Source organism: Micromys minutus (assembly GCF_963924665.1).
Source record: "Micromys minutus genome assembly, chromosome: 14".
Lineage (NCBI taxonomy): Eukaryota > Metazoa > Chordata > Mammalia > Rodentia > Muridae > Micromys > Micromys minutus.
Genome location: NC_137983.1, coordinates 19,892,989 through 19,965,077, shown reverse-complemented (window position 1 = coordinate 19,965,077; position 72,089 = coordinate 19,892,989).

Genomic DNA, 72,089 nt, shown 5'->3' with positions numbered 1-72,089 from the left:
ATTCTCTAGCATTATATGGAAGGCATTTGGTCTTGAGAAGGCTCATTTTCCCAGTGTAGGGGAATGCCAGGGAGTTGAGATGGGAGTGGGTAATAGGGAGAGGGAGCGCCTTCATGAATGTAATGGGAGGGGGAGGGAAAATGGGATTCCGAGAAAGGGGATAACATCTGAAATGTAAATACAGAGAATATCCAATAAAAAAAAAGATGAGCAATTATAGTTTCTCATGAAACTTAAAATCTTCTGAAAAGTGACAGATACAATTTAAAGTACAAAATGTCTGCCTAAAGAGAGGAACCGATTGTTCACAAACCCTACATTAGACAGAGGGCTAATGTTAAAAATGTATAAAGAATTCAAGAGATTAGAAACCAACAAACCAACCTGGACCTTAAACCATTAATAACCCAAGAGCTAAGAATATGGCCTTGTGGCAATTTTTGGTATCCAAAGATCATTATACTTAATCTATACTCACCAATAAAAATGTTTCTATATTATGTTCGGTCCTACATGTACTTTATGCTCATTGTAACTAGTGAGATTTCAATGAAGGCTATCAAACCTCTAGAAGAATTAAGTACTGACAAAAAACATTCATTTAGTGTTATGCCAAAATACATTTAAAAATATGTATATGTATCCCTCTTTTTTAAAATAAACTTGTAAGAGAGGGAAAAAAAGACTTATGGGTGAGGACTAAGTGAGAATAATTAACAGAGAAATCTACTGATTGATAAAACCTTTAAGAAATGTCCAATGTTTTTAGTCATCATGGAAATGCAATTCAAAATGATACTGAGGGTCCATTTGTCCCAGTCAGAATGGCTAAGATTAAAATCTCAGATAACAGCACATGCTTTCAAGCATGTGGTGCAAGGGTGTCATGCCTCCATTGCTGGTAGGAGTGTAAACTGTACAACCTATTTGGAAAACAATTTTTCAGAAATTTGAGAATAGTTCTATCTCAAGACCCATCTATACCAGTCTTAACCATATACCCAAAATATTCCTCAATCTATCCTAGGGATGCTTGTTCAACTTTGTTCAGTGTATCTTTATTTGTAATATCCAGAAACTGGAAACAAAATATAGCTGTCCCTCAACTGAAGAAGAATGGATGAAGAGATTGTAGTACATTTACACTACTGAGTACTGAAATATTAAAAACTGCATCATGACATTTTAAGGAAAATAGATGAGACTAGAAAATATCATCCTGAATTGTGTAGCACAGACCCAGAAAACAAGCATGGTATATTATCATAATTGGATGTTAACCATAAAGTATAAGTAAGATCCACGGACACAAAGAAACTAAGTAGTAAGGAGGACCCAAGGGAGAAGAATGAATCTCACATAAAGGGGGAAACAAATTAGACATGGGAGGTGGGTGGCTAGAGACTCCCTGGTGTCTACTAAGGTGATAGCTGTAACTCCTAAAAGTTACAGTTAGTTGGGGACATGGAGCCTGAAGTGGCCACCTTCTGTAGCCAGCTGGGACTTCCAGTGTAGGCAATGACATGTCAACCCACCCACAAAACCTTCAACTCAAAATTTGACCTGTTTTATAGTCCCACTGCAAAGTGTAATGTCACGGCAGACTGGTACCCAAGTGAATCTTCCCCTTCTCTGGGGAGAAATAAAGGGGGTAATGGAGAGATAGATTTGTGAGGGTATTTCTGGGAGAAGAGGAGAGAGTGATTGCAGAGATTAGTCTGTAAATTTAATACGTAATGAGAATAAAAACACAAAACACAAACTTTACTGTTTTGAAAGTCCAATTTGACTAATACCATTAGGCCTTAGTATTGAAATCAGACAGTCTAGAGTGTGTTTTGCATTCTGGTTTGACAGTGTTTTAAAGCAACATCCCTGTTTGCTCTTGACTCTACATTTAACATGCTTTTCCTGATATCTTTGATAATGAATAGTTTACTTATGCTTACTTGAAGAGAAACTATGTAAACATCAAGCAACATATGCACAGTATCTTTTATTCTTATTTCTAAGTGTTAATTTCAGATGAATGGGTACATCCTTTTAAATATATTATTTAGCTTTTAAGACACATACATCATAGAACTACTTCCTATAAGTACTATGAAAAGAGCATACTAACAATATCACGAGAATGAGCATCTTGCAAGGTGGACTGGGAAGATGTCTGGATTTTACTTCAAGTAGCTAGGAGATTAATATAAGTGATGGTTAACTTGAAAACCAAGAAGACCATCAAGAATAGAACTGAAACAGAATTGTCCTGTAAAACTAGCCAGGTACTATTTTCAAAAGACATTAATATATATATATATATATATATATATATATATATATATATATATGTATATATATATGTATGTATGTATGTATGTATGTATGTATATTTGCAGCATCATCACACAAAAATAATCTAAAAATTCTGTTTCTTGTTTTTTAATTTAACCTTTTCTTCTTACAACTTTATTTTTTATAAAAGAGGGAAACATATACAGATTTTTAAAGGTATTCTGACATAACACTATATGGATATTTTTCAAAGTACTTAATTCTTCTAGAGGTTTGATAGCATGCATTGAAATCCCACTAGTTACCTTCTTTTTTTACAAGTATGAAATTTGGTCAAAGAATTAATATAAATGAAAATATGTGAAAATAATGCCATATATAAATAGTCAAGCATCTAAAGATATTAGCATTATTTGGCTTCTGGAATTTTTTTGTATGCACCCAAGATCTTCATGTGAATTGTTTTGCTTTCTTAATATTTTATACATCTACAGATACATAAGCAGTGAAATAATGTTTCTTTTTAAATTTACAACAAGCTGAAAGGTTTATTTAAATAAGTGAAAAAAACTACTTAAGATAAAGTAAATAATTAAGAAATATTAATCAGTTAGTTTCATGTTAGAGATGTCTTGGTTTTCATCTCTGGTTTCTGTTTGCCTGTCTTTGGATCATTTTGTGCACCTTTCCAATCCTGCCTTCTCTCTGAGACTGCTTAAATTGTTTTTACTCAGTTCCAGGGAAATGAACCTCAGGCATAGTCTTTCACCTTGCAAATCCCTAGCAAAACAGTAATTGGTAGTACTATATTACAAAATAAGGGATTCAGGAGAGGTTTTGGGATTCATGCATTCTCTCATTCTACTAGGCAAGCTCACAGCATCCACCAGGGGGTGCCTGTCTTGTACAGAATGCCCAATTCTGTTCTACAGAGGAAAAGTTCTTAGAATTGCAATTTTAAAAAGATGACTAAGTAAGTATGCACTTGATATGATGTAGAAGCTTGAGTTTGTTACTAGTGCAATAGCATGGATAAGACTGAATTCACACAATGGGGCGCTTGCAGAACCATCTAAACCTGCTAAGACTTCAACTAGCTTAGAAATCCTCTTTCAGGGGTTCCGTTTCTTCTGCCCAGCAGGCACACACTCTTGCGCTTCTTTCTATAAGCTCCGAGTTGCTAATTTTTATATTCCACTGTCGTTTCAATTTTTTCCTTTTTGAGTAAGAAATATGTTGCAGTGTTTCTAAAAATAACCACCACCAACAAAATGTAAGGACAAAGTAATGCCATGGAATGCGGCTGAAACTGAAAGTCAGTACAGTGCTAGCTCTTCCATAAGCTGTGTGCTCCAAATCAACTTGAAAAGATGCTCCTGATTCTTCATAAGACACACTATATACACTTTACAAACACACTACACAGACACACAGAACACACGCACACACACACACACAAACACACACACACACACACACACACACACACACACACACACACACACACCCCTATAGGCTTTTAAAGACAAAACAGGATTACTTTAAAGTGGGTTTAAAATAAATCAAGAAGGAATTAGTTCTTTGTCACTAATGAGCGATTATTAAAAGAGTATTTTGTAAAATTTAGAAGCTTAAAGCAACCTCTGCTGTAAGAGATAATTAATCAATTATTTTAAGAATGTATGGATTTAAAATACTTTAAAATCATATTTCATTAATGTGATTACCATTCAAAATTAATTTATGGATAGTATCTCTATTTGTTGTTCATGGAATATGATCTCTTTTCATTTAAAATCACATTATACTCTGGAATGCTTCAAACTATCAGGTTAACTTGTTTGTCAGATTGCTAGATTTATCCTCTCATTCACCAAAATATCTATTACAATTTTCAAAAGAATTGATTGTAATGAATTAGAAAACTAATCTAAACAATTTATCAATTGAATGAGGTTGTCACATATAACAGAGTGCTCCAGACTTCACCTGATCACAACACCTCTTTGTACATGTAAAATAAATGCATAAACACATATAAGGATATAAACTTTGTCTTTTCCTTAATGAATTAAAATGTACTAAAGAGCTGCTATATGGTCATATAGTAATAGCTTCCGTGTTTGCTAAAATTCACAGTAAACTCTTCTAGTCTTCACAAACAGCCTTATAAGTTGAAAAAGAACAAGTCATATTTTGTGAAATATATGGTATGGAAAAAGAAGAATATTGATATAGATATTTTCACAATAGTGGTTACATTTCATTCAAATAGCACCAACAGAGAGTTTTTATATATTTTAAATAAAACTGTTGATATTTTCCTGAAATAATTTATTGAGCATTTAAAGACTCATGGAAATACATTATTACCATACATATATATGGTATTATTTTGTCTCTAAACTATTTAGAAAGAAATACAGATGTCTCATTTATAAAATGGTAAGTGTATAATTGAACATTTGCAATGTGCAAAAATATGAATAAACATGAAAATTATGGCTAGTCCTTGTTTATCCCAAAATAATGTACTTGAATATCAATATGCCCAATATTATGTGTATCAATTTATACCAGAACTTACATGTTAGCTTTATGTTTCCTTTCCATTTTTCTGTTATTTTTCATGAAGTTTAGTAATCAAGATTTATTGCTGATTCACTGGGGTATCTTTTAAAATTTTCTTGTGAGGCACTCAGATCAGAGTTCCTCTAAAATAATTATTGAACTAATATCCTATTTCTTAAAAATATTTTTGTCAGAGAATCAATTATGATCATAGATTATCTTCCCTCATCTTTTGCAGGATCTTTGTATCTCAGCATCTATCCTATTCTATTTAGTATCACATTATGTTTTAATAGCTGAATAGACAGTCATCCCAGATTTTCAGTAACAATAAATGCTTAGATTTGTTGTTACCACACATTGTAGGAAGATACTCAGGAAAACAGAGGATGTAATCCTAGAAATACACAGGAACATAGGTGACTCTGAATGTGAAGAAGCAGAGCAAGCATAATATTAAAGGTGTCCTATTCTACTTTCAACATTTCAAATGACTTTTGAATAGATCTGGTCTTGGATTCTTATTGGTGTGAGAAAACAATATGACCAGGTAGAAAGTTGGGGAATGTCTTATTCAGGGTTTGTATTCCTTCACAAAAAAAACCATGACCAAGATGCAAATTGGGAAGGGAAGGGTTTATTTGGCTTCCACAGTGCTGTTTATCACCAAAGGAAGTCAGGACAGAAATTCCAACAGGGCACGGACTTGGAAGCAGGAACTGATGCAGAGGCCGTGAAGAGAACTGCTCACTGGATTTCTTCTTGTGGATTGCTCTGCTTGCTTTCTTATAGAACTCAAGAATACCAGCCAAAAGATGGCACCACCCACATGGGGCTGTCCCTACTTGATCACTAATTGGGAAAGTGTCTTACACCTGAATGTCATGGAGGCATTTCTTCAAGGGATGCTCCTTTTTCTGTGATAACTCCAGCTTGTGTCAAGTTGACATACAAAAAGTGTCAGTATAAGAGAAACTGTTTTATTTGGCTTACACTTCTACATTGCTGTTCATCACAGAAAGGGTCAGGACTGATGCTCAAGGAGGAAAGGACCTTGGAGACAAGAGCTGATGAAAAGGCCATGGAGGGATGTTGTTTATTGGGTTGTTTTCCCTGTCTTGGTTAGTCTGCTTTTTTTTATAAAATACAGAAAAATGAGCCCATCTTTGACACTACTCACAATGCATTAGGCCCTCAACTATTGATGATTCTGACTTGTCATAAGTTGATGGGAAGAGAAACTTTGGAATAGTTATAACAGAGATCCTTGTTGAATTAGAACCATTCAATATCTTGGTAATTGTGGAGAATATACAAGACAATCAACAAAATGCAAAGAACAAGACATACACATAAGCAAAAGATGTATAAACTGGAGGCATGAGAATATGAGTGTTAGATTCTATTATTTTCAATGGTCACATTTCAATTCTTTTTGATTGACAATAGATTTTTTACAACTTTATTTAAAAAAGAAGATACATATACAGATTATTAAAATCATTTTAGTGTAAATATATATGAATATATTTTACAGTACTTGATTTTTTAAAGGTTTGATAATATGCATTCAAATATTACTATTTACAAAGATATGAAGTATATGTAAAACAAAATATAACATGGAAATAGTCAAAGATTTGGTATGTAAAGATTAAACATAATGATTTTTAACTACCAAAAATTGTCACAATGCTATTTTTGTTATTAATGGTTTAAGGTGTGGGTGTACCCCACTCTGAGAGGGTGCTATACACTAATTATTATGATCATGATTATGATTATGATTATGATTATTATTATTATTATTTCTAAGAATGACTGAGGCTTCCACTTTTTGGGCTTTTTTTGAGCTTCATATAGTCTGTGAGTTGTTTTCTTGGTTATTCGGAGCTTTCTGAGGCTAGTATTCAATTATCAGTGACTGCATATTATGTCTTTTCTTTTGTGACTGGGTTACCTCATTCAGGATGATATTCTATAGATACATCCATTTTCCTAGGAATTTCATAAAGTCATTGTTTTTACTAGCTGAGTAGTACTTCATTATGTAAATATACCACAATTTCTGTATCCATAAAGTAATTCCTTTACTGGAGGACATCTGGGTTCTTTCCAGCTTCTGGCTATTATTAATAAGGCTGCTATGAACATGGTGGAGCATGTGTCCTTCTTTGATGTTGGAGCATCTTTAGGGTATATGCCCAGAAGCAGAATAACTGGATCTTCGGGTAGTATTATGTCCAATTTTCTGAGGAACTGCCAGACTGATTTCCAGAGTGGTTGTACCAGCTTACAACCCAACCAGCAGTAGAGGAGTATTCTTCTTTCTCCACATCCTTGTCAGCATGAGCTGTCATCTGAGTTTTTTTTTATCTTAGCCATTCTGATTGGTGTGAGGTGGAATCTCAGGGTTGTTTTGATTTGCATTTCCCCAATGACTAGGGATGTTGAGCATTACCATAGGTGCTTCTCAGCCATTAAATATTCCTCAGTTGAGAATTTCTTGTTTTGCTCTTTACCCAATTTTTAATAGGATTGTTTGAGTCTCTGGAGTTAACTTCTTGTCTTCTTTTTATAGATTGGATATTAGACCTCTATCACATGTGGGATTATTAAGGATGTTTTGCCAATCTGTTGGCTGTCATTTTATTTTCTTAACGGTGTCCTTAGTCTTACAGAAACTTTGTGATCTCATTAAGTTTTATTTCTTGATCTTAGAGCACAAACCATTGGTGTTCTCTTCAGGAAATTTTCTCCTGTGCCTTTGTGTTCTAAGGTTTTCCTCAATTTCTCTTCTAATATTTTCAGTTTTATGTGGAGATCTTTGATCTACTTGCACTTGAGATTTGTACAAGGAGATAAGAAAGTATCTATTTTCATTCTTCTGCATTCTGACTGCCCATTGAGCCAACACCATTTGTTGAAGAGGCTCTCCTTTTTTCATTGAATATTTTCAGCTCCTTTGTCAAAAATCAAGTGACCATATGTGTTAGAGTCTATTTCTGGATCTTCAGTTTTTTCTGTTATTACCTAATTACAGTTCCCCTCCCTCTACACTTTCCAGTTTCTACCTGAATCCATTCCAATCTGGATCAACCCACTTTATGTCTATAATTAAAAAACAAACAAATATTTAAAGGATTACAATATAACATCTCATGGAATAAAATCAATATTTTATATTAATAAATGTATAAAATGATTTAATATATAAAATAATAACAAATACATCTGAATAGGATATATAGTGTTTTCTCTCATTTATCAATCAAAATAGTGTATTGTGTTTCAAAAATCAAATCTGATTTTATTATAGTAATATGTAAATATAATAGTTTAATATATAAAAATGAAAACAAATACATCTGAATAGGATGTATAATGTTTTTCACTCTTCCTTTTCCCCTATTAATCAAAGTAGCACATTGTGTATAAAAAATCAAATCTGATTTTATTATATTAATATATAAATGCACTCTTCCTTTCTTCCTATCAATCAAAGTAGTACAATGTGTATTGAAAATCAAATCTGACTTTATTTTTCTCAATAGCCCTCCTTCAGTATCTTATATTTTCTCCTACGTGTGCAGCTTATCATATTCCTGACTCTCGGAGGCTTCCTTTTTATATCTACTGACAGACAGTCAGATCAGTGTTGCTATAAAATAATTATTGATGTCACATCATTTTTATTGAAAATATTTTCATAGAATCTATTTTGATCACAGATTTTCTTCTCTCTTCTCTTTCAAGATCCTCTCGTCTCCCACCCAGCTGACCATTCGAAAACAAGGTGGTTAGAGCCCTTATATTTAAAATAACTTAACCATGTGTTGTAAATTAACTTTATCACTTTTGAGTTTTCACTGAAACTTTTATTCCTCTCTTTCTTTTTAACTTGCTTCTCTGTTGTTGGTATAAATACTTTAGAAGTGTACATATGGATTTCCTTATTATTTTTATCAGTCTATTTTATTAAATGCTTGCCTTAATTCCCATTCTAGATACTAATATGTACAACTTTCATTCATGAATATTTAAATTATTTAACTGTTTGGCTGTTAATAAAATTATAAATTAAAGTCTAGAGCTGAAAATGCCATCTAAAATATTTTAAAAAATCTAATTCAGTCTATTTTTGCCCCCCCTTTTTTGAGGTTTGGTAGGATAGCCTTATCACATGAAGTTTTATTATTTTTTTCTGTTATAATTTGTTTACTGCTTAACAATCCTTAACAAATATTTCTTCAAATTTTACTTCATTTGGAAAAATGTGATGTCATAGTTCTGGAATGCATTGTGCTAAATACAACTGGCAGGAACTTTTGCTGACCACTTCATTAGAAAGACATGACTCATTCCTTCAGTTCCTTGTCCTGTGAGAATAATCTATTACTCTCTATTTTAAAGAAGCATATATTCCCTTTTCATTCAGCTTTTGGAAATCTGGCTGTTATAAGCTTTGATGTAGATTACCAGTAAAATTTCCATTCAGAAGAGCTTCAAAATATTGGATATATAAAGTTTCCTCATTCACAAAGTTTGAGATCTTCCTAATTAATTCATCTACACTTTATTAACTTGTATTCTTATGACACTGTAGCACTCTGATAACCTTATGATAATTTTTGGTATTTTTCTTACTCTCCTGAGTATTTTCCTCATAGAAAAGAGGACGTAAATAAAATAGGGTTGCTGTACGTTTAAGACAGCTTTAGTTTTTATTTTCTAATATTTTAGAGTGTACACATTTCCAACAACAAACAACATTCTATGTCAAAATGTATTTTACCTATAATTCAAAACCAATGTTGTGTTTTAAGCCATGATGTAAGAGAGGAAACCTATATGTTAATAATATAATATGATCACATAATCACATGTGGAGATATTTTCAATATACTGAGCTGTAACAAAGCAATATTGAGACTTATGATGGAGGATGGGGCATCTAGAGCAAATGCAAATATGTACTAGGCATGGTAATAAAATGTAAAAATGTGTCTAAATAAAAATAACATATAGTATTATAGAAAAATGTGAATGTGTCAATTAACTGTATGCAAAGCTCCATTTGACATTTGTCATTCCTCTCAAAGCAAAAATGTGATTTGTGAAAGTTTTCAATTCCTCTGACCTTTTTTATGGCAGCATCAAAATGACAAACAATTTTGTTCTATTTTTTGAAATGGATTGTTTACCTGTTGGTGCTGACTCTTCATATAGCCTGTCCGTGCTATGCACTTCTGTCACAAGAGAAAAATAAAAAATAATGTATATTAAGACCTCTCACAGCAAAGCTGCCTTCTTAGATTTCTGCAGGACTTATATCTCCATTGCAATGTTAAGTTAGTTTATTGCAGGAAATTGGCTGTTTTATTGTAAAATTTTTGTGCAGTTTTCCAAGCCAATTTATTTACTGCTATGTGTTACTGGCTTTTCCATATCGTCAACACAATGTTTATGGTTTGAAGCACATACTGTACATTTTATTGCTTCCAAAATGTATTTGACAACCACATCATTTGTTGTATGATCAGGAGGCATTTTTCACCACTTTTTACATTCAAACAGGATAGCTTCTAACTTTAGATCATTTTTTACATTTATTCATGATTTAAAAAGAATATTAAAATGAGTATAATGTATTATACATTTTCCTTTTAATATTAAGGAGAAATGATTTCCTTCCAGTTTTAAAACTATGTGTATTCAGCAACCTAAAAGCTTTGGAAGGTATCATTTGCATTATGTGGGATACACACACACACACACACACACACACACACTCACAAGCACACATACACACACAAACACACACATACTGTTGCAGATAGGTATTTACATGCACTATTGTGGATGAGGTTTTTACTTTATGATGGGAGTTTGTATTCTTTGTTTTAGGTAAAGTTGAAGTTTCCGTGGTCATGAGCATATGGAAATTTTGTTGCATTTAGTTTAACTTTATTATATTGTCTAGGATTTCCAGGATATGAATATATTTTAGAAAATTTATAGAGTAGCATGTTTCCATATAGCCTTTTCAAAAGGGTTTTAGTATTAGTTTTCCTTCCAATACACTGTTTTCTAGCTTTCTCTCTAATTTAAACCTTGATTTATAATCCTAGCCTCTGATAACTCACTATATCAACTCCCATCCTGGACTCTAATTTGCCACCATTTGTTATATTATTCTTTATGTTTTTGTAAAAATGAAAAGATCAAAAGATTCATTGAAGCTTTTCTTCTTGTTTTGATCTTGTTCTTGTTCTTCTTCTTCTAATTGGATAAATTTTATTTACTTTTCAAATGTTATCACCTTTCCTGATTTTTTTTTATAACCCTCATCCCCTTAACTGCCCCCCTGTTCTATGAGGCTACTACTACAACCCATCCCTTTCTTACTCCTTCGCAGACATTCTCCTACACTGGTGCATCAAGCCTTGGCAGGACCAAGGGCTTCTCCCATTAATGCCCAACATGGCCATCCTCTGCTATATATACAGCTGAAGACAGGGATCAGTATGTGTTCATTTTGGATAGTGGTTTAGTCCCTGGGAGCTCTGGGCAGCTGGTATTGTTGTTCTTTCAGTGTGGCAAACCCCTTCAGCTCTTTTCATTCTTTCGCTAACTCCTCCATTGTGGACCACATTCTAAGTTCAATGGTTGCCTGTGAGTTTCCACCTCTGTATTTGAAATGATCTGGCAGAACCACTCAGAAGACAGCCATATCAGGCTCCTATCAACATTGTCTGGGTTTGGTGGCTGTATATCCAGGTCAGGTAGTCTTTGCATGGCCTTTGGTTGATTCTCTGCTTCAAATTTTGTCTCCATATTTCCTCCTGCGAATATCAACAAAACCAGACCCTGGTTATTTGAGAAAATAATCAAGATAGAAAACTCTTATCCAAACTAACCAGAGGGCACAGAGTAAGTATTCAAATCAATTAACCCAGAAATTAAAAAAAAGATACATAATCACAAAAACTGAGGAAGTTCAAAAAATCACCAGATCCTACTGTAAAAGGCTATACTCAACAAAATTGGAAAATCTGTATGAAATGGTCAGTTTTCTAGACAAATACCAGGTACCAAAGTTAAACCAGGATCAGATAACACATCTTAACAGTCCCATAACCCCTAATGAAATAGATGCATTCATCAAAATTCTCTGAAACAATAAAAAAAAGTCCAAGACCAGGTATGGGTTTGGTGCAGAATTCTATCAGACCATCATAGAAGACCTAATACCAATACTCTCCAAATTATTTCACAAAATAGTAACAAAAAGAACACTGCCCAAATCCTTCTATGAATCCACAATTATGCTCATACCTAAACCTCACAAAACCCTACAATGGAAGAAAACTTCAGACCAATTTCCTATATGAATACCAATGCAAAAATAGTCAATAAAATTTTCACAAACCGAATCCAAGAATATGTTATTCTTTATTAAAGCTTGTTAAATCTATGATTTCCTCCCATTTGTGGGAATACACAGAACTAAAGATGCAAAGGTAAGATAAAAAAATTTGAGAAAAATATTCTCCAAAAATTTATTTTTTACATTTTTATTTTATTAAATACATAATCTACATCATTTGTGCTTTCCATAATCGAATTATTATTATTATTATTATTATTATTATTATTATTATTATTATTATTATTATTGGTGGTGTTATTGTTACGTTTTCTAATCACTTTCTGTGATACCACATTATGTCCTCTTTTAAAGAATGGGGTTCTTTTTGTGTGTCTCTTATGTATCCTTCACTTATTTGTAGGTTGAGTAGCTAATATTCAAATCATTGACATGCTGGATTTTATTATTTCTCCCAAGATATAGATCAGTGAGCCAAGGATGTCATAACAGAATTAAAAGTAATTTTTAATTTTTATTGGATATTCTCTATATTTACATTTCAAATGTTATCCACTTTTTTTCCACTCCCATTTCCCTTCTCCTCCACTTGCTTCCAAGAAAGTGCTTCATCCCCCAACCACCCACTCTACCTCAGTGCCTTGGCATTTCCCTACACCAGGAAAATGCACCTTCACTGTACCAAAGGCCTCTTCTCCCATTGATGCAAAACAATGCTATCCTCTGCTACATATGCCCCCAGTGATACTGGTCTCTCCATGTGTACTCATTGGTTGGTGTTTTAGTCCCTGGAGGGTTTGGCTGGTTGATATGTTGTTCTTCCCGTGAGGTTGCAGGCCCTTTCTGTCCCTTCAGTCATTTCACTAGGTCCTTCATTGGGGACAGTGTGTTCAGTCCGATGGTTAGCTGCAACCATCCTCAACTGTATCTATATAACTCTGGGAGAGCCTCTGAGGATACATCCATGTCAGGCTCCTGCCACTAAGCACTTCCTGGCATCAACAATAATTCTTGGGTTTGGTGGCTGCATATGGAGTGGATCCCCATTCTAATTTTTCATTTGTCAGTTCTCCCTTTACCAATAATTTCTTAACATATTCCTGTTCTATGAACTCTCACTAAAACATCAAGTTATTGTTAATCCATTCTGTTTTCAATATCTATCTGTGTCCCCAGCCTACATTTGTGCTTGTCATCAGGCAAGGCAAAACAGAGAGTTTGACAATCAAAAGACCGCATCATTTTGTGACTTTTGTGAGGTGGGAGGCAAGAAATCTAGTGCTCATTCTAATCTCCTGAAAACACTGTCACTTCCAGTGTCAAGTTCCAAAAATATAATTGCTTGGCATCTGAGTCATAGAAGTAAAATGAACACTCGTGCAAGTGAGAAAGGTGCTCCATGATTTTTCAGCATTAAGAGAGCATACTTCACAGCATTTATTTTGAGCTATGGCTCTACTTTTACAATTCTGTCTGTGCCTTATTCACCTATGAACATTTGATACCCTGCTTCCAACCAAGTAATAGCAGGTGAAATAAAAATGATAAATTCATCATTTGTTTAGAGGTAGTCCAAAATCTTGTTTCTCCCAGTCTTCTGTATGACCCCTTTGATGGCTATTTTGTGAGCTTCATCCAGGGTTTATGGCCTAGTGTATAGAGCTGGATAAAGTGTACTTACTCCATCGTTTCCAGAATTAGACCAAGAACTGTCAGATTTAAAGTGTACATATAACTGAGTTGCGATCTTATATCATCTGGGACTGAAATAGGAAAGTCACAGCTTCAATAGGATTATATATTTCAGGGAAAGCCTGTTTCCAGGCTTTAGACTAAAATGCATGTTGGACTAATATGTCCCTGTGGAGGGCAGTAAAGCAGAGCTTTACTAATACTACATGTCAGTTACAGCAATGGAACAAAAGACCAGGGTCTAACTCAATCTTGAATAAAGTATAGCAGGCATCCGAAGTCACATTAGTAAATCCGAGCTGTCACTTATCCTTTTCATCTTCTGTCTCGAATCTTCTGACAAAGAACACAACAAATAGGGGATTATTTGTTAAGTAAGAAAAAAAAAGCATCTTAGAGATTATTTTAGGAAGTTTATTAGTTTTTACCACTTTCTCAGGTGTATTTTTTTTTTCTTGAGACATTAAATTCCTCTGGCTGATATGGAAGACTAAAGACAAACAAAAACACATAAAATTCTAAGTGTTATATTACCCCAATGAAGAATTGCTTGCATATAATTTTCATAAGTAAGACTTTATACAAGTGTTTCACATCTGTAGCAAATTCTGGGACACAGACACCATAACAGTGAGTTACAGATTAAACGTGTACAGACTTGAGAAGCTGGCCAAAGGGATTTTTGTGAGTGTGAGCCATAAAAGGCATTTGTTTTGTTGCTGTTTACTTTTTTTTCTGTCTCTGCCTGTATCTTAATGTAGATGAATCCATAAAGTCAAATATAATTTTAGTTTCTACGAAATCAAAAGAAAGGAATAATGTGGCAAATTTGCCAAATTTTAACCAAATTTGATTTTTTTTCCACCAAAAATATATTTGTATCTTACTGTAAAAATAAGTTCACAAGAGCAAAAGAAGTAAAAACATTAGTAAATAAGTTACAACTAGGTTTTGAGTCCATTTTACTTAATTTACAAGTACCGTTACATGTTATTCTGTAGATAAAGTTTTCTGGGAGAAATAAAGTGTTTTTAGTATCTTTCTTCTTCCTACTAATAACCTTCAACTTTTTATCTTCCCAAGTGAACAGTTTGTTACAGAAATAAATTATATTTCAGGGCAAAACAATGATTGCTCTATTAATGAAATAAAAATAAAACAACCATAACTTGTAGGTCTACTGACAAATTGAAATCCAATGAAATTATAATATGGTAATATATTTTAGGCTAGTATTTCATTCAAAAACAGAGGGTATTTGTAACTTTAGGTTCTGATGATATCGTGTCTATTGTCACAAAATAAAATATTGCAGAAGAACAATGGGGAAATTGATATGGCTAGGATTTATGCAGGTGTGAAGGAGAAACTTTTTTTAAGTATCCAGAGAAATACTTACAACAGTAAATATTTCACAAATATTAAAATTTAAAGATGTCTAAGCAAGAAACTGAAACTGGAAACATTTTTGTACATTTTAAAGCTCAACAAACATTCCAAGTGATTTCCAGCAAATATGTGAAAAAAAAAATTACTCTGAAGGAGCAAAGTATCCTCAATATTCCATCAAATTTCTAGTGTTGCTTCTGTTTGTGTTTGTTTGTTTTGTTTTGTTATGCGATGAAATTTAACCTTCTCTATAAATCATTCCACAACTTGCTACTTTTCTCAGGTGACTGTCAAGAATCTATCTTCAATTTTATCTAAAAGGAAACATAAAATTTACAAGGTAGTGTGTTTTAAATGTAGCTTTTCTTCTTGTTGTGAGGCTCATTTTTTAGGATAGTTGGAAAAGTAGCCACAACCTTATGTTGGTATTTCTGTAACAATGGATAATGGAAAGAAACCCTTTCTACTAATAGCATGCAGAGAGACCCCCCTTTAATTGAAAAATCCAATGTGGATAGATCTGTAAAGGACTATTTGAAGTTACTTGTTAATATGAACAATTTAGTTCACATTATGACTATATAACTATATAACTACACCATCACAACAGCAAAGGCAACAGCATTTTACCATTAAAATTAGCAAATCCCATATTATAATATGTTTCACCTCAACCATCCGTATAGAAGATTAATCTCTATCACATTTAAAATATATTTAGGCATCCATCACATGATTGAAGCTTTGACCAATTTGTGCAATTACATCTATCTAAGATGACATCATCATATCTGATTTAGTGAGCATGCCCTATAGTTCAAAAACTGTGCTCAGGTCTCTTAGTTATAGTGTCAGCATTAGCGTGCCAAAGTGTCAACACAATCAGCAAGTGGCAAGGTAGGGTTCTTTATAACACAATGTAAAGCTCACATACTGTACTATCTTTAGCTGTTACACTGAGACAATGAATCCTAGATTCCTTCTAGTCCATCAGTGTACTATCTTGTAGTCAATATGGAAATAAGTATGGCATGTTTTTAAAAATTAGTTAAGTTCAGTTGTCCAGTAACCTAGAAACTCGAATTCTGGATTTGTATCAAAGTCACTTGAAATGAGGATCTTAGAGTGTCTTGACACTTTCACTCACAGATTTTAAGAGTGTTTAAACACTCTAGTTCCTCAGTTGGCAGGTGAGTAGATACCGGAAACATACCAAACTTTGACAATGTGAATAAATATTGAGGACATTAAGCTCTGTTAAATAAGGCAGCCGTGAAGATCAAAAACTCAATTGGCAGCACATGTTGGTGAGAATGTGTGGAGAGAGGAACACTCTTCCATTGCTGGTAGCATTGCAAACTGGTAAAAGCACTCTGGAAATCAATTTGGAGGCTCTTCAGAAATTTGGAAAAGGATCTACCTGAAGACGCAGATATACCATTTCTGAGATATCAGTGAAAAAAAGATGACCATGCCTTGGACACATGTTGCACTATGTTCATGTTTGTGATAGCCAGATGCTAGGAATAATTCAGATGCCCCACAGCAAAAGATCGGATACATAAAATGTGGTTCATTCACACAATAGAATATTTCTCAGCTATTAAGAATGAAGGACATCATGAGGTTTGCGGGTGAAAGGATAGAACTAAAAAATATTCTTAGTGAGGTAACTCAGACAGCAAAGGACATATATGGTATATACTCAATAATAAGTGAATATTTGCCAAAAAAGTACATATTAACCAGGACAGAACCCACACATCCAAAGACGGTTATCACAATAAAGGCACATATGAGGATGCTTCCATCACACTTGAGAGAGAGAAGAAAGCAATCACAAAAAGCAAAGGAAGGGAATGACCTGGATGGGAGAAAGGAGGTGAGGGGAAGAAAAGAACATGATTTGGTATTGGGGGGGGTGGAGGAAAGAGGAGTGAAACCCTGAAGGCCATTAGAATGAACAAACCTGGCAACCTCAGGATGTGGGAGGGGAGAGGTAAGAGAAACCCTCTAGAATGTACCAGAGACTTTGGAGATTAAAAACTCTCAGTAATCAAAGTGAGGGACGTTAGATGAAATGCACAACAGTGGAGACAGGCAACTTGTAGAGTCTACCTCCAGTAGAAGGATAGAGTATCAAGTATCAGTGGGATTGCCATCTCACAGTAAAGTACTCTGACCTAGAATTGTTCCAGTCTAAAAGAACGGCAGTGACAAAAATGGAAAAGAAACTGAGGGAAAAGAGGTTCCATTACCTGCTCAAATTGAGGTACATCTCAAGGGGAGGCTCCAAGTTATGACACTATTACTGATTCTATGGTGTGCTTACAGACAGGAGCCTAGCATGGCTGTCCTCTTAGAGCCCCAACAATCATCTCAAAGAATCCAATGTAGTTATTTACACCCAACTAATGGACAGAATCCAGGGACCCCTTTGCTTGACTTAGGGGAAGGATTAAAGAAGCTAGGGTGGAAGGCAACCAAGCAAGAAGACCAACTGTCTCAACTAAACCTAAACTCAGATCTCACAGACACTGAGCCTTAAACCTAGAGGTACACTGCTCTGAGGCTCATGACACATATACAGAAGAACACTGCCTGGTCTGACCTCATTAAATAAATAAGTACCTTACCCTCAAACACCTTGAGTTTCCAGGGCATGGGGAGGCCTTCTAGGGTGGGAAGAGGATCCTCTTAGAGATGGGTGAGGAAGAAGCAATGAGATGACAATTTGTGGGAGGTGAGACCTGGAGGGAATAACAAAAAAAAGGTGAAAGATAATAAAATTAAATATGCAGCTGGGGTTATGATCTATTTTAATAAAAATATCAAAAGTGAGGTGCCTAGATATACACTAAACTTAAGACATGTGAAACATTCTATTAATTCATGATGCTAAACATCAGCACACAACGATCATACAAGCATGTCTAAAGAAAATAATCATTTGCTTACCATGATAGTGGAAAACTATAGAGGGTGTGGGGGTTTAAATTCCCTGTGGGTTTTTCTGGTTCCAGAAAAATTGAATTTTTGAAATTGAATGTTTTTGTCTTATTAAATATCCCAAAACAATCATGATAAAGAGAAACTTGTTTTCAGTAACAAGTAGAGAAAAACAAAAATAGATAAAAATCAATATGAAAGAAACGTTTATTTAAATGCAATTAACATTTAATTATATTGTCATTTCACTGACTGTAATATAATATAATAAGCCATACATGCAATACTTTATACTCTGTTTGGAGTCAGACATAATAATGAAATCAGGTACTTTACTTGTTTTAGTTCTAAATGAATTCTTAAAAGTATATATATGTAGAAGTTACATAAAATAAATATATCATCTTTGGGTTAATACACATTCTACTGTAGAACAAATTCTATAGTAATGTAAAGAAATCATTTAAAAATATAGGTGATGACAGGCACTCAGGCCTTCTGCCACCAGGAACAGCAAGACTCAGGCCTGGTGAGACCTGTGAGAAACCTGGGATCAGAGAGGTCTGTATGGAGCTCTAGGAAAGTGTGCTCCCCGCATTGGTTCAGAGAAGCAGGAACCCTGCCATAGGGTCTCCATTTCCCACCCCTGATTGGTTCAGGGGAGCAGGAATCCTGCCTTAGGGTCTCAGTTTCCAACCGGCAGGCCTATGCGTGCAGAACAGGTGCTTAGGCCATCTGCTACCAGAAACAGCTGAAATCCAGGGATGTAGGCCTGGTGAGACTGTACTGCTAGTAGCGTGGACTCAGAGACATCTGGGTTGAGCGACAGAAAGCACAGCCACCCCTCACCCCCAGATTGGTTCAAGGGAACTGGAACTCTGCCTTAGAAACATGGTTTTGAACTGGAGGGCCCTTGCACACAGAACAGGCACTCATGCCATCTGCCACCAGGAATAGTGAAGATCCATCAACAGGAGCCAGTACAAGTGAACCAATCACTGACAACAAGACTAAGTATAATCACAGACTTCAAGTTGGAAAGCGGGAAGCCAAAGAACCTATTCCAGAGAATCTAAGACAACCTGGCAACACCAAAACCCAGCTCTCTTATCACAGCAAACAGCAGAATGCCAAACACTCCAGAAAAAAAAGACACAGAACTGAAATCATACCTCAAGATGATGATAGAAATCATTAAACAAGACCGGGAGGAAAAGCAAAAAGAAATAGAAGCTTCGTAAAGAGGAAACAAGAAAAACACTCAAAGAAATCAAAGAACTAGAGGAAAACAGAACCAAAGAGATGAAGGAAATGAAGAAGAAATTGAAAATCGAAATGGAAACAATAAAGAAAACACTAAAAAAAGACAACCCTAGAGGTAGAAAACCTAAAAATGAAATAAGGAGTCACAGATGCAAGCATCTCCAACAAATTACCAGAGATGGAAGAGAGAATCTTGGGGGCCGAAAGCAACAAGGAAAACATAAAAAAAAAAAAAAAAACAGAGAAGATGGAAAAACCAAAAAGCTCCTAATCCAAAATATCCAGGAGATCCAGGACACAAATCTAAGGATGATAGAAATAGAAGAGGGCGAATAATATCAACTAAGAGGCACAGTAAACATTTTCAACAAAATTGTAGAAGAAAACTTAAGAACGAGATGAGCATGAGCATAAAAGAAGCCTACAGGACGCCAAGCAAAGTGAACAAGAAAAGAAATTCCTCCAGACACATAATAGTCAAAATGCCAATTGCCCAAAGCAAAGAAAGAATACTAAAAGCAGTAAGGAAAAAGGGTCATGTAACATATAAAAACACACCAATCATAATCACACCCGACTTCTCAACAGAGACTATGAAATCAGAAGATCCTGGACAGATATCATGCAGACCTTAAGAGAACACAAATGTCAGCCCAAGATGCTATACCCAGCAAAACTCTCAATCACCATAGATGGAGAGACCAAGATATTCCAACAGAAAACTAAATTTATGCAATATTTGACCACAAAACCAGCACTGCAGCGAATTATAGGTGGAAAACCCAATACAAGGAGGGAAACTACATCCTAGTAAAAACAAGAAAATACCTAAGCAAGAAAACAAAACAAAAAAAAAAAAGAAGGACACAGAAGTACATTTCTACCTCTAAAAGCAAAAATAGCAAGGAACAGCAACCACTATTCCTTATTATCTGTTAACATAAATGGACTCGATTTCCCAATAAAAAGATATAGGTTATCAGACTGGATACATAAACAGAATCCAGAATTTTGTTGCATACAGGAAACTAATCTCAGAGAAAAAGATAGACATTATCTCTGAGTAAAAGGTTGAGGAAAAAACCTTCCAAGAAAACAGCCCCAAGAGGCAAGCTGGAGTGGCCATTCTAATATCGAAGAAAGTAGATTTTCAACCAAAAGTTATCAAAAAAGATAAGGAAGGACACTTTTTACTCATTACAGGGTAAATTTGTCAGGAGGAACTCTCAATCCTTAACATATATGGCCAAATACAAGAGCACCCATATTCAGAAAAGAAACCCCACTAAAGCTCAAAAAATACATTGCACCATACACAATGGTAGTGGGAGACCTCAACACTTATCAATGGACAGATCATGGACACAGAAACTAAATAAGGACACACTGAAACTATCAGAGGTTATGAGCCAATTGGAATTAATAGACATAAACAGAACATATCATCCTTAAACAAAAGAATATAACTTATTCTCAGCACCTCACAGCACCTTCTCCAAAACTGACCATATAATCAGTCACAAAACAAGCCTCAATAGATATGAGAAGATTGAAATACCCCAACTATCTTATTAGATTACCTTGGTATAAGGCTCATCTTTAATAACAACAAAGACAACAAAAAGCCCATATACACATGGAAACTAAACAATGCTCTATTAAATGATACATTGGTCAAACAAGAAATAAATAAAGAAATTAAGGATGTTCTAAAATTTAATCAAAATAAAAACACAACATACCAAAACTTATGGAATTCAATGAAAGCAGTACTGAGAGGAAAACTCATGGCTCAGAGTGCCTCCAAAAGAAACTGGAGAGAGCATACACTAGCAACTTGACAGCATAGTTGAAAGCTGTAAAACAAAAGCAAAGAGATATTCCAAGAAGAGTGACAGCAAGAAATAATAAAACTCAGATTAGAAAACAACAAATAGAAACAAAAAGAACCATTCAAAGAATCAACAAAACCAAGAGCTGGTTCTTTGAGAAAATTAGCAAAATTGATACATCCTTAGAAGGACTAACTGGAGGGCAAAGAGAGAGTATCCAAATTAACAAAATAAGAAATGAAAGTGTAGACATAATTACTGAAACTGAGGAAATTTAAGAAATCATCAGATATTACTACCAAAGCCTATACTCAACAAAGTGAAAAATCTGGAAGAAATGGATAAATTCCTAGACAAAAAAGAGACACTAAAGTTAAACTAGGATCATGTAAACCATCTAAATAATCCCATAACACCTAAAGAAATAGAAGCAGTCTATTCAAAAAAAAGCCAAGGTCCAGATGGGTTCAGTGCAGAATTTTATCAGACATTTATTGATTACCTAATACAAATACTCTTCAAACTATTCCACAAAATAAAGTCTAATGGAAGTCTGCCTGACTCATTTATCCAGACCACAATACCCTTGTTCCTCAACCACACAGAGGCCATACAAAGAAAGAGAACTTCAGAAAAATCTCACTTATGAACATTGATGCAAAAATACTGAACAAAATCCTTGCAAACCGAATCCAAGATCACATCAAAACAATCATTCACCATGATCAAATAGGCTTCATCCCTGGGAGGCAGGGATGTTATAATATATGGAAATCCATCAATGTAATCCACCATATGAACAAACTCAAGGAAACAAACCACATGGCCATTTTACAAGATGCTGAGAAAACATATGACAAAATTCAACACCCCTTTATGTTAATAGTCTTGGAAAGAACAGGAATTCAAGGTCCATACCTAAAAATAATAAAAGCAATATACAGCAAGTAAACAGCCAACATTAGTCTTAATGGTGAAAAACTTGAAGCAATCCTACTAAAATCAAGGACTCCACATTACTGCCCACTTTCCCCTTACCTATTCAACATATAACTGGAAGTCCTGGCTGGAGCAATTAGACAGCAAAAAGAAATAAAATGGATAGAAACTGGAAAATAAGAAGTAAAAACATCACTATTTGCATATGACATGATAGTGTACTTAAGCAACCCCACAAATTCTACCGGAGAACTCCTAGAGCTGATAAACAACATCAGCAAAGTGGCTGGATATAAAATTAACTCACATAAATCAGTAGCCTTGCTCTATTCAAAGATCAAACATGTGGAGAAAGAAATTAGGAAAAAGATACCCTTCACAATAGTCACAAACAATATGAAATACCTTGGTGTGACTCTAACTAAGCAAATAAAGGATATGTATGATAAGAACTTCAAACCTCTAAATAAGGAAATCCAGGAGGATCTCAGAAAATGGCATGATCTTCCATTCTCATGGATTTGAAGAATCAACATTGTAAGAATGGCCATCTTACAAAAGCAATCTGTAGATTCAATGCAATCCTCATGACAATTCCAACCCAAATCTTCATATAGTTGAAAAGAGCAATGCATAATTTTATCTGGAATAACAAGAGACCAAGAATAGGGAAATCCATCCTCAACAAGAAAACATCTGCAGGAATCACTATCTCTGACCTCAAGCTACAACACAAGGCAATTGTGCTAAAATGTGCATGGTACTGGTGCAGAGATAGGAACATGGATCAATGGAATATTTTAAAAAATTCAGAAATCAGCCCTCACATATATTGTCACTTGATTTTTGATCAAGGATCTGTAAACATTCAATGGAAAGAGGACAGCCTCTTCAACTAATGGTGTTGGTTCACTTGTACTCAGCATGCAGAAGAATGAAAATAGCCCCTTTCTTATCTCCATGTACAAAGGTCAAGTGCAAGTGGATCAAAGATCTGCACATTAAAATAGGTTCAGTGAAGCTATTAGAAGAGAAATAAGGAAAACCTTAGAACACATAGGCACAGGAGAATATTTTCTGAACAGAACACCAATGGCTCGAGCTCTAAGGTCAAATATCCACAAATGGTACTTAATGAAATTGCAGTTTCTGTAAGGCTAAGGACACTGTCAAGAAACTAAGAGGCAGCCAAGAGATTGGGAAAAGACCTTTATCAACCCAATATATTACTGAGGCCTAATGTCGAAGGTATACAAAGAACTCAAGAAGTTAGATGCCAGGGAATGTAAGAACCCTATTAAAATTGAGGTACAGAGCTAAACAAAAAGTTCTCAATTGAGGAATATCGAATGGCAGAGAAACATCTGAAGAGACGACTCAGAGCGGAGCCTGGCCCATCTGCCACCCGGAACAGTGACTCATAGAGACTGAGCACCTGGTGAGTGGGAGACCTAGGCTGCAGGGGAGCAGAGGGATCTCTGCGGAGTGCACACAGAAAGTGCACACCCTAACTTGCCCTGCCCTAGCTTGCCCGATCCAGCGATTGGGAACAGAAAATTAGAACTTCTGTTTCCACCCGGAGGCGACTTCAGGACGCAGAGCAGAGCCTGGCCCATCTGCCACACGGAACGGAGGCTTATAGAGGTAGAGCAACTGGTGGGTGGGAGACCTGGGCTGCCGGGGAGCAGAGAGATCTCTGCGGAGTACACATGGAAAGTGCACCCCCTGCCTTGCCCTGCCCTGCTGTGCCTGATCCAGCAACCAGAAACAGAACGTTGGAACTTCTGCTCACACCCGACGACTATGAGGCATAAAACAGAGCTCGGCCCATCTGACACCTGGACCAGTGGAGAACCAGAAACACAGACCAGATACAAGGGAAAGGTGTGAACATATCACTGACAACAAAATGGCAAGAGGAAAGAGAAAGAGTATATCCCAAGAAAACCAAGACAATCTAGCAAAACCAGAACCCAGCTCTCCCATAACAGCAAACATCAGAATTCCAAACACTCCAGAAAAAGAAGACACAGACCTGAAATCATACCTCAAGATGCTGATAGAGATACTTAAACAAGAAAGGGAGGAAAAACAAAAAGATTCAAAAGCTTTTAAAGAAGAAACAAGAAAAACACTCAAAGAACTCAAAGAACTAGAGGAAAACAGAACCAAAGAAATAAAGGAATGGAAGAGGGAAATTACAACAGAAATTGACACAATAAAGAAAACACTAAAAGAGATAACCCTAGAGTCAGAACACCAAAAAAAGAAATCAGGAGTCACAGAAGCAAGCATTTCCAATAGATTACAAGAGATCGAAAAGAGAATCTCGGGGGTAGAAGACAACATTGCAAACATAGACAAAACATCCAGAGAAGATGCAAAAAACAAAAAGCTCCTAACCCAAAATGTCCAGGAAATCCAAGACACAATGAGAAGACTGAACCTAAGGATAATAGCAATAGAAGAGGGAGAAGAGTATCAACTAAGAGGCACAGTAAATATCTTCAACAAAATCATAGAAGAAAACTTCCCTACCCTCAAGAATGAGATGACCACGAGCATAAAAGAAGCCTTCAGAACTCCAAATAGGTTGGACCAGAAAAAAAATACCTCCGGACACATAATAATAAAAACATCAAGAGTCCAAAATAAAGAAAGAATACTAAAAGCAGTAAGGGAAAAAGGTCAGGTAACATATAAAGGCAGACCAATCAGAATCACACCTGATTTCTCAACAGAGACTATGAAAGCTAAAAAAGCCTGGACAGACATCATGCACTCCTTAAGAGAGCACAAGTGCCAGCCCAAGCTGCTATACCCAGCAAAACTATCAATCACCATCGATGGAGAGACGAAGATATTTCAAGACGAATAAATACACACAATATCTGACCACAAACCCAGGACTACAATGAATTATAGGTGGAAAACCCAATACAATGATAAAAAATACAGCCTAGTAAAAACAAGAAAACTCGTAAACAAGAACACTAAAAGAAGAAAAAAACACAGACACAACTCAACCCAAAAAAGCAATAATGGCAGGAAACAGAAACAACTATTCCTTGATATCTATTAACATAAATGGTCTCAACTCCCCAGTAAAGAGATATAGACTATCAGCATGAATTATAAACAAAATCCAGCCTTTTGCTGCATACAGGAAACTCATCTCAGTGACAGAGACAGACACTATCTCAGAGTAAAAGGGTGGGAAAAAAACTTCCAAGCAAACAGCTCCAAGAAGCAAGCTGGAGTGGCTATTCTAATATCGAATAAAGTAAATTTCCAACCAAAAGTTTTCAAAAAAGGTAAGGAAGGACACTTTTTACTCATTACCGGGGAAATCTGTCAGGAGGAACTCTCAATCCTTAACATATATGCTCCAAATAAAAAATCACCCACATTCAAAAAAGAAACCCTACTAAAGCTCAAAAAATACATTTCACCCCACACAATAATAGTGGGAGACTTTAATACCCCACTCTCACCAATGGACAGATCAGGGAAACAGAAACTGAATAAGGACACTGCAAAACTAGCAGAGACTTTGAACCAACTAGAATTAATAGATATATACAGAACATACTATCCTAAAGTAAAAGAATACACCTTCTTCTCACCACCCCATGGCACCTTCTCGAAAATTGACCACATAATTGGACACAGAACGAGCCTCCATCGATATAAGAAGATTGAAATACTCCCATGCATCCTCTCAGATCACCATGGTCGGTGGCTGGTCTTTAACAAAAACAAAGACAACAAAAAGCCCACATACACATGGAAACTAAACAACACTCTGTTAAAGGATAGCATGATCAAAGAAGAAATAAAGAAAGAAATTAAGGATTTTCTAGAATTCAACGAAAATGAAAACACAACATACCCAAACCTATAAGATGCAATGAAAGCAGTATTGAGAGGAAAACTCATAGCCCTAAGTGCTTCCAAAAAGAAACTGGAGAGAGCTCACATCAGCAACCTGACAGCACAGCTAAAAGCCCTAGAACAAAAGGAAGCAGATATACCCAAAAAGAGTAGAGAGCAAGAAATAATCAAAATTAGGGCAGAAATAGACCAAATAAAACAAAAAGAACCATTGAAAAAATCAACAAAACCAAGAGTTGGTTCTTCGAGAAAATCAACAAGATTGATAAACCACTAGCCAGACTAACCAGAGGGCAAAGAGAGAGTATCCAAATTAACAAAATCAGAAAGGAAAGTGGCGACATAACAACTGAAATTGAGGAAATTCAAGAAATCATCAGATCTTACTACAAAAACTTATACTCCACAAAATTGAAAAATCTGGAGGAAATGGACGAATTCCTAGACAGATACAAGGTCCAAAGTTAAACCTGTACCATGTAAACCATCTAAATAACCCTATAACACCTAAAGAAATCGAAGAAGTCATCAAAAGCCTCTCAACCAAAAAAAGCCCAGGTCCAGACGGGTTCAGTGCAGAATTTTATCAGACATTTATAGAGAATATAACACCAATACTCGCCAAACTATTCCAAAAGATAGAATCAGATGGAATATTACCCAACTCATTTTTTGAGGCTACAATAACCCTAGTAACTAAACCACGCAAAGACCCTACAAGGAAAGAGAACTTCAGACCAATCTCACTTATGAATATGATGCAAAAATACTCAACAAAATCTTTGAACCGAATCCAAGAACACATCAAAACGATCATTCATCATGACCAAGTAGGCTTCATCCCTGGGATGCAGGGATGGTTTATTGTAAGGAAATCCATCAACGTAATCCAACATATAAACAAACACAAAGACCAAAATCACATGGTCATCTCACTAGATGCTGTGAAAGCATTCGACAAAATCCAACACCCCTTCACGTTAAAAGTCCTGGAAAGAAGAGGAATCCTAAGGCCCATACTTAAATAATAAGCAGAATCTGGAAAGAACACATTTGTCCTTCATTAGATGAATGGATATAAAAATTGTGGTATATATACAGAAACAATGACTTTATGAAATTCTTAAGAAAATGAATGCATTTAAAGGATATCATTCTAAGTGAGATAACCCAGTCACAAAAGAACAGTCACTGAGACTAACTCCAGAAAGCTCTGTAGACCCAGATACAAGTCCCAGAATATATAAAGTTCAAGAAAAACAGAAGCCAAAAAAAGAAAGAAAATGAAAAACCATTATGCTTAATCCTTACACACCAAGAAAACTTTGACTATTTTCAGGTTACATCTTGTTTTACATGTGCTTTATGCTCATTCTACCTATTAAGATTTTAATTCATACTATAAATCCTATAAAAAAATCAAGTACTGACAAAAATATATTCATACACTTTTATGCAAAAATGCTTAAAATCTGTACATTTATCTTTGTTTCTTAAAATAAAGTTGTTCAATTAAACATATAGATGACATCGGAATATTAAACATAATCTTATTGAACATTTATTTATATATTTAAAGATCATATTAATAAATTGCCATTATGATATAATTTATCTGTAATTTTTTTCTTGCAAATATCTCTAAGTAAGCTTGTCATTTTTCTGGTTTCATGTCTTATTTCAGTATGTATATTCAGATATTAGCAAAATTTCTATAATTCATTAATGAAGAAATGAACTTCATTATATATGAAACAAAATTGTTATACATTTTTAAAAACTTAAAGTTACCTTCAAAACTATGTGTTAATAGAATGAAAGAAATTTGTTAGAATGCCAAAAGAAAGTATAAATAACTTGTTAATAGTTTGAAAGTCATAATTTTAAACAATCATTACTAACATGATCTCTCTCTTAAATATAATTCCTACCGAATTTTTTTCTTATATTTGGTACATTTTATTTACACTTCAAATGTTATTCTCTTTCCTGTTTTCCTCTCCATAAACCAGCTATTCCATCCCTTTTCCCTGCTTCTATGAGGATGACACATACTTACCACCCTAGCCTGTCTCCCTGCCCTGAAAATCCCCAACACTGGGCCAGCAAGCTTTGGAGGACCAAGGGCTTCTCATCATATTGATGCACAACAATGCCATCCTCTGCTACATATGCAGGTGGAGCCATGGGGTCATACATGCATATTCTTTAAATACTGGTTTAGTCCCTTAGAGCTCAGGTTGGTAGGTATTATGGTTCTTATAGAGTTGTAATTCTTTTCAGCTCCTTCAATCCTTTCTCTAATTCATTCAGTGGGGAACCTGTTCTAAGGTCAATGGTTGACTGTGAGATTCTGCCACTTTATTTGTCATTATCTGGCGTAGTCTCTCAGGGAACATCTACAGCAGGCTCCTGTCAGCATGTACTTCTTGACATCAATAATATTGTCTGGGTTTGGTGGCTGTATATGGGCTGGATCTCCATGTGGGGCAGTCCCTGGATGGTCTTTTTGTCAAACTCTGCTTCAAATTTTGTCTTTCTATTTTCTCCTGTGAATGTTTTTGTTCACCCTTCTAAGAAGGACTTTAAAATTGCACTTTCATCTACCTTCTTCTTGAGTTTCATATCTGTGAATTGTATCTTGATAATATGAGCTCTTGGGCTAATATTCAGTTATCAGTGAGCACATACCATGTGTGTAGGATATTTTTTTGTGAATGCTTTACCTCATTCAGAATGACATGTTCTAGTTCTATGCATTTGCCTAAGAATTTCATCAAGTCATTGTATTAAGAGCTGAGTAATACACTATTTTGTAAGTGTACCACATTTTCTGTATCCATTCCTCTGTTGAAGGTATCTGGGTTATTTCCAGCTTCTGGCTACTATGAATAAGGCTGTTATGAACATAGTGGAGCATGACTACTTATTATATATTGGAAGATATGTTGCTATATGCCCAGGAGTAGAATAGCTGGGTCTTCAGGTAGTAATATGTCCAATTTTCTTAGGAACCCCCAGATTATTTCCAGAGTGGTTGTACCAGCTTTAATCCCACCAACAATATAGGAGCCCTCTTTCTCCACATCCTCTCCAACATCTACTGTCGCCTGAGTTTTTGCTTTTAGTCATTCTGACTCATATAAGGTGGTATCTCAGGATTGTTTTAATTTCCATTTTATATGATGACTAAGGATTTGGAACATTTTTTTAGGCACTTCTCAGCTATTTAATATTCCTCAGTTGGGGATTCTTTGTTTAGATATGTACCCCATTTTTAGTAGGTTTGCTTTATTTTCTGGAGTATAACTTCTTGAGTTTTTTGTATATATTGAATATTAGCTCTCTATCACATGTAAGAGTGGGAAAGATACTTTTTTTTCTGTTGCTTGCCCTTTTGTTTTAATGATAGTATACTTTGGTTTATAGGAGGATTGCATTTTCATGAGTCTCATTTGTGGATTCAGGATCTTAGAGCATAATCCCTTGTTGTTTTTTTTTTTTTTTTTTTTTTTTTTTTTTTTGTTCAGCAAATTTTCCCCAGTGCCCTTGTGTTCAATGCTCTTCATGACTTCTCTTCTATCAGTTTGAGTGTATCTAGTTTTATGTAGAGGACTTGAGCTTTGTACATGGAAATAAGAATGGATCAATTTGCATTCTTCTACAGGTTGATTGCCGGTTGAAACAGCACCATTAGCTGAAAATGCTATATTTTACCCCTAGATAGTTTTAGCTCCTTTGTCAATGATCAATTGAATATGGATGTGTTGCTTTATATGTGTGTCTTCAATTTTATTCCACTGATCTACCTTCCTGTCTCTGTACCAATAACAAAGAGTTTTCATCACTATTTCTGTGGAATACTGCTTGAGGTCAGGGATAGTGATTCCCCCAGAAATTTTTTTATTGTTGAGAATAGTTTTCGCTATCCTGTTTTTGTTGTTATTGTTGTTATTTCGTGTGAATTTAAAAATTGCTCTTTCGAACTCTATGAAGAATTTTGTTGAAATCTTAATGGGGATCCATTGAATCTGTGATTTCTCAAGATGGAAATTTTTAATATACTTATTCTGTCAATCCATGGGCATGGGGATCTCTCCATCTTCTGAGCTCTTCCTTAAATTTTTATCTCCAGAGATGTAAAGTTTTTGTCATATAAATCTTTCACTTGCTTGCTTAGAGTCACAGCAAGATATTTTATATTATCTGTGACTATTGTGAAGTGCTTCATTTCCCTAATATCTTTCTCAGTCTGTTTATCCATTTTTGTAGAGGAAGGCTACTGATTTGTTTGAGTTAATTTTATATCCAGCCACTTTGCTGAAGTTGCTTATCAGGTGTAGGAGGTCTCTGGTTGAATTTTTGGTGTCACTTAAGTATAGAATCATATCATCTTGAAATAGTGATATTTTGACTAATTCCTTTCCACATTGTTTCTGTTTGACACTTTTTTGTTGTCTAATTTTTCTGGCTAGAACTTAGATTACTATATTAAATAAGTAAAATGAGAGTGAGCAGCCTTGTCCATTACCTGATTTTACTGGAATTGCTTAAAGTTTCTCTCCATTTAATTTGATGCTGGCTACCGGTTTACTGTATATTGCTTTTACTATGTTTAGATATGGGCCTTGAATTCCTGATCTTTCCAAAACTTTTAACATTAACGGGTGTTCAATTTTGTTAAATGTTTTCTCAGTATCTAATGAGATGATCATATGTTTTTTTTCCTTTGAGTTTGTTTATATAGTGGACTATGTTGATAGATTTCCATATATTAAACCATCTTTGCTTTCCTTGGATGAAGCCTACTTGATAATGATAGAAGATTGTTTGATGTTTTCTTGGAATTGGTTTGGGAGAATTTTATTTATTATTTATGCATTGATACTTATAAGATAAATTGATCTGACATTTTCTTTCTGTGTTTGGTTTTTGTGTGATTTAGGTTTAAGTGTAATTGTTGCTTCATAGAATGAGACAACTTCTGAAAAGAACAGCAATAGTACAGTCACTGTGTTCAACAATGACTAAATGAGTCCTTCTAAAATTGAATATATTCTATAAGGCAAAGCATTTTATCAATAAGACAAAATTGAAGCCCATAGAATAAAAAACCATTTCACCACAACCATATATGGCAGATGGCTAATATCTGTAATATATAAAATACTCATGAAACAAGCAAATTATCCAATGAAAAGTTAAATACATATCTAAACAGAAAATTCTCAACAGAGGTATTTAAATGGCTGTGAAGTGCTTCAAGGAATCTTTAACATCATTTTTCATCAAAGAATTGTAAATCAAAAGTATTCTGAGTTTACATCTTATACATTTCAGAATGATAAAGATTAAAAACTCAAGTGACAGCACATGCTAGCTATGATGTAGAGCAAGGTGTGAACTTCTCCATATCTGGTGGAAATGCAAACTTGTATAACAAATTTGTAAATCAATATGGAATTTTCCCAAAAAATTGAGAATCAATCTACCTCAAGACTGAATTATACCACTTCTGACTATATATCCAAAATAAGCTCTACCATATCACAAGAACACTTGCCAAATTATGTTCATAGCAGTTTTATTTTTCATAGTAAAACCAAAACTTGAAATAAACTAGATACCATTCAGAATGAATTTTTAAAAATGTGGAAGATGTATTCAATATAGTAGTCCTGAGCTGTTAAAATAATGAGATTATGAAATTAAATGGTACAACAATCATATTTTAAATGTAAAAATGAAGTAATCTACACAGTGCAATCATATTGATGGCCACAAACATTCACTGGAGCTTGTGGAAAGTCTACTTTCCATTACTCTTATCACAAGGAAATAAAATAATTAAATAGGGAAAGAATAATCACTTCTATTCTTGATAATGAAACTGGATATCCATAGCAAAAATAGTTAGATTGTTTTTTAATATTAAATACCAAATTATTTTAAAATGACAATATTGACATCAAAGGTTAAATGAAATCAAATAAAAGAAGAAAGTAATAGCATATTCAAACAATCTTCTTTATTGCACAATTTTCAAAACCCATAAATAAGAGTAGCTGACCCTTAGCAGAATTAAGAATGTTTTTATTTGTTGAACAATTCTGAAAACAATATTAATTGACCACAACAAAGTTGATATTCAATACTATGTTATAATAAGGATAAGAAAGGCAATAATCTACAATACACAGATTTCATATATTAATTCTGTTAATATACTGTGATGTTGTGATATTTTATGGGAAATTTCAAACTCAGCATTACAGATGAGCTCAGTTATATCTGAGGATCTTTATGTAATGAGGAATGCAAAACTCATAATGTGCTTACATATAAAGGAATATATGAAAATGATTTTTTAACAGAATCACATGGACATGAGAAAATTTTATATTAGAAAGAGTATGGGAACAAGGACATAACCAAAAATGTTCTCAAACTAAATGAGTATCTCAATATACCACAGGGATTGTAAGAAAGATTTTTCATTACACTGGAAGAGATAGGTGTGGGGGGGCGGGGTGAGAGAGAGAGAGAGAGAGAGAGAGAGAGAGAGAGAGAGAGAGAGAGAGAGAGAGAGAGAGAGAGAGAGAGAGAATGAGAGAGAGAGAGGGAGGGAGGGAGGGAAGTGAAGTTAGGTGTTTTATATTATGATCTCTAAACTATTTCCTAGCAACAGTGTTTCTCATCAACCTTGAACTCCTCCTTTTCTTCTCAACTGACTTTCCTTGCTAGTGTTCCTCAGAGATTTTCCTGACTCTCTTGTAACTCCAACTCCAAGCACTATGTTTACACCTCATGTGTCTGTATTGAATCTTTTATATGTGGTCAAAGTATTCAAAATCAAGGCCTTATATTTGCATGGAAACTCTCTTACTACTTAGTTGTCTCACAAGCCCTATATCTATTCTTTTGGAATCAGTAATGGTGGGATATAATTTGAAATTTTACAGTTCCAAATTTTGACAGTGATTATGTTTCTACCTGCAGGATTTTACTTTTAGAAGACTGACCCGTAAATGAATGAATTCAATATATTGAGGATTTGCACTTGCTGAAAACATTCTATGGCTGATAAGGGAGCATCCTTCCCTTTTACTGCTTCCTCGACAGAATCTATATATTCCAACTTGAATTTTATAGTTTATCTAGTTGAGCTCTGAGATTATGGTGGTACTACTGTTGCCAAACATAGGCTGAGGTCAGTATACACCAATCAGTATCACATCATTCTCCTTTCAGAGTGACTGATTGAGAGAAACACAAAGCTCACTCCACAAGTAATTAGCACACACTGTTCCACATGGCAGTAATTGTCTTGGATTCATCCAGTTGCAGCAATATCCAGGAATTTAATTTGATGACTATTTGGCAAGGGAAGCTCTCACATTTTGTTCATGAGTAAGGTGCAGTATCATCATGATTATACTTGGAAATCAGTTTGAAAGTTTGAGACACAGCAACCTGAAAGTAGGAAATAGAGAGAGCAGAAATTATTACCAGAATAGACATAATCTACTCAAATGCCTGCAACATTTTTTTTTTTTTTTGTCTTCAAAGCAAGATTTATTTTTTTTTAACATGAAAATACATGGAAAATACATTGGTCTCTTATCTGTTACAAAAAAGACTCAAATTATTAATCATAACAAGAAGTGTTTCTTGAGATATTTCCATCTACACAAAAGACTAACAGCTTATTATTTTTTTTAAAGATTTTAAACATTTTTTGCTTAAAATTATACATTTTTGTCAGTACTGTTTTTTCAGACATTAAAATAAATTTTACATAAAACCATGTGAATATGTTTTTTAGTCAGTACTTGATTTTTTTTCAAGGGCTTGACAGTATGCATTGAAAACGTACTAGTTGCAATAAGCGTAAAGTACATGCAAAACAAAACGCAACATGGAAATAGTCAAAGTCTTCTTGTTTTGTGAATATATGTATAGTTTTTGTTTTCTTTATTTCTTGGACTTCATACAGTCTGTGAGTTGTTTCTGGGGGAGTGCAAGCCTCTGGGGTTAGCATCCCACTATCAGTGACTGCATATTATGTCTGTTCTTTTGTGACTGGGTTATCTCACTCAGGATGAACTTCTCTAGATGCAGCCATTTTTAATGAGAAGAAAGTTGTTTTGTTGCAATGTTTTAATATTAACTAAATTTAAAATAATGTCAGCACACATTAAATAAAATTAGCTTATTGTTTGTGAAATATACTCTAGAATATTTAAAAGTTAAAAACAACAAATGAATTTTAATCCTAATTCCATTTTCTTTCTCTAGATCTATAAAATACCTTGATGTGATAATCTATATTTTATAGACTTTTTCTCCTTAATTAATCACTTTAAAGGTTGATCACAGATGTTTTTCTTCTCCCCTCACAGTTCCATCCTTATATCCCCTTACTCCCATGCCCCCTCTCCTTCTTCTCACAGAAAGGAAATTCCTCTCACTCAATGGATACCAACCATATCAAGTCACAGCAGGTCTGAGGCGAGTTGCCCTCAATCATTGGGTACCAACCACATTAATTCCTAGCAGGAGTAAGGAATTCCTCTCCAACCAAGGCCACACAGGTGAGCTCAGCTCTAGGAAAGGGATCCAAAGACCTATCCCATACAAAAACTTGACAAAGAAAGAGAATTTCAAACTAAATTCTCTTAGGAATATGGATGTAAATCTACTTAATAAAATAATCTCCAAAAATTCACAAATACATAAAAATATCATCAACCATGATCAAGTTAGTTTTATCACAGGGATATGGGGGTTGGTTCAGCATATAAAAAATCCATTCATGTAGTCTATTATATTAACAAGCTGAAGAAATAAAGCTACACAATCATCTCATTATGCTGAAGAAAACCATTTTACAAAATCCTACCTCCCTTCATGTTAAAAGACTTGAAGAGATCAGAAATACAGTGCGTATACCCACAATAGAGACAATATACAGGAAGCCAGCAGTTAAAACTGAATTAAATGGTAAGAAACTTAAAGCAATTCCAATAATATCAGGAATAAGGAGCAAGACGAGGCTGTCCACCTTCTCTGTATGTCTTCAATGTAGTACTTGAAGTTCTAGCTATATCAAGAGAGTAAAAAAGATCAAAGTAATGCAAACAGGAATGGAGGAAGTCAAAGTATCACTTTTACCATGTGATATGATAGTATACATTACTCAACCTCAAAATTCTATCAGAAAATTTCTACAACTGATAAACACCTTCAGCAAAACAGTAGATACAAACTGAACTCAAAGATGTTAGTTGCTCTCCATCATAGAAGCAATTAACAGCCTGAGAAAGAAATTCGGAAATCAATAGTCTTCACAATAGCCAAAAATGATATAAAACATATGGGCTAACTCTAAGCAAGCAATTGAAAACCCTGTATGATAAAAGCTTCAAGTCTCTGAAGAAAGAAACTTAAGGAAATGTCGGATGGAAAGTTCTTCTCCGAGTATAGATCTGTAGGATTAATACAGTAAAATTGGCTTTTTTTTTTTTTTTACCACAAGCAATATAATTCCATGCACTTCTCTTTAATATTCAAACATAATTTTCTACAGACCTTGACAGAGCATTTTTCACATTCATATGGAAAAACATCCTTACACAATTTAAAAGTTATTATGACACGTTTATGAATACATAAAGCCATATATTCTTTTGATATCTTTTGTTCTTATATAATTTTACAAATTTGTGTAAAATGTTTATAATTATTTTATTTGTGGATCACTTGGAAGACACTGTTTTTGGTTGTTAGTTATTAAGTAACAACCAATAACTTTAAAATGGACTTTCCAAGAATATTTTTCTGTCTCAAGAGTGTGTTTCCTAACTGATACAGGATCAGGTTTATTTTCAGTCCTGGGTGTGGTACTTACTTGTGCTAGACCTCAGGGGCTCATTCAATAACCGAAAATACATTTTGGAGATAGGACAAGGTATACAAAATATGGCTAAAGAATAGTTGCATGAATTCATATTTGTGCATTTCAGACACCTGTCAGACTAGATGTGGTTCTGGTAGATTAGATGATTTGTGTCCCAACAGCATATCTGACTCACTCCTGGAGAACAAGGTCCAGGAGGACAGATGTTTCCAGGAACATGCCGCTTTAGCTGGAACCAGGGGCTCATTGAAACGGCAAACTGCAGCCAAGCACTTGCTGTTCCAGAGAGGCTTGATGCTGAAGGAATCTATGCTAGTTCCATGGATATACTCCAAGGATAGTTGGGTCTCCTACAGCTAAGAGTGAATTTAGATGAAGATATGCATTAAATTGAAATTCTAAATTGACTTTATCTATAATGCTTTTAAAAAACATTTTTGGTATTCAAAAATCACTATGTTTAATCTATACACACCAAGAAAACTATGACTGTTCCCATATTATGTTCTGTTCTACATGTGCTTTATGCTTATGGTAACTAGTAGATTTCAATTCATACTATCAAACTTCTAAAAGAATTAAGTACTGACAAAAATATATTCGTATGTTGTTTTTGCCAAAATGCCTTTAAAAATCTGTACATGTATCTCTCTTTTTTAAAATAAATTTGAAAAAGAAAAGAAAATTTTAGAAAATTGTACCTGTAATATGGATCAACACACAAAGAGGTAATCTGAATCACTTTAATTATTATAGTGAACCAATTTTAGTTAATTTTTAAAATATGATTCTTTAATGTTACTAATTTTTCAATGTTTATTTTGCCCTATCCTGAATATGCAAAGAATACATAAACAATCTCTTTTTGATAGAGGCTGAGCAACTGGTGGGTGGGAGACCTGGGCTGCAGGGGAGCAGAGAGATCTCTGCGGAGTGCACACGGAAAGTGCACACCCTAACTTGCCCAGCCCTGCCTTGCCCGATCCAGCGATTGGGAACAGAAAATTAGAACTTCTGTTTCCACCCGGAGGCGACTTCAGGACGCAGAGCGGAGCCTGGCCCATCTTTTTTCCAATATATAATTTAAAACTTTAATGACACAGATAGTTTGAACACCACATATTTGCTCCTGTACTGATCATGAAAAAGTTTACCTCTGTCAAGAAGCAGCCCTGAATACTTCTCATCAAAAAATTCTAACCTACCAACTTATCTATGAACCTGAAAATATGTCATAGTCAAATGCCACATAGTTTTCCAACAAAATGTTCGGTAACAAATTGGACTTCATATTTCTCAACAGAAAAATAAGAGTCCGCTGCACCTAAGTTTTACCTGTATAGAATTCAGACTGAGAGCACCAGCCAGAACCTGTCTTGCAACTCCTGACAGCTCCAAATGACAGTGAGAATAAGGAGAGGATGAAGAAAGAAAGGCAGATATGTGTTTAAATTGCTATCTCATTTGTTTTGGAAACCTTTCTACAGACTAAGACCATAGAATTAAAATCTACTTGTATTAATTGTTTATCAGCTTCTAAGACATCACATTGTTATCAAGTTACTGCTTCAGATTTGTAATCTTCTAACACTGTGTATAACCTGTTCTTTCTTGTCCACATAGAAGACAATGGCTCACACACATATTTTAAATTGTGTCCATGTAGCAAGCACTAAAATATACCTTAATGCAATTATAATTGCCTGATTAGAGCTGAGATAGTAGTATCTTTTGATAGGTGTGAAAAATAATCAGTTCAACCATTTTGAGATGTGAGATAGTTATGTATTTTGACAGTATTTTCCATTTTGTTTCTGGTTAATAAAAATATTTATATTTTCTATGTAAAGTGTAAATGGAATTTATAATTTCATGATAACTTAATGTTTATAGCTTTAAAAATAGATAGTTAGTCAAACCTGAGTTTTACATGTAAAAACGTTACATAGTAAAAGTTTCCAATATGCATTTTATCATGAAATGTAGGTATTATAAATTATCAATCATTTGTATCTTCCTGTTTTATAACTTTTTGCTCTTCAGTGGTTTCTCAGTTGTTTAGTACCCTGAATAAGAAATTTTATATCTGTGTGCATATCATTTCAGAAGAATATTTTCTAAACTAGTTTACCCAACTCCATTTTTATTTAAAATATGTTGATTTTTTCAGTTTTACACGCACCAATAATATTACCACTGACAACAGTACAATAGTATTTGTAACATAGCTAATACCATCAGCAAACTGGATGTCATCATTTTAATTTATTTTAATCAAGGTGCACTAGATTGAAATTAAAGACCATACTAGTAGACAAATGAATTAGGACAAGACATTTCTCCACAAGATAATGGACCTTAAACCATTAATAACCCAAGAGCTAAGAATATAGCCTTGTGGCAATTTTTGGCATTCAAAGATCATTTTGCTTAATCTATATCTACCAAGAAAACTGTTTCCATGTTACGTTCTATCCTACATGTACTTTATGCTTACAGTAACTAGTGGGATTTCAATGCATGTTATAAAACCTCTAAAATAATTAAGTACTGACAAAAATATTCATATAGTGTTATGCCAAATGCCTTTAAAAATCTGTATATGTATCCCAATTAAAAAAAAAAAAGTTACAAGAGCGAAAAGAAAAGATAATATGTTTACACTTTGTTCATTTTTCAGAATCCCTAATCTTCAGATTGATTTTTTTTATAATAAATATGCTTTCTAGTGCACCAGAGTTAGTGGGAACAACATCTTTTTATTTCTTTTTTGTCTTACAAATTTTTCTCAAATGATTGGATATCTGTGGCTTTTGCCTGAATTTGGTATGATATTCACAATCACTCTGCTAATCTGTTTTGTCTGTTTTTCATGTTGGGTCAGGTCATTAATTCTACAACTTTGCTTGCTAATGATTCTGTCTCTCTCCAATCTCTTTTCTTATTGACACACACATGTTTTATATAATATTCAAATCCTCAATTTACAAAATCTTATTTCTCATGACATCGACATGTTTGTATTTTAAAATTCTATAATTTCATTTCTCATTTCATTATTTTCACTTCCATTCTGTGTTTTCATTTTCCATAATATAGTGTTCTTCGTCATTTTACATGCAAAATTGATGTACTGTTTAGGCACATCGTTTCATATATTGGGGTAAAATATTAAGTGATATAGACAACACATGAAGTTATATTGGAAAAAGGGGTATATATTGTAATAATTCTGATAGAATACTGGTATGCCTCAGACTTGTTGTTAAGGATTTTCTCATTTAACTAGACTTCTCATGTAGCACTTGAATGGCATGTTTTAGACTGAGGAGCTGTATACTAGCCTCTGTCTCCCTGTAAAATACCTTGCTCATTTAAAGAGATGAAGTTTTTCGGTAAATTTTAAGATTAGAATGATAACCATGATGGTAAGAAAGATTGTAATCACACTCTATATGTTAATTATACATTTATTAAATTAAATCCTAAGGTTTAAGGTCAGATGCTAATATACAAGTATAGTTTCACAAACAGTAGAAAAGTTATATAACTTCTCCCAGTTTTGAAAAAAATCAAATATCTTTCAGTACAAGCAGTGTTTTCGTGCTTATAGTCTTTAATATTAATATTTATTATAATTTAAATTCTTATCTGAATTTATCTTACCACAAGCATATTTATTATATCATGCTTAAATTTTATTCAACTCTGAGGATTGTAATATCTAAGTATTTGGCATATTCTGTATTAAGATATCCTGAGACATAGAATAAACCCCTATTTATTAAGATGCAATTTTCCCCTTCATTACCCCACTAATTTTACCTATAATTATACTAAACCTTTTATTTGATATGAAGAATGGTTGATACAGACATTATTAGAGGAAATTGAAATCTATTGTACTAGTAACATACTCCTTCCTGCTAGAGACAGACAGTATATTCATCTCATGAGTTCAAGTAACTCGCTCCAGTTCACTGTGCACAAATAGTGGGGCATAGGCAGAAATTTTAATTGTGCGTTTCACAAATAAAATTAGAGATTTGGAGCTGTCTTCCATTGGTAGACCTAGAAGACAAAGAGATTCACTTGAGCAGCAAAATAGCTGTTGAGCCTCATGTTAAGTGCTCAGGCTGACACTATGAACACCTGTGCAAAGCAGATAAGCACTCGGAACAAGGATGGAGCATCAAGGCAGACAGAAGAGCCCTGAATGCTCTTCACAAAGAACAGCAGCAATATGAAACATACGATGCACTTGGACCAGAATAACTAGGTGATGGCTCTACAGTAGGAATGTAAAGCGAGGAACGAAACAGGGAAATTCACATAGACAAAAGGTAAAGCAGATTGAACATCAGATTCTTAAGTGATAATCATCACAATTGATTTCATCAGGTTGCAAAAAATACTGTTCATGGTTCTGTAGATATAATAAAAATTGGTATTAAGGTCTTCTTAGCATTACAAAGTCATGCAAAAGTCCAAAGACTAAAGTTTTTCTTGGTATTCTATAAAATGCCATTTTTCAATCATCTGCTGATGATCATATCTATTTGTTAAACATTATTCAGGGTCATAAATAACAGGTATTTCATAAGTGCCTCTAAAAAGTAAATATCTGACCTGTATTAAAAAGTTAGATGTTTTAATTCAATGCTCAAGGAACTTTTGTGTTTTGACTTGGAGAATTTGAAGTTTAAATTGCATTCAGCTTAGTGAAATGAATGGTAGTGCATCACTCATAGGTCAACAGTATTTTAGAACTCATGGAGGTTTTTTCTTATACTTTACACATTTTAATTGCCATGGCAAATAGATGGATAACCCACGCAGTCTGACGTTACAGAAGACAAGATCACTAGTTTGAAGACAACATTAGCAAATCATGCATTTCAAGAAAATTTGAGCGATATTTTTCCAAAAATAAAAAATGAACTAAACTCTGTAACTTAGAAATCTAATTCTATCAACAGAAAAAGTTTGAAATATGAGTTTTAAGATTAAACTAGTAATTCAAAATAGGACAGAATAGTAATATTTTAAGATATCTAATGGTTTGTTAATCATGACATATGTGGGCAAAATATTTTCTTTAGAAAAAATATCACTTGAATTCAAGTCACTATTACCCTCAGGAAAACATGCAATTATTCTAATTATCTCCTGTCTCAGCATTAAAGGGTAGAGACATAAGCAAGTCTGGGAGATTGTTGGTCATCCAGACTTGCCAAAATGGTGGACATGTTAAAGAGAATAAGGTAGAAAATGATAAAGCAGTATACAGATAGCTTTAATACACATGATCACAGGAATATATACTCATGCAGACAAGCAGACACATATATAACATACCTATGTGTACATACGTGCACATATACACTTTTATGTCAACACTTGTATTGAAAATTATTACCATTTTGTGGCCTTAGATTAATAGAATTTAATTTGTTTAATTTCAATTTGTTTAATTTTAATTTGATTAATTGAAAAGTAACTATGCAATGAAATTTGAGAGTCAAACATTTTTGCAGTGTTGAAAATTGTGATACATACATATCACACACATAAACACACAGACACATATTTATTAGGTACTTAAAACTTGCTCTAGATTTCTGCTGTGTTTTTTTTTAATCACAAAAGATTTTTAATAGTGTAGTTTAGTAAAAAAAAAAATATAAACAATCTCTGTTATTTGTTCCTTTGAATCTCTGTGCACCTAGAGCATTTAAAACAAACATTATAGCTCATATTAAGCTGTTGTGGTGTTAATACCCTGTAAGATGTTTGATGTCATAGCTTCATTTGAATTTGTGATTTGTTAGTTACATATCTTTCAAACAGAAATTTGATGTCCAAACCCTTTTAATCAGACCTATGAAATGTTTTAGATTAGACTGCCCATTAATATTCCATAGTCACCTTTGATGTCCATTAGGAAAGGAGCCTTATGGGAAGAACTGATAGATGTACCAAGCAGGTGTTGTCACAGTGATACATGTAGGGATATGAGAGATGTTACAAGTTTGAATTGCAACAGCTCTACATGAACTTAATTCAAAGTGGTTAAATAGGTCTATATATATATATATATATATATATATATATATATATATATATATATATATATATATTCAAAATTATACTATGATAAAGAAATATGTAGGTCCGAGCATAAAAATATACTCATAAGCATATCTTCTATTTTTAATTGAGCAACCTTATTTTAAAAAACAAAAATAAATGTACAGATTTTAAGCATGTTTGCATAAAATTATTTAAATACATTTTTGTCAGTACTTGCTTTTTTTAAAGGTTTGATAGTGTTCATTACGATCTTACTAGTTACAATGAGCATAAAGTACATGTAAAACAAGATGTGACCTGGAATTAGTCAAAGTTTTCTTGGTGTGTAAAGGTTAAGCATAATGGTTTTTCATTTTCTTTTTTTTTTTTTTCTTGAACTTCATATAGTCTGTGAGTTGTTTCTAGGGTGTTCAGAGATTTCTGGGGTTAGTATCCAATTATCAGTGACTGTATATTATGTCTGTTCTTTTGTGACTGGGTTATCTCACTCAGGATGATATTCTCTAGATGCAGCCATTTTCTTAAGAATTTCATTAAAGTCATTGTTTCTGATAGCTGAGTAGTACTCCATTGTGTAAATGTACCACAAATTTTGTATCCATTATTCTACTGAAGGACATCTGGGTTCTTTCCAGCTTCTGGATATTATAAATAGGGCTGCTATAAAACATTGTGGTGCACATGTCTTTGTTGTATGTTGGAGCTTTTCTGAAGTATATGCTCAGAAGTGGAATAACTGGATCTTCAGGTAGTACTATGTCCAATTTTCTGAGGAAATGCCAGACAGATTTCCAGAATGGTTGTACCAGTGTACAACCCCACCAACAGTGGAGAAGTGTTCCTCTTTCTCCACATCGTCACCAGCATCTGCTGTCATCTGAATTTTTGGTCTTCTTTTGATATTATAATTTTAAAATTTTAATGTGATGATTGCATATTAAAGCTAGTTCTGAAAGAAAGCTGAGAAAGAAAGAAGTGGATGTTTCAATGTCTTGTTTCCTAGTCAGTGTGATATTGCTTTGGTATTTTCTCCTCTTGTCATTTATTTTATTTCATAAAAATTTGCTAAAGAATAATTTTGAATTCAGAAATTAAACACATATAAAATAAATAACATAATACATTCCAAAACTACAATAAAGTATGTCTTAGTTTCTGTTACAAGTTCCAACTCTAAGTGAATGTGTAACATGGTACCCTAAGAGGCTTTTCCAGTGCCTGACCTATATAGAAACAGACACATGTAGGCAGACGTTAGACTGAGTGTGGGGACCTGAATGGAGAAGTTAGGGCAAGAAGGGAAGGAGATGAAATGCTTTGCAACCCCATAGAAAGAACAACTATAACAACAAACCAGAGAGTCCAAAACTACAGGGACTAAACTGCAAAAACATGGGGGAACCCATGACTCCAGCTGTGTATGTAGCAGAGGATGGCACTGTCTGGCATCAATGGAAGGGGAAGCCCCTTGATTGTGTGGAGGCTCGATGATACAGGGTAAGGAAATACTAGGGCATTGAGGTTAAAGTATGTGACTTTGCAAGTGTGGGAGCATGCTCGTAGAGGTAAGGTGAGGGTAAGGATAGCAGGTTTGTGAAAAACCAGGAAGGTTGATAGCATTTAAAATGTAATAAAGTAAGGCCCATACCTAAACATAATAAAAGCAATATACAGCAAACCAAGAGCCAACATCAAACTAAACAGTCAGAAACTTGAAGCAATTCCACTAAAATCAGGGACTACACAAAGTTTCCCACTCTCCCCCTGCCTGCCTATTCAGTATTGTACTGGAAGTCCTGGCCAGAGCAATTAAACAGAAAAAAAAAATCAAAGAGATAGCAATTGGAAAGGAAGAAGTCAACACCATATGTAGTCTACACCATATGTAGTCTACACAATATGTAGTCTACACCATATGTAGACTTACCAGTAGCTAATCATTTATTAATTCTATCCCAAAACCAAAGTATTTTTTCATGTTAGTTTCATATTTATTTTTACATTACATAAACTGTTCCATTTAAAATTTTCTCATTTCAAGACTAGTGCAGTTGGGTATAATCAAAGACCAAGACAAAAGAATTCCTTTTTTCCCAGTACTACAAGGAAATCTTAGGCAAAACAGGAAAACAGAAACCACAAATGCAGAAGAAGTGGATCAGAAGTAGACTTCAAGCAAAAATTTCCAGTTGCTCACATCACTGTCTGTAAAGAGCCATGCACTAACATGATACATCTTCCCTTTGTGTTAACAAACACTCATATATTTCAGATATATCTTGAATCATAATAGCATTATAAATCAGAATATGGAAACAGTTTATGTTTTACGTTTAGCCACTAACGTTCTAATGTTATTAAATATATACTATCATAAATAGTGTATGATTTCCAGGTTCTTTATTTGTAAAATTATAGGTTTGGACCTGATAGTTATTGATTTGTGGAATTGTACTACTAGACCACAAAAATTATGAGGTTGTCTGAAGTGATAATTAAAATCATTCACAATTCAAAAGCATAGCTATGCATGTGAATACTCATATACACACATGTAGATGATTTGAGAAAGTCAGAAAATGCTGAATTGATTCAACATTTTGCATAATTATGCAAGAGTAAACATTGTCATCCTTTTGTTAATATGTGTATAATGTGCTTTATAAAACAAGTTTTATTTTGCATTGATCTTAGCACTTCAGATCATGAGCATACATTTTGAGAATTAAGTTGTATTTACTCTTTAACAGGCCTTGAATTATCTGTGGAGAATAAATGCCAGTGCTGATTCATTAGCAACATTACATGTAAGCACAGAGATAAGACCATCTATTGTGATGAATATTTTATAAAGTTTGAAATTACCATTGCATATATAGGCTTATGGTATAAAAGTATTATGTTTAATAGAATTTCAAAATTTTGCAAATCTTCAATAAGGATACAAAACTTTGAACATGAACACACACTTTTATTTATAAAATATATTTCTATTTGTGATAAAATAATTGCTAATTATCTCTGTGCACTGAATCCTGGAGACTGGAATATATATATATATATATATATATATATATATATATATATATATATATCTTCAACAGCACAGGTTAATGGCACATTTGTTAGGAAGTAGAGAGTAAAAGTTTTACCATGATAAGACTATACCCATTTATTCAAATTTTCTTTTTTATTCTAATATCTTTTTCCTTTTCCTTTGTGTTGTTTACCAGTGGGGTTTTTAAAGGTCTCTCATATTCCTTGTTTATGTGGTCTAGTGTTTATCTTTGAGTATTGATTTTTTAAATTTACCCATAGTACTTGAGAGCACATATAGGGAAGAAGGGAATAATGGAAAAAAAAACTTTTAACTATATTATAAACTTAAAAAATAAAAGAAAGAAGGAAGAAGAGATGAGGTCTGATGAAGTAAGCAACGTCACTGAGAAGATACTGGGTACCCTGTCCCTTTTCTAATATCCACAAGTAAACAGCTTTATACCGAATATACACGTGCCATTTCATAATATTTGTGCTGTTTTTAATGAACCCAAAAGAAAGAGCATCAGGCAGCAATGGACTGAAACCATTGAGTCTATGACTAAAAATTCCTTGTTCATTAGTTTATTTTCTCAGGTACTACATATTACAGAAACAAAATGATGGTAACAAAATTGCATGCAATCATTTCTATAGGTTTACCCTCCCTTATCACATAATTATATTTAATCTTAAGTTTTTTTCATAATCAATCATAATGAAAATGTATAAGCAACACTCAATCATTTGAGTACAGATGCTAATATAAATGTGCACTGAAATTTATAGTTTCATAGTAAATTAAATATTGCTTTAATTACTTTTATCCCAAATAAATCTCAGTATTATGACCTATTTTCTAATGATCTGGAATATTATGAAAAGACAGATAACTAAAAAAAAATCTATATTTTAGAATTCTATTCTAATCTGCCTAATGTCTATACTCTTGTGTACAAATCCGACCAGTATGCATAAAAAAATAAGACTGGTTATATTCCCATGATAAGTAAATGTGGAACCCAAGAAATTTTCTAGAAAATATATTTTCTTTCCTAAGCAAATAAACATTTTAAAAGTTGTGTGGATTTTTTCCAGCTCCTAATAGAAAAACAGTTATAGATGACAGAGATTAGTGATCTGATAAAAACTCATCCAGAGTAAAGTTCTGTCATCAATGTCAACAAAGACAGATGGATTGAAATTCAAACACCCAAGAGTGGTCTTGAGAATTGTTCATGGTTTCTGCTTTCAGAGAAAATAGGGAGTGAAGTCCTCCAAGTTATAGAAAAGCTTCTAACAAGCTATTTGAAGAACCCTCTGGATTTCCCTAATCACACAATCTGTACTGCCTTTACAAGAAAAGTGAGGAGAGGTTCACAGGTTTGCTCTGCTACACAAATCTGTGAGATCCAAACCTAGATAATACATTATATGTGTGCTGGAAGCTAAATAGTAGAATATTATAGGCTTATTGTAGAGATTACATAAGACTCTGTCATGAGACACTCTCCAGTTACTTGTAGTGTTGTGTTTATAAAATGATAAAGGGAGAAGAAATATGTTTTGGTGAATGAGTAGTCAGGTATGGGGGAAAGAGGTGCCTACATAGACCCAGGGGCACCCTTCCCTGCAAAAGAGCAGCTACATGATAGTATAGTTAAAACAGAGCTTATTCAGGGCATGGAAAGGGGAAATGAGAGGGTAGTAGACTCAGAAAGAGAAAGGGGGTGGGGAGTGGAGTGGAGTGGATGAGAGGACAGGGGAGCGGAGAGGAGAGGAGTAGAGGCTGGCCATTACAGTATAGAGCAGGGGAGGAGAATGGAGAAAAACATAGAAGGAAATGAAAAGTGAAAGGGCTAGAAGATAGAATAAGAAGGCAAGAAGAAAGGACAGCAAAGGGGGCGATGAGGCACTTTTATAGTGAGTCAGACACACCAAGCTGTTGCCAGGTCTGTGGGACAAAACTCAGACAAAACGCTAACATGTAGAATCTAATACTAGTAAATTAGGATAGTGGCAAGAGAAGTTACTGTGTTTTTTTTTTTTTTTTGTTTTTTGTTTTTTATTTTTATTTTTTATAGTACTGAATAGAGTTTATTGAGGTCATGGGAGAGTTAAGAGGGTAGTAGAGGCAGAGAGAGAGAGAGAGAAGAGAGTAATGGAGGAGTAGTGGAGTAGAGGCCAGCTATGAACACATGAAAGTGGGGGGAAAAAGGGGGAAAATAAGGGGTGAGAGAGGGAGAGCAAGGCTGCAAGAGCAGGAGAGAGAGAGAGCGAGAGAGAGAGAGAGAGAGAGAGAGAGAGTCAGAGAGAGACAGACAGACAGACAGAGAGACAGTGAGAGAGAGAGAGAGAGAGAGAGAGAGAGAGAGAGAGAGAGAGAGAGAGAGAGAGAGAGAGGGGGAGAGAGACTGTGTTTCTAAGACACTTACAGTTCTCTTAGAGGACTAGGGTTTAGTTCCTTGCACCCACTTGAGGTCACATAAAGTTGCCTATCGCACCATCACCAACAGGAATTTGACTCATCCTGAGTGTCACACAGTCACAAAAGAACACTCATTTTATGTACTCAAAGATAAGAGGATACTAGTGCAAAAGACTCAGAATATACAATAAACAATTCACAATAATTGTGAAGCTCTAAGACAAGAAAGACCAGAAAGTGGATACCTTTGATCTTCTTAGAAGGGAGAACAAAACATTTTTCAGAGGAAATAATGGTGCAAATAGAAGAGCAGGGATTGAAGGAACGTTCATCCAGAGACTGCCTCACCTGGGAATCCATCCCATATACACCCACTAAAAAAAAACACTATTGTTGATGCCATGTATTGCTTAATGGCAGGAGCCAGATCTGGATGACTCCTCAGAGGCTCTGCCAGAGCCATACTGATACAGAGCACAATGCTTACAGCTACCAATCAAACTGAACACAGGGACCCCAATTAAGTAGATAGAGAAAGGCCTTAAGGAGCTGAAAGTGTCTTCAACTCCATGGGAAGAACACAACGATCAACTAACCAAACCCACCACAGCTCCGAGCAACTAAAACACCAACCAATGAGTATTTATGGAGAGACCCATGGCCCCAGGCTGTGCATATACAGCAAAGAATAGCATTTTCTTTTTTCTTTTTTCTTTTTTTTACAATGAGCAAACAGTACATGTAATACAGGGTGTAACCCAGAATTTGTCAATTGTGGGGCGCTGCTGCACATTCTCCATTACAAGATGGTGCTGACATCCGGCTGGAGTTAGCAGTAAACAAGTCATGTGCGCATGCGCTGGGTAACTTTCCACTCATTGAGCTCTGCCTTTCCCGTAGCGTCATATGGCCTGATGAGTTTCAACCAATCAGGGGGCTCCACGTCCAAGGCGAGGACTGATCCCTTTATAAGGGGATGGGCTAGATAGTTCGGGGTCTTAGTCTTCACGTGTTGCAAGCTTATGCTCTGCCTCTCGAGAGCATTAAAGTTTACCACAGAAGAATCCTATTTCGTGTGTTGTGTCGTCCTTGCTGGTGAGACGGTTGCGTGGGACAGTCAATGTGTTCTTGGTGGGTAAGGATTGAGCAAAAAAAAAAAAAATTGAAAAATAAAAATAAAAAGTTCTTTACATAAATCCAGGTACACTGAAACTAATAGAAGAGAAAGTAGGGAAAAGCTTAGAACACATAGACACAGGGGAAATTTTCTTGAACAAAACACCAGTGGCTTATACTCTAAGGTCAGCAATTGACAATTGGGACCTCATGAAATTGCCAAGTTTCTGTAAAGAAAAGGACACTGTCAAGAGGACAAAACAGCAACCACCAGAAAGGGAAAAGATTTTTTACCAATCCTACATTCACTAGAAGGCTAATATCCAATATATACAAAGAACTCAAGAAGTTAGACTCAAGAGAATAAAATAGCTCTTAAAAATAGGGTGCAGAGCTAAACACAGAATTCTGAACTGAGAAATACTGAATGGCAGAGAAGCACCTAAGGAAATGCTCAACATCACTAATTATCAGGGAAATGTTCTTATTTTTTTCAAAACTTATTGTATTAGTTTATTGAGAATTCTGTACAACGTGTTATCCTCTTGTACACTACCTGAGCTGTTCCAAGATCTACACACTGTACAAAAACCACCCAAATTTTTTATCATTATTAAATGTAATTGAAGAACACAAAGGAATATTTTTTTGTTGCTCAAATAATCAAGTATATATGGTCATACACTGGAACATGTTCTATACTTTTAAAAATAAACTGAATATTCCTCTGTCTCAAAAAAAAAAAAAAAAAAAAAAAAAAAAAAAAAAAAAAAAAGAATAGCATTTTCTGGCATCAATGACAGGAGCGGTTTTTGGTCCAGTAAATACTTGTTTTCTCATTGTAGGAAAATGTGAAAGTGCTGAGTTGGGAGAGGGTTGGGAGACAGAGCACTTTCAAGGAGACAATGGAAGGAGGAGGACGGGTGGTATTAGGAGAAAAGAATAACATCTGAAATGTAAATACAGAAAATATCTAGTAAAAATGAAATATATAAAAATAAAATTATTAAAATATAGGAGCATTATAACCATAGATTTTCATAACTAATATTGTTAGATATAAATCTACATTGAGAAGATATAGATCTGTATGCTGTAACTTTTAAAGTATAAAATATGTATTATATTAGCTAAAATTATTTTGATCTCATTTCATTTTTTACTTTTTACTTACTTTTCAATTTATCAATGGGATTCTTAAGCCATGTAGCAGAATTTTCTGGTCAAGAATGCAATAACTTATTATCTACCTCCCATTATTTTATCACCATACAATAATTAGATGTTTTTTTAAAGAAATCAGATAAAGCCTATAGCTTAAAATATCTATTATGCATAAATCATTTGTGAAAACACCTTTAATGAGAGACATTTTATTGTAATTCTTTAGTACATTTGACCTAAAATAGTAACAAAACACAGACTCAAATCCTTTATCATAAAAAGAAGAAATTTAAAAAAATGTAGTTTATACTAATAATAAGCATAGGTTGGGAATAAACATAAATTTTGTTTTTTTTTTTCACTAATCAAACTGTAAGCCAAGTTGATTCCACTATATCCTAGTTGTTCCGAGTTGAAATATATTCTGGAAAACACATGGAAGTATTTTCAGAATACTGATTCAAACTGGGAAATGGCAGTGTGTTTAGAAAGTAGGTCTCACAGGTAAGCAGTTTAATTTTTACCTCATGGATTTAAATTCACCATAGTCTTATATACTTCTTTTAGAAAATAAGCCTCATTTCTTTTGATCTGCTTTTTATTTAATATGCTATATCTTATTTGCCCTAAGTTTCTCTTCCAAATAAAGTACAAGATACCAGAGCCTTGTGAAAGTACACTCTGCCAAGTGCTACCTTTCTCTAGTCATGTTTCAGGTGCTATCATTAGTGAGTTGCTGTAGTTTATTTTAACTTTTTAAAAAAGATTGTTATGACCTTGGGCACGAATATGCTCATTAAAAATTAAATTGCTTATTATAGGCTGGCATCACATTCTTCTTTGATCAGAAAGCACAATAGGTTTCTTGACTGGGTTTACCTGAGAAATATTCCAGGAACAAGAACAAAAAGTGCAAAGTTAATAACCACAGAGCTGAAACATAAGTCAAAGATATGCTACAAAGGGGCAAAATCGTCATTTTGTAATGAGAATATAAACTATAGATTCATAACATAAAATGTATCTTTTGGCTCATTAAATATCACTACTTAAAAATACAGTTACCTTGTTCTTGACATAAAAATATGTCCTACAACTAGTCTACTCTCCCTTGTAACACATTTACTTTATGGATTCGACTTTTCCCTGTCTGTAACTAGAGCATACCATAATTAATTCTTGAGTAATTCTGCTGCAAAGAAAATCCTGTAAGTGGTAATATTAATTTAAATAGCTTCTAATTTTAGTAACTCATTATTTGGAATCTTAAAATCTCAAAGCAGTTTTAATGTGGTTGTTGCACTTTTTTATACTATACATTGTTGTAGCTCTTTACTTAGATTTTTTTATTGTGATTTTTTTTTCAGCCTATGGGAAGAGTAACAAAAGAACCAGATAGAGATGCCTTCTCAGGGACTCTGTCAGAGTCATATAGATACAGCTGAGCATGCTTACTGATAACCATCTGACTGAACATGGGGACCCCAAAGAAGGAGCTAGAGAAAGGACTGAAGATAGCAGGGTCTGGCATCAATGTGAGAAGAGGCTTTTGTTCCAGGAAGGACATGTTTTCCCTAATGTAGGGGAATGCCAAGGCAATGGGGAGGAGAGGGTGAATACGAGAAAGTGTACCTTCCTGAAAGCAAATGGAGGGGGAGGTAGGATGGGAGGGGGATCACATCTCAAAGGTAAATACAGAATATCTAATAAAAATTACTTTAAGAATGTGGAATGGACTTCAGAAGCAATTTTCAGCAGTTACATATAAAATGTAGTCAGACAATTCTCACGTTGAATCACCATCATATTTACAGTGCACTACATCTTGCTAAGTCTGAAATTTTTTATTTATTGAAAATAGGTTCTTTTTTCATACAATACATCCCAACCACAATTTCAAATTCCACTTCTCTGACCTCTCTCTCCCGTCTGCTCTTCCTCAGATCCACTCTCCTCGTTTTCCTTCCTGGAAAGATCAAACATCCAAGAGACTACAGCTAAACAGGACAAATGGTGCTGGTCCAACTGGCACTCAGCATGCAAAAGAATGAAAATAGACCCTTTCTTATCTCCTTGTACAAAGCTCAAGTGTAAGTGGATCAAATATCTCCACATTAAACCAGATACACTGAAACTATTAGATGAGAAAGTAGGGAAAACCTTAGAACACATAGGCACAGGAGAAAATTTCATGAACAAAACACCAATGGCTCAAGCTCTAAGGTCAAAGATTAACAAATGGGACTTAATGAGATTGCAAAGTAAGGCTAAGGACATTGTCAAGAAAACAAAACGGCAACCAACAGAATGGGAAAAGATCTTTACCAACACCACATCAGATAGAGGCCTAATATCCAAGGTGTACAAGGAACTCAAAAAGCTAGACACCAGAGAATCAAATAACCCTATTAAAAAATGGGGTACAGAGCTAAACAAAACGTTTTCAGTTGAGGAACACCGAATGGCCGAGAAACATATGAGGAAGTGCTCCACATCCTTAGCCATCAGGGAAATGCAAATCAAAACAACCCTGAGATTCCACCTCACACCAGTCAGTTTTGCCAAGATCCAAAACTCAGATGACAGCAAATGCTGGCGAGGCTGCGGAGAAAGAAGAACACTTCTCCACTGTTGGTGGGGTTGCAAGCTAATACAACCACTCTGGAAATCCGTCTGGCGATACCTCAGAAAATTGGATATAGTACTACCTGAAGACCCAGCTATTCCACTTCTGGGCATATACCCCAGAGACACTTTAATACACAACAAAGATATATGTACCACAATGTTCATAGCGGCTCTATTTCTAATAGCCAGAAGCTGGAAGGAACCCAGATGTCCTTCAGAAGATGAATGGATACAAAAATTGTGGTACATATACACAATGGAATACTACTCAGCCACCATAAACAATGACTTAACCAAATTCTTAAGAAAATGGCTGCATCTAGAGAATATCATCCTGAGTGAGATAACCCAGTCACAAAAGAACAGACATAATATGCAGTCACTGATAGTGGGATGCTAACCCCAGAGGCTTGCACTCCCCCAGAAACAACTCACAGACTGTATGAAATCCAAGAAATAAAGAAAACAAAAAATATATACATATATTTACAAACAAGAATACTTTGACTATTTCCATGTTGCGATTTGTTTTGCATGTACTTTATGCTTATTGTAACTATTAGGTTTTCAATGCATACTGTCAAGCCCTTGAAAAAAATCAAGTACTGACTAAAATAAAATATATTCACATGGTTTTATGTAAAAATTATTTTAATGTCTGAAAAAAACAGTACTGACAAAAAAGTATAATTTTAAGCAAAAAATGTTTAAAATCTGTACATTTATCTTTGTTTTGTAAAATAAAGTCGTTAAAAAAATAAAAATAAAAATAAAAATAAAAATAAAAAGATGAATGAAAGCATTCACACCCAGCCCTGACAAGGCCACCAATGTCATCATAGAAGAATAAGAGGAAGGATAAGAGTGAAAGATACACCAGTTCCCACTCTTAGGAGTCGCACAGGAAAAAATAAATAGGCTAAAATCCATAATGTATGCAGAGACCCTGGTGCATATCTACAGCAGTTCTGTACTTGCTAAGTTAGTCGCTGAGACCATATGAGCCCTGCTTAATTGATTTGGTAGACAATATTCTGATATTCTCCCTCTCCTCTGATTCCTAACAATTTTCTTTCCCCTTTCCCACAGTGTTCCCTGGACTCTTAGGAGAGGAACCTTATGGAGATCTACAATTTAGCTTCTCTCTCTCTCCATAATATTTGGCTGTGGATTTCTGTACCTGTTCACTTTGTAGGAGAAAGGAAATTACTTTAATGATAACTTGACAAAGCATCAGTCTATGGATATAGCAGAATATTATTATCAAACAATTTTATTGCCTTTTTGGTATCATTGCATTTGCCATTTTTATTTGGTTTTACCCTAGGTCTCTCCACCATAATATGTTGGCCACCTATTCAGAGTTGGTCCGGGGCTGCTGTTCATGAAGTGAGCAATCAGGATAAAGCAAACACTGGTTAGCTAAATGTTTTATAGCTTACTTGGCCCAGCACATCCATCTTGCATAAAGATTAAATTGTAGGCTGATGTTTTTGCAATTGGGTGGTGTGGCTGGGTGGGTGTCTAGTCTCAGCAGCTGGGGCTTAATTTTGTGAATATATAAATACACAACTTGGCTATGTGTAATTGCTGTTTTTGTGTTAGGTGAATGGAGAAAGAGACGCTTTGCAAATTGATGTGTTTAGATGATGGGATAAAATAAAATTCTATTAGAAGTTAAAATTTAATATCATTTGAACAAACACATTATTAGTGTACAATGCAAGGTACTAATTGTGACAAATATTTATGTTCCTAAAAGAGCAACATCTGAGGATAGTGATGTTCATAATACCATCTGCAAGAACATGAAGCATGATTCCAAAGTTGAAGGAAACCATGGTTACATAGAGAAATTCTGTCTCAAATCTAGCAAAGTTAAAAAAAAAATAAAGACCAAGCAATATATAATTCAAAATTATTTTACTATTGCAATAAAACCAGCCAAGTAAGGTAGAGAGCAAGCATCTATCTCCCTAGTGATTATAATTTTCTCATAAAAGATAATAGTTGCTTTAAAAATGATTATAATTAAAATTTAGGACATGAGTTTTACTTCTTGTCTTGATCACTCTATGAAACTTATTGCAATTCTGATATAAAATATAGGAACAAGAAAAAACTAATATTGTCAATCTGGTGTTTTTATCCGGTTAAATGAGTTCTCACACAAAAATATGAGAAATCCTATATGTATGTTCTTACATTAATGTTTTTGATTGATTCTAGTTTCTTTTATTATATATTTTCAAAGGTTTTATATATTAATAATACATGTATATAACAATGAATAAAATTTGATTAATTTTTATAAAAGCATATAACATAAAAGACAGTGAATAAAGATGAAACACTGGAGAAGACTGGATATGTTGGTCAGGACATGTTTTCATACTGGTTCTCTGTGATCTTCATGTTTATACAGAGCTGATATATTTTTATATAGCTACGTAAGTTCATAATGTGAATAATTTTATGTACTAGAATACTTCTTTTTAGTTAATATTTGATATATAGAAACAAACTAATTTTTGCTTTTAATTTAGGATGCATTGCTTAAAAATAATTTATTCTCTATTACATCTATCCACATATATAGATACATGGAAAACTTTAATTATTGACAATGTACATATTGCAAATTTGACTGTGTATTGTATAGGTAGAAATCAACCCATAATATTTTCTTCATATTTTTCAGAATTTTGGAGTTAATACAACTGTGATATATTTATCTCTTCTTACCTATGACACATTGGCAGAGAAAGAAAGAAGAAGAGGGCTAATCTTCTGAAAACATGCTGATAATTGGACTTCTTGGCAGACAGGCTAATTATATTGCCACAAGAATTATCTCTGAAATTATTAAACCGTTTACCTAAATTTTAACATTGCTTTGGAAAGACAAAAGTATATGAGCTCAGTTTATGATATCTATTTCTTAGGAGATTTCAGGAAACAGATAATTAATCAAAAGAATCTGAAGGCATCACATTTTTAAATAATTAACTTTTTATTCTGATGACTAATCACATAACCTAAAAGAAAATCTACCAAAAAAGGCAATGTTGCCTTCCACACCTTTCCCCACTCACTACTTACTCTCTACGTGGTTGTTTGTTATTCCTACATAATTAAGAAATAACTCATAAAACTCAGGCCCATTTGTACTTCTGACAATACAATGAAACTCTTTTTTGACATGTATATGTGTATATGTATATATATATGTATATATATATATATATGTGTGTGTGTGTGTGTGTGTGTGAGTGTGTATGTGTATATGTATATGACACACACACATATATATGACTTTTATGTATATGAGTATGTGTATGCTTATGTGTATACACATACATCTATGTATGTGACATGTATGTGTATGTGTATATGTATGTGTATAATTATATATTACATATAATTGATTCTATCATATGTCATAAGAATCATTAAGTAATATGAATATATATGAGAAATATAATATATTTAATACATTATATTTATATTGATTATATGGTGTGTTTTAGATATGTGAAAACATGCTATTTGACAAAGATAATTTTTAAATCAATAAAATATACTACTCTGAGCTCTGCATCCAGAATGAGCATATGTAAGGCACAGGAATATGCATAAAGTGGATGAAAATCATAAATATAAATAAATACATGTAATTGTGATTTTCTAAAACTTTAGAATTGTTTAAAGCTTTAAATATACTGATTAATTTTGACCAGTAAAAATGGCAATTTAATTTCAGTATTCAAAGAGAACAAGAAACAAAGAAATAGAAAAACAAAGCAAAGGAACATGAGTTCAAGCTTGCTCGGGGTATTTCCTAATAATGAAATTTCATTAAGTAACAATAAAGTGCTGATCAATGCTTGGGGAAGAATCAGTCAATTTCAAGTGTCTGCAATGTCAATTCAGTTGGATTTAATGTATTAGAAACTGTGGCTCTACTAAATAAGCTAAGGGAACTGAGTGTTAGTACTAAAAGATAAATCACATGTGTTATTGCCACATGCCTTTGGAAAAGGAAATAATTTATACAGACAATTAAATAATATGTTCAGATTAAAATTTTGGAATTTTTCTAGTATGATCAACATATACATATTAAAAATGTTGCACATACTATGCCTCAAAATAGAATAATACCAAATTTATGACAAATAAAACTATGGTTTCCTTTAAGGGATATTTTCAGACACTGTTCAGCACATTGCTTTCAGTGGAAGGAATTGTTAGGTCACACAGAAATTACAGTATATGCTCAAGAGGTTGAACTCATTCCCCAACAAGAATTATTTCATGGGAAATATGTAGAACATTTTAGACAATGGTGCCTCATTGGAGGAAAGGGTCTCTCTCTCTCTCTTTTTTTTTTTTTCTTTTAACTTTATTTTAAAAAACAAAGATAAAAAGATTTTAAACATTTTGCATAAATGTATACAAATACAATTGTGTCAGTGCTTGGCTTTTTTTTTCTTTTCTTTCCTTTTCTTTTTTTTTTTATTACAAAGAGCAAAAAGTACATGTAAAACAGGGTGTAACCCGGAATTTGTCAATGTGTTCTTGGTGTGTAAGGATTGAGCATGAGTTTTTTTGTTTTCTTTTCTTTTCTTTTTTTCTTGAACTTCACACAGTCTGTGAGTTGTTTCTGGGGCAGTCCGAGCCTCTGGGGTTAGCATCCCACTATCAGTGACTGCATATTATGTCTGTTCTTTTGTGACTGGGTTATCTCACGCAGGATGATATTCTCTAGATGCAGCTATTTTCTTAAGAATTTGGTTAAGTCGTTGTTTCTGATGGATGAGTAGTATTCCATTTTGTTAATGTACCACAATTTTTGTATCCATTCATCTTCTGAAGAACATCTGGGTTCTTTCCAGCTTCTGGCTATTATAAATAGAGTTACTATGAACATTGTGGTGCATGTATCTTTGTTGTATACTAAAGTGTCTCTGGGGTATATGCCCAGAAGCAGATTAGCTGGGTCTTCAGCTATGTCCAATTTTCTGAGGTATCGCCAGACTGATTTCCAGAGTGGTTGTATCAGTTTACAACCCCACCAACAGTGGAGAAGTGTTCCTCTTTCTCCACAACCTTGCTAGCATCTTCTGTCATCTGAGATTTGGATCTTGGCCAATCTGACTGGTGTGAGGTGGAATCTCAGGGTTGTTTTGATTTGCATTTCCCTGATGGCTAAGGATGTCGAGCACTTCCTCAGATGTTTTTCAGCCATTCGATATTCCTCAATTGAGAATGATTTGCTTAGCTTTGTACCCCATTTTTAATAGGGTTGTTTGGTTCTCTGGTGTCTAGGTTTTTGAGTTCTTTGTATACCTTGGATATTAGGCCTCTATCTAATGTGGAGTTGGTAAAGAACTTTCCCCATTGTGTTGGCTGCCATTTGGTTTTCTTGACAATGTCCTTATCCTTACAGAAATCTTGTAATCTCATTAAGTCCCATTTGTTATCTTTAACCTTAGAGCTTGAGCCACTGGTGTTTTGTTCAGAAAATTTTCTCCTGTGCCTATGTGTTCTAATGTTTTTCCTACTTTCTCATCTAATAGTTTCAGTGTATCTGGTTTAATGTGGAGATCTTTGATCCACTTACACTTGAGCTTTGTACAAGGAGATAAGAAAGGCTTTATTTTCATTCTTTTGCATGCTGAATGCGAGTTGGACCAGCACCATTTGTTTAATAGGCTGTCCTTTTTCCATGGAATGTTTACAGCTCCTTCGTCAAAAATCAGGTGACCATATACGTGAGGGCTCATTTCTGGAACTTCTATTCTATGACAGGCCTGAAAGTTTTACTATTCGGAATCACTTCGTATCCATTTCTATGTTTCCTGATTGTGAGGCTCTTAGTAATAAAACCATGACTTTTCTACTATGGTGTGGCCAAAATTAACTTTTCTTCTTTGTTTTCCTTCTTGTCAGGTATTTGATTACAGAAAAATAAATAATGGATCTAAGATAATATTCTTGTCTTAAATTAAAATTGTCCATATTTCAGAGGGTAAGAAAAAATTTTCACAAAATCACCATTACAGTTTGTGGCACAAGCATCAGATTGGAAAATATAGATTAAATTGTTTTCAGATATGCAGATCATTCAACACTCAGTAATGATTGATTCTGGTAACATGCTTTTATAGAAAATATATTAGCTTTAAAACTAGCCTTTTGTGATACTTTCTACAGATATACTCAAGAAATTTATTGAGAATATTTCAGAGGGCATAGTCAAGACTCAGAAAAAAAAACCAAAATAAATAAATAAATAAAAAACAAAAAAAATTGGGAGTAAGGTGCTACCCTCCCACAGTGGCATTTCAGCACTGATATAAGATTGAGGAGGCAGTGTCATTCCAGAATAGTCTTTTTATGAGTAGCCTTCATCAAACATCTTCAATTTATTTTAAGTATGCCCTTTTAATCTTTGGCCTCAAGATGAAGAATGGTGTGTTTATATCCATTGGAGAGAATTATACCATGTTTGTGCATAGACACAGATCTGGTTTGAAAGTCTAGTTTTGGACTCCTGGACATAAGTGTTGTGGAAGGGCAGAATGTGTGCTTTTGAACAAGAGGTGTGTTGTGGTTTTGCAGAAGAGAAAGGTGTCTGCATAATCATTTGATTTACTTATCTTCATGCTGTTACTACTTTCATCCTGAACCTTGCAAATAATGTAAATGATGGTCCCTTAAAGGATTTCATGTTTCGGCATCTAGAAACAGTGATAATTTGTGATGCTACCATCATTATAGAAAATGATGCTAGTGGTCTCCATGTTAAGCATCCTATCCCCTGGAAGCACCTTTTAGGGATCTTCTAGGTTTTTATGTAAATTACCATTCTCCTCCAATCTTTTAAATTATTGTTTTCTTTACTTTATAGATAGCCCTTAATTACTGGAAGAATTTCTAACTTCATTTACTGATAAACATTCCAAATTACTTTTACTTTGTTACTAGGTTTTCTATTTTAAAAAATCACACTTTGAAGCACCGATGAGAAGTTGATATAATCCTACTATGTTGTTTATATTATTTGAAAATTAAACAGCCATAATGTATAAGGGATAATCTGTGTATTTACAATATAAAAACAATTATATATAATTACATTAAACTTTCATTTTAATTGATTTCTTAATGCAAAATATTCTTTAAAAGTGTTATTAAAAACATTTTCAATTATTTCACAGCAAGAATTATACTTAAGTTATTTAAAAATTTGACAAAACTCTGAAAATACTGCATATAGTTTTGTCAATTTATATAAATTTCAAAACCCTCCTTTGAAACATAACTGCATATATCTCCTTTAAAAAATTAGATAATTCGTGAAAAGGGAGATGATAGAGAGTCACATAGCTTTGACCTATGGCTTCTGAACAAAGTTGCCAGTGAATATATACCGCATTGTCAATTTACTACTGATTATATTAGTGACCTGAGCCATAATCTCTGAACTTCTCTATTTGTCATCTAAATTATCGAACTAATAATACTCCTTTTTAAGATGGGGTAATGAGCCATATTTTAGTTTTAATACAAAGAAGAAATATTCAAATGAGAATATATAATGTATTTTAATATTATACCTTCTCATTTAGAAGTTTCAAATATCACAAATTCCAGAAACAACTTGTGGATATTAAATTTAATTATAATCATTATATTTCAAGTTTTAATATTTTTTCAGTTAAAGATTTCTCCTCTCAGAACACAGAATTCCAATATTTAATATTACATCTACCTAATAGAAAAATATAAATGACTTTCATGAACACTCCAATGCTTTACCCTTGTATTCTGAAAAACTTGGGGTTTTATGTTTGTAAATTCAAACTTTTCTTGAGTCTTACATGATAATATACTCACAGCTGCAATTTTCATTGTCAATATGAATATTTAACCCAACATTTATTTTAGGAGTTAAAAACTCCATTATGTATTGTGAAAAAGAGGTGAGAGAGAATGCAGAGGAGTAAGGGAAACACTTCTTTATCAGAAAATATTTTGATTTCAATAAGAGTATAACAAACTGAAAGATAAAAGTGACAGTCTTTATGTTGTGAACTGCACATTTCTCTCAATATTAGAGGGACTTATCTGAGCTTGTATTTCAGTTTATTGCACACTGTAAAAGTAGCTTTATGGTGGAATCAACATTAATATTTATCTTAACTTTTCAATTGTTTGTTAATATGCTTTGAACAATAGTATATTTACATGTATAATATATAGTATATTGATATACATTTTATATAAAGAAATGTGCACATGCACACACGCATATTGAATCATAAAATTTGGAAAGAACTATCATGTACTTTATCAACTAAAACTACTCCTATTTAATACAAACATCTATTTGAAGTACCTTTTCTATACTTGACACAACTCTGAAGATTTATCACTACATAGCTTGCATCAATTACATTTCCTCTCTGGCTTCCACTTTCCCTATATTTTTGAATCACAGGCCACACCGTAATCTACTTATACTTAATGCATATTTTGATTAAACCTCTGAGTACTATGAAAGAGGATATATCCATTCTTTACTAAAATTTTTCAAGGACAGCTTTAAACCTGACACAATCCCCTAGTGAATCACAGCTTTACTTCGTATAACGGCAATAAAAATAAAGATCAAAAAGCTATAGCACATATTTACAGCTGCACTTAACACATTCAGTAAAGAACATCTTGACATTAGATGCCTCAGGCGAACAGTGCATAGGAGTAGAGTTTATCTCATGTGACTCTTTCTACCCCTATTCACTTTGGGTGTGGACTTTATAAAGATTGTGGCCATAAGGGTATCTTTATAATTTCTAAGCTCTGCAGCATTAGTTTAGCATTCATTTGTAAAATGAGATTCCACTTACATCTGGGAGAATTTTATATTTGGTCATAGGAAAGCCAAATTTTATGCAATGACAAAGGAGGAAGTCAGATGGGATTTGAACTAAGTAACCCAGGCTGCCCTAGCTTTGAAACTTTGCTTTTATCTAGAAACATAGACCATCTCCACTTATTTAAATTCTCCATTTTGGCTTAAGCAAAGATAAAGATACAAATATGTCTAAATGAGAGGTGTACCTAGTCTTTTTTTGTACATTCACATACCAAATACATTAAAAGTAATAAGTGAATATTGTGATAATAATCAACTTGTTACTGAAATTTTTCTCTATAACTATGGTAAACATTTTAAAAGGAAGTATTCTTAATAATTCTTAAGATAATTTCTATTGAACTCTACAAAGAATCTCCCTGATTTTTAGATTTTAACAATGAATTTTACATAAAAATATACCCCACATCAACATTTACTAGTTTGAATATTGTACATACTTACCTATATGATGTTTTCTTTCTTTCTTTTTCTTTTTTTGTAGACATGCTCCCACAAATTCTAAAGATTTCATTGAAGCTCAGGTTGTCATAGTGTCTGTGCATTTTGAGTTCCATTTAAGACTTTAAAAGTCAAAGTACAGGAAGAAGAAAAAAACCATGACTTCTTACAAAATTAATCAAGTTTGTCTCTTCAGAAAGGAAATTCTCTCTCAAAATAATGTGCAGATTCCTTCTACTTGCTGAATACTAATATTGAAAGCGACTCTACACCTAACACTATTTTCTATTAAGAACCAAATGACCAAAATATTCTACAGATAAGAAGAAACTCTTTTACAACAAATATGATTGTGTTGAAATGAAAATAATTTTGTTGAAAAATTCTTTTTATGCCTTGTGTCATACAATACTAACCAACCCAATGATTAGTGAAAATCCTACATTCAACATTTATTGACATTTCATTCAAAAATGATATAAATATAAGCAAATAATTAGCCAAAGTTTCAATCTAGTATATCCTACAATGAAATAGCAATATTGGTAAATATTGATAGAACTTAAAAAAAAACTGCTGTAATTTTATGAATAGGAAAATAGAAATCTATAAATACGTGAAGTAGCTCAGAGAACTACCACAAAGCCAGGAGGTTCATGTTGTACAACCTGACTGAGCTAGCAGGGTAGGGAACTGAGGTATTGGCGAAGGCATGCATGCTGAGCAATGTCATCACATGCACTCAGTTCCAATGCAGTGGATAATGGTGCATAAGTTATCATTTGAATGGCTCTTAGGACAGGTTTTTCCACAGTTAAGATCAACTGCTACTCTACCAAAGGACTTGAGTTCAGTCCCCAGAACCAGCAGCAGGGAACTCAGTGCAGACTGTAATTCTGGTTTCAAACTATTGAAAACCTCACCTGGCCTTTGTGGGTATCCACACATGTATGTGCCTAATCAATCCATCAATCAATCAATAAATCCAACAAATGCTAAAGCATGAGTGTAAATGATAAATGAATATTTAAACCAAATGTTTTATCATGATATTATATATGATCATTATGTGATAGATCTCCTTATATTATTGTTCTGGGCAATAGAATACCAGCAATGTAACCAATTTCTGTAAAGAACTTAATACATAAGGTATTAGGAAAAAACAAAACAAAACAATAACAACAACAAAAACAACAGCAATAAAATCTGCTTAATGCAGTCATTCAGAAGGAAATTTCTTAAAGAAATAAGCCTCAACTGTTAATAAGTGTCTTATCTACCAAAATATTCTTGTTATAAGTTCACAATGTGGTAAATATAATATTGATTATTTTATTTATGCATTTTTATGTCAATCTAACGTTTATCTGAGATCCTTAAGGATATTTAAGTGAGCAAGTACCATAGTAAATAAACAGTCTTTTTTTTCAGTTCTATTTGAACATCTTCAATTTACCTTAAGCATCTACATTCTGTGCAGAAGCTAGTTAAAAAATAACAAAATAATGATATGCAAAAATAAATAAGCTACATATACAAAATAATATTTATTTAAAATAATATTTATTCTATTCTTGTATTACTGTCCTGGGAAATTTTTCTTCAAACATTTTCAAGACATAAGAAGAAAACTTCAAAATTCTTAAAACTGTGTTAAGTACCCTGATATGTGTTTATGTATGCTTTGCATTTTAAAAACAAAATAAATACTTGTGAAATTCAATTTCTACAATGTACCTTGGTATTTGGCTGCTGTAATTCTTACTTGAAGCAACCACAGTCTTTGGAAGGACATTAGCTGCTCAAAGAATTAATGTCACTGAGAAGTAGCCTAATAACCTTTGACAGAAAGTAATTCACTCTGTAATTCTTATTTTTTTATTTTTTCTACCATATAGATTAAAATTTTACAGGATCTATGTTTCCTACTACTGCAGAAATAATCACTGACAGCCAAAATGCTGACAAGTGCTTGCAACTTGAAACAAAAATCCATTGACTTAGCTTACCTTTCAAGGACATGAACTTTTCTAAAGACCTCTGCAAAGCAAAAGGAAAAAAAAAGCAGAAATTCTTCAGGAAATGTATCAAAGACCATGAAGAAAACTCCTCTCCTTACACACTGGAGAAATGTGTCATCTGGATTCTGAAGTAGCATGGAGATTCTTTAAGACTACAATAATAAATTCAGATCGCTTAAGGATTAGAGCAAATTTTTCCCAGTTCAGTGTTCAGTCACTGCATGATCAAGGCCACAGTCAGGCAATTGTCAAAAATAAATACTATTTTAACACTAAATATCCATGCCAGGATTTAGGCACAAAAGATTACATTATACTTTAAATGCCATTTCTTAGAAACCATTTTAAAGGGAGTTCACTGCATTTGAACAGAAGTAGATAACAGGCTATTAATTCATCTAAATCCAATTTTCAACATTTGTTGTAACCCTCATAGCAAATTGCTGAAATTCTTGAAAAAATACTATATGACATTTGAAACATAGTTTATTTTTCTCTCATTTGATATCTATTGTGATGTGACTTTATTGACTTCTCAAATGATGAATAGCACTTTTCTACATGACTCTTGGAAAGTGCTAGGTTTATAATAAAATTGAAATTGAAGGGGAGAACAGAATGACCTCTTTATTTTGCTCTGTACCTTATTATTTATATATTGGCTATTCGCCCTCCATCACATGGAGGATTGGTAAAGATCCTTTCCCAATCTGTTGGTTCCCATTTTGTCCCTTTGACAGTGTCCTTTGCCTTGCAGAAGCTTTGCAATTTTATGAGGTCCCATTTGTTGATGCTTGATCTTAGATCATAACTCGCTGGTGTTTTCTTCAGGAAATATTCCCCTGTACCTATGTGTTCCAAGATCTTTCCACCTTCTGTTCTACTAGTTTTGTAGTGTATCTGGTTTAATAGATATCTTTGATTAACTTGGACTTGAGCTTTGTACAGAAAGATAAGAAAGGATTGATTTGGATTCTTCTGCATGCTGACTGCCAGTTTAACCAATGCCATTTGTTGAAGATGTTGTTCTTTTTTCCATTGAAGGTTTTTAGCTTCTTTGTCAAAGATCCAGTGATCACAGTTGTATGGGTATATTTCTGGGTCTTCAGTTCTATTTCATTGATCTACCTGCATGTCTCTATACCAATACATGCAGTTTTTAATCACAATTTTCCTGCAATTCAGCTTGAGGTTGTGGATCTTGATTCCCACAGAAGTTCTTTTATTGTTGAGAAGAGTTTTTGCAATCCTGAAATCTTTTTATTCCAAATGAATTTGAAAATTGCTCTTTCTAATTCTAAAAAAAAATTGTTGGAATTTGGATGGGGATTGCATTGAATCTGTAGTTTGATTTTGGCAAGATGACTAGTTTTACTGTATTTATCCTTTCAATCCACGAGAATGGGAAATCTTTTCATCTTCTGAGATCTTCCTAGATTTCGTTCTCCAGAAACTTGAAGTTCTTGTCATACAGATATTTCACTTGTTTAGTTATTTTCACACCAAGATATTTTATATTGTTTGTAACTATTGTGAAGGGTGTCATTTCCCTCATTTTTTCTTAACCTTTTTATCCTTTGAGTAAAGGAAGGCTACTAATTTGTATGAGTTAATATATCCAGACACAATTCTAAAGTTACTTATCAGTTGTATGAGTTTTCTGGAGGAATTTTTAAGGTCACTTAAGTATACAATCATATCATCTATAAATAGTGATATTTTGACTTCTTTCTTTCCAATTTGTATCTCTATGGCCTCTTTTTGTTGTCTAATTTCTCTGGCTAGGCATTAAATTAATATATCAAATATGTAGAAAATAGTGGGCATTCTTTTCTGGTCCTTGATTTTAGTGGGATTGCTTCAAATTTCTTTCCATTTAGTTTGATGTGGGCTACTGATTTGCTGTATATTGCTTTTCCTATGTTTAGGTATGGGCTTTACCTTTTTTATGTTTCTCAGACTCGTAACATGAAGTGGTATTGAATTTTGTCAAATGCTTTCTCAGAATCTAATGAGATGATAATGTTTTTTTTTTTTTACTTTGAAATTGCTTATATAGTGGATTATGATTGTGGATTGTCATTTGTTGAAGCATCCCTGCATCTCTGTCATGAACCCTACATGATCATGATTTATGATCATTTTAATGTGTTCTTGGATTTGGTTTGTGAAAATTTTATTGAGTGTTTGTTGCATCAGCCATAGCATATACTTGCAGCTTGACAGCACACCTAAAAGTTATAGAACAAAAACAAGCAAATACACCCAAGAGAAATAGATGGCAGAAAATAATCAAACTCAGAGCTGAAATTAACCAAGTATAAACAAAAAGAACTGTACAAAAAATCAACAATACCAGAGGCTGGTTCTTTGAGAAGATCACCAAGATAGAGCAAACCTTAGGCATACTAACCAGAGGACTCAGAGTGTATATTCAAATTAACAAAGTCAGAAATGAAAATGGAGACATAACAACAGAAACTGAAGAAATTTTTAAAAAAATCATATCCTACTAAAAAAAGCCTGTATTCAATAAAACTCTAAAATCTGGAGGAAATGGCTAGTTATTTTCTTGACAGATACCAGTTACCAAAGTTAAATCAGGATCAGATAAACCATCTAAACAGTCCCAAAACCTCTAAAGAAATTGAAATAGTCATTGAAAGTCTCTCAAGGAAAAACACAATCAAACAAACAACCCAGGACAAGGTAGGTTTAGTGCAGATTTCTGTCAGATCTTCATAGAAGACCTAACATCAATATTCTTCAAACTATTTCACAAAATAGAAGCAGAAGGAATACCACCCAATTCCTTCCATGATTACACTTTTACTTAAACCACACAAAGGCCCAAGAAAGAAAAAGCCTTGAGACCAACTTCTCTTCTGAATGATTGAAGATATTAACTGGCCATTTAAGTTGAAAATCTATGCTCTGTTCTATTCCTATTATTCTTAGTTTTTGTCTTTTTGTGTTTTGCATTTTCTGGATGTTTTGGGTTATGAGCGTTTTGCATTTTGCATCTTTTTTGACTGTTGTATCAATGTTTTCTTTGTTATCTTCTGTACCTGTGCCACTGACATATTTATCTTTTTTTAGGCAATTGGTGAAATCTCAATGTTTGAGTTAAAAGTGTTATTCAAAATTATAATGACTCATTTGAAGTTTCCATTTTGTATGAAATTTCTTTCTAGATTGTCATATAGTAATTAATTTTCATTTTAGTGTTTTTATTTCTCTAATTTACTGCAACCATCCAAGTCCTGTTCTTTTTTGAAGGCAAGTGGTAAGAATTGAGCTATTGAATATGTATGACTTTATTTTATGGCATCTCATTTAAAACAAAGGTTTGTGATGTCTTTTAACTCCTGCAAAGAAGTAATTTTCTGACCTTTCCGACCTTTATGGTTACCAATTTCATAATAAATTTTATCAAATAGCAAGTGTTGTTTACCTCACAGTACATAAAAATGTTAACAATTAACCTCTTAAATCTTACTGAAAATCAATATGTTCACAGAAATATTATTTAACAAATATGTCTTATGTAGCCTCATGTAGAGAAATTTTAACTCAGCAATATATAATCCTTGTTATGGCAAGGTATCCTATCAAAAGACTTTCTAGGTGTGTGTAATCTTGGTGGAATGTAGGCAGGCCATGCTTCTTTTAATCACTAAAAGTAGGTGGTAAGGGTAGTTTTAAGAAGACTGACATGTTTTAAAACGATATCTATTTGAGGTGTAGACGAAAAGGGAATTGGGGGAAGATTTGACGGAATGAGTCAGAGATAAAATATCTGAGGAGAATGACTGGGAAAGACAAGCAGAACAGAGTGATTGCAAGTTACTCAGCCTGGGATCACTGCACTTCATGCAGCTTAGTTCAGTTGAGTCCAAAGTGGTTTAGTTAAGTGGAGTTCATTTCAGTTCTATAGAGTCAATGCAGTTCAGTCTGTGGAATTCACAGCCAGTTTTTGCCAAGCAGAGCAGTTCAGTGAGAAGCCGAGAGAAGCCAATTTGAACCAATCAGCTTGGAGAAGAGCTTGAGCCAGCCATAGTCTAGAGAAGCTGAGCTCATTCAGTAATAAGCCTTTGAAAGTATGATTGCATCTGGTGAATAAAGACACTTTTTACAATCTTATGTCCTGTTACTTCTGGGAACAGCTGCCACTGCTGTCCACATACATATGGTCACTTTGCCCAGAAAGAAGTAGCTTGATGGAGCAGGTGATGGGTGGTGGATATTCAGAGTAAATTCCTAATATATTTCTTTCAAAGACATTACAGTTTGGGAGCATTGTAGAAAAATCATGGTTCACTCTGTAAACTTCTTTCTTCAAACTAGGCTTCTTGATGATTTTTAATGTTTTTACCTCCTCCATGAAAATTCCACAGTGAAGGTTGTCTGTCCTACATCTTTCATTTATATAGAGTGTGGAAATCAATATGTTCCAAATGCAGGATCCAGCCACAGAATCTATGAATTCAGATCACATTTTACTACATTCCTTCTGTCTTTCTAACCTGTCTGCCATTGTCAGCCTGAAAATTAGATTCCTCATCTACTGCTAGCTGTTTTCCAGCTCATTTCTTCCACCTGTGGAATGTCAGTAGGGTACGGGAGGAAGCAGTTCCCTCTTTCAGTTTTGTGTTTTCATCTTCCTGGAGCCATGGTGTCACTGGGGAGCAGTTTAAGAAGGAGAAGGGTACTGGCCATATTGTAAGGTCTTCTCTCAACAATCCTTACTGCTTTTTCTAAAAACGAGACTTCCTGTACTTAGAATTCTTATCTGCAAACTTATTCACTTCATTTTCTTCCTTCATATGCATTTCCTATTGCTTGCTCTGTACCATAGATGACAAAGAGAACACTGTCAGAGAACAGAATTAGCAGGTCTCATATTCCATGACTGTAGTTCTAGTCTCTTCCTAACCCTCTTGAAGTAGAGATATTATCTCTTAACATGACCTCCACTTGCTCTACAAATTAATATGGTTAAGGTTCCATTTTTCCTCAATATTGTTTCATCTCTATTTAATCATAACCATGTCTTGAAAGTTTTAATATTGTTTGCAAGCAACAATGTTTTCAAAAAGATCAATAGATATTAAGTTTAATTTATTTCATATTTTATAAAAATCAAGTGGTTACCATGTTTGCATTCATTATATTTTTGATGTCATGATCAAGAATGTGTATATCACACTTAGGAAGTTATTTCTGAAGGGTCACTATTTAGTTTAAGTGCTCTCGCATGTGAAGTTTGAGGCTTATAAAAGAAAGCAGTGTCAACTTTCTCTGTAAGACACCTGTGAAGGAGACCAGAACAAGTAAAAATCGGGGATTATCTGTGTATGAGAAGTCAACAATGTAACAAGGTGAAAAAACCAGTTAACACAAAAAGCCTGTTAGCAGTCACCATTAAGACTACCATATTTTACTTCAAAAGAGACAGAATTTTGATACTTAAGTGCTATAATATTTTCTTTAACTGCCAAACTCAACTGAAAATCTAAACATATCACAGTGGGTTCTGGATACTGCACTACCACAGACTGAAGCACAGATATGAACCAGAACTTAGACTCAAAATTCCAAGGTAATTGAACACATAGACTGTTTCTGGGAGGGCAAAGAACAAAGGGCAAAGAATAAGAAATTTTAAAAGTATCCAAAAAAAACCAGACAAAAATAAAACAGAACAACAACAGCAAAAAAAGAAACAAGAACAACAACAAAATAAAACCCTTTTTCCCCCTAGGGCCTTATTTGTACACATTTCTCTCAACCACCACTGATTATTGAGAACATATATTACCAGAGTTATCTACATTTTTAGTGCTAGGTTTGGAAGTCTTGGCTAATTCACACTCACCATAAATCATACCACTGACCTGTACTCTCACCAGTTTTAGGTGATCCAGATGAATCTGCATACATTTGTGTTTGCAAATGTGAGTTTCAGAATGTTTGTGAGTGTTTGTATTTTTGTGTGTAGCATTTATGCACATGTACCTGTGTGTGCATTTATATATAAGAAACTATAGAAAGAATAAATGACAATAAGAAGAGTATTGTCACAATCCTTTATAGAGAAAAATGATTTGAATGGATTTTATGGAATACAGAAAGATCATGGTAATAAATTATTCAAGATAACAGTAGGCTTAGGACACTTATAACTTATTTTTAAATACCAGCCTGGAGCAAAGCTGCATATCAAAATAGAGTTAACTGTTTGCTTTGGGCAGAAATTATGCAGTTAAAGTTAAATATCAATTATGCCATTTTTCTTAATTTCATATACATATATACTTATAATTCACCAAGTCAGTAAAGTGCATAATAATTCCAGTATTCAAATGGATGAATTTTTATGCTGTGAATTCTCAATAAATATAAAGTTACTTCCTGTGTAGTCATTAGTAGAATATACCTTTAAAAATTGCTGTGTATCTATAGCAAATCATATTTCTGAAAGCAAAGCTTTGGTTTTTCCTAAAATTTTCTTTTGAAATCTCCAATTAACCCTCATATTTGACCTCTAGCATAAGAGATGCATGTAGAAAAGCCTTCAAGGCACTGGTTAATTGGATATGCAATTTCTAAGGTAGAGGTTTCATAAAAATAAATAGCTAATTTTTGCAAATAAGCATGTCTTTATGTAAGTATAGGCTCTCTGTTAATAACTACATCTATACCATTACAGGGGAACTTTATATTTATCTTTTTAAAATTATTTTAATGTTATGTAATTTTAATTAAAATATACTAATATCCATATACTAATAATACCAGTTTATGTACTATATTAAAGAATCACAAACGGGTTAGAAACTCAACACTCAGATATATTTCCTTCTGCATTTGGGGGGCAGGAAATTCTGAATTCATTGGTGAGGAGAAAGACCCAAATTTCCAGACATATTTCAGAGACATTGGTAATAACTTGGTTATGGGGAAGAAGGAAGTGATGAATTTTAGTAAATGGATTTCAGGTTTGACAACTGAGCCATCAGCTGAATGACACAAGTTGTACTGTAATGGGGATGAGGGATGAGTTCTGTTGTGAATATTGTAGTTAAGACTTTTATTTCGCATCCAAAATATATCTTGTACTTCCTTTTAAAATTATTTTGTTTATTTATATTCCAATCAGCTCCCCCACTCCCAGTCCCCTTTTGCAGTTTCTCATCCTATCCCCCACCTCTAAGAGGGTGCAACCCCTATCTTATCTCCCCATTTCCTGGGTCCTGAATGCTTAGACAGAGTTTAGTAACACTGGGTCATGCTCCTTATTGAGTTTATACACAACTCTACACAATACTCCAGCACCTCTGCTTCAAATTTTAGTCCCTGAGTGCTGTGGTAGGTTTGGTAATTGATAATTTTGTATTTTTCATGGGTTTTCAGACCCCTTCAGCCATTTCATTCCTTTCTCTAGCTCCTTTGTTGGGATGCTTGTGTTCAGTTCGATTGTTAGCTGTTAAGTATTCTGATCTGCATTACTATGACTCTGGAAGAGCCTCTGAGGGCAAATCCATATTATATTCCTGCTAGTAAGCACTACCTGGGATCAGCAATAGTGCTTGGGTTTAGTGGCTGCATATGGGATAGATCCTTTGGTGAGGCAGACTTTGTAGGATCTTTTCTCCAATCCCTGCTTCTCTATTTCATTCATTATTCCCTCCCATGAGTTTTCCCTTATAAGAAGGACTGAAGCATCCACAATATGGCCTTCCTTCTCTTTGAGCTTCATAATTTCTGTGAAAATTTTTTTGGGTATTCTGAGCCGTTTGGAGTACAATTCACTTATCAGTGAGTACATATGACGAGTGTTCTTTTGTGATTGGGTTACCTCACTCAGGATGATAGCTTCAAGTTCCATCCATTTTCCTTGAAATTTCATGAAGTTGCTTTTTTTTAATAGCTAGTAGTACTCTATTGTTTAAATGTACCATGTTTTCTGTATCCATTCTTCTGTTGAAGGATATCTATGTTCTTCCCAGCTTATAGATATTATAAATAAGGCTGCCATGAACATGGTGGAACATATTAATATTGTTAAATGTTGGAGTT